The 59,588-nt window shown below is 41.8% G+C and overlaps 2 protein-coding genes across 4 annotated transcripts; one reads left to right on the top strand and one right to left on the bottom strand.

The window, feature by feature from the left end:
- Positions 1-3,653: 3,653 nt before the first annotated feature.
- Positions 3,654-26,861, top strand: GTF3C2 (general transcription factor IIIC subunit 2). Of its 2 annotated transcripts, XR_014174549.1 has the most exons (22): positions 3,654-3,792; positions 6,336-6,724; positions 7,489-7,861; positions 8,372-8,651; positions 8,846-8,940; positions 10,369-10,446; positions 11,040-11,138; positions 12,679-12,906; positions 13,401-13,512; positions 14,125-14,242; positions 16,446-16,477; positions 17,190-17,319; positions 17,421-17,565; positions 17,846-18,007; positions 19,378-19,465; positions 19,569-19,697; positions 20,688-20,834; positions 21,268-21,372; positions 21,577-22,785; positions 24,138-24,217; positions 25,857-25,990; positions 26,816-26,861. XR_014174549.1 is itself a non-coding variant. In XM_081943394.1 (19 exons), exons 2-19 carry the CDS (start codon positions 6,394-6,396, stop codon positions 21,790-21,792), a joined length of 2,865 nt encoding a protein of 954 aa, XP_081799520.1. In that variant the 5' UTR covers positions 3,654-3,792; positions 6,336-6,393; the 3' UTR covers positions 21,793-22,632. The 2 variants fall into 2 exon arrangements, 1 of the variants encoding a protein (XP_081799520.1); XM_081943394.1 differs by lacking the exons at positions 24,138-24,217; positions 25,857-25,990; positions 26,816-26,861 and having other exon boundaries at positions 7,492-7,861; positions 21,577-22,632.
- SLC30A3 (solute carrier family 30 member 3) lies at positions 24,141-49,117 on the bottom strand. Of its 2 annotated transcripts, XM_081943395.1 has the most exons (8): positions 48,930-49,117; positions 37,341-37,546; positions 36,898-37,044; positions 31,419-31,572; positions 29,913-30,117; positions 29,143-29,248; positions 25,999-26,133; positions 24,141-25,330 (listed from the first exon to the last, which is right to left on the bottom strand). In XM_081943395.1, the coding sequence occupies exons 1-8, from the start codon at positions 49,025-49,027 to the stop codon at positions 25,185-25,187; spliced, it is 1,197 nt and encodes a 398-aa protein (XP_081799521.1). In that variant the 5' UTR covers positions 49,028-49,117; the 3' UTR covers positions 24,141-25,184. The 2 variants fall into 2 exon arrangements, with proteins under 2 accessions (XP_081799521.1, XP_081799522.1); XM_081943396.1 differs by lacking the exons at positions 24,141-25,330; positions 25,999-26,133 and adding an exon at positions 27,199-27,290.
- Between the last annotated feature and the right edge of the window lie 10,471 nt (positions 49,118-59,588).

The following is a 59,588-nucleotide window of genomic DNA, read 5'->3' as shown; positions in this document are numbered from 1 at the left end:
TTTTCCTATTAACTAAGGCATTGTGAACGATCTCATTTTCTATACATTTCTTGCAAATGTATAATAGATCTGTCCCAAATCCCCTTGCGCTTATTTGTGTTTTCTTACGTGAGGCAGTTCTGAAATAGCTGAGCTGATGTCAGTGGGTTCCTACATGGTACTAAGCCAAAATATTACTTGTTTGGTTTCAGCTTAAAACAAAGTGTGAATGTAACTAGTAAAATTTGTTAAGCGTGACTTTATATTTTAACATCTATGAGCAAGGCAACTTAATTAGCAAACTTACGTTTAAAATCAATTATGGCTCAATGCAATGTGCAAACCAACCAATGTGAGGACAGTTGGAAACTGATCTCATAGCAACAGTAACCTGCCTGCATAATATACCTCTGATTCTCTCCCTCTTAGGTAAACTACTAGTCCCTATCATACATAGGATGTTACTTGGTGCCTCATTCTAGCCACCCTAGAGGTACCTGTCATGAAGTGAATCATATTTAAAATATTTCTCACACTTTTGTTAATAGATGTTTGGAGATTAAAGTTTCCAGAATTCCTAAAATATTGCTGTTGGTATTTGAAGGGTGAAAGCAGCTTTAGAGCACGGTATCAAAGAGTTTGATTTATTTATTTCTATTTATTTCCCACACTGCTCTCCCTAATGTGGGGGAAATGACACTGGGATATCCTTACAGGTGGAGCAATAATTGTGCAGAAAGAGTTTGGTCATGAAAATGGCCAACAATTATGAATAAAGGAACCGGCCTAATATGGCCTATCATTCTGACCAGAGGTGGTATTCAGCAGGTTCTGACCAGTTCTGGAGAACCGATAGCAGAAATTTTGAATAGTTTGGAGAACCAGTAAATACCACCTCTGACTGGCCCCGCCCCCATCTATTCTCTGCCTCCCGACTCCCAGCTGATTGGGAGGAAATGGGGATTTTTCAGTAACCTTCCCCTGGAGTGGGGAGGGAATGAAGATTTTACAGTATCCTTCCCCTGCTGTGCCCACCAAGCCACACCCACCAAACCACACCAGGCTCACCAAGCCATGCCCACAGACCCGGTAGTAAAAAGTTTTGAATCCCACCACTGATTCTGACCTGTAAATATTATTTATTGCACAACTTGTATCCACCACATTCAATACTCTCTAGGTATACCATTAAAAATCAAAAGCTGCACACAACAGAACAGTTTAAAAGCTGATGCTAATTGTAAAAATTACATTCAACAAAAATACATCCTTTGTGTTTTCCAAAAGATTAAGGGTATGGGGGTTGGTGGGGGAGAGAGAAATATTTGGAGCTTAGGGATCAAGCTATTTTAAAGAATCAGAGGACTCACAGAAAAGGTTCCAGAATTTTCACCCTTCTAATATTTTCCAAGGGAAGGTATAGGGATAATCCTCATCTGATATCATAAGATGAGCAGATGTAATTAAAAGAGATTTTAAGGTAATTTAGACCCAAACAAAGAAGTACCAAATAACATCTCTTGTGCTCAACACTCACAAACTCTAGGACCCTGATGTTGAGAATTCTAATGGTGGGGGGAGAGCAGGATGCAGTTTTTTCAAATTTGGAAACTTAAGATGTGTGGACTTCATCTTCTGGAATTCTGGCTGGGGAATTCTGGGAGTCCACACCACAGTAGGTTCCAGATATTTTGGCCTCTCTGGAAAACCATATTCTGGCATCCCCTATGTCAGATCATAGGGCCTATGATTTGACTCATCTTCCAATTGTAGGAATTTCATTAAAGCACCCTCTTTTTCTTTCAGCTTTTAAATTTTACACATTTTTTAGTCCTGCGCAATTTGTTTTCTTGGATATTTTCTCCCTATTTACACAGTAATTTTAATTACATTAGCACCCATTGTTATATGACAACAGTTCTTTTTGATTGTGTTCTTCATTAGCCTTTTATTATTTTAGCACTGCTAAAATTTGGTATCCCTAAATTGTTTTCTATTTGATCTTAGCTTAAGCCGTCTTAAACATCTTTAAACATGTTAAAGTAGCTAAGCTTGAAACACACTGGTTTAAATCCTCAATGCCATTTTGTCAAGATAATTTGCTTCATCCAGGTTTTCAATCAATAATTTCAATAATCAATAATTGTATTTGATTAGCCGCAACCCTCTCCCGAAGGACTCGGGGCGGCGTACAATCAAAACGGATAAAAAATACACATAAGACAAACATATATACAAAAAGAACAGAGACATATACATATGTGCATGGAGGAGAGTTGACTTATAAGTGAAGGACAATTAAAAACACAATTAAAAAACACAATTAAAAACACAATTTAAAATCCCCTTAAATAAAATTACTAAATTAAAAAACCCATCAGGAGCGTTACGAAGTTATGGTTGAGCCAGGCCAGCTATTTGGAAAAGGTGGGTCTTGAGCTTAACACGGAAGGAGCGGAGGTCAGTAGTGGTCCTAATATCCGGGGGGAGGTCATTCCACAGGGCTGGGCCCGCCACAGAGAAGGCTCTGCTCCTAGGTGCCGCCCCATGGCACTGGTGGACGGCACCTGGAGAAGTCCCTCTCTGTGCGAGCGGAGAGGGACTTCTCCAGGTGCCTTCAAAAGATTGAGACAAAATATTCAGACATTCATTCATTAACAATTCATATTGGCAATTTTTTCCTCAAATCTAGTGCAGTCCTCGAGTTACGACCACAATTGAGCCCAAAATTTATGTTGCTAAGTGAAACATTTATTGAGTTTGCCCCATTTTACGACTTTTGTTGCCACAGTTAAGTGAATCGTTGCATTTAAGTTAGTAACATGGTTAAGTGAATCTGGATTTCCTATTGATTTTGCTTGTTCAGAAGATCGCAAAAGCTGATCACATGACCCCAGGACACTCCGTCATAAATATGAACCAGCTGCCAAGCATTTGAATTTTGATAACGTGACTAAGGGGATGCTGCAACAGTCTCATAGGTGTGAAAAGCGGTCATATAAATCAACAGATTTAAAGATTAACAGCGTTGGAAGGGACCTCATAGGTCATCGAGTCCAACCCCTCCCCCCCTCTCAAGCAGGAGACCCTACACCAGGGGTGTCCAAACTTGGCAACTTTAAGACTTGTGGACTTCAACTCCCAGAATTCCCCAGCCAGCTCTGGTTTGGACACCCTTGCCCTACACCATTTCTGACAAATGGCAGTCCAATCTCTTCTTGAAAGTCACAGGTGATGAAGCCCCCACAACTTCTAAAGGCAAATCCTGTTCCATTGGTTGATTGTTCTCACTGTCAGAAAGTTCCTCCTTATTTCTAGGTTGAATCTCTCCTTGGTCAGTTTCCATCCATTATTCTAAATGAACCGTTGGGAAGCTGAAACGTAGACCTTTTGGGCAGATAAGGAGAAGCAGGGACTCCCTGAAGAAAATCCTGATGCTTGGAAAAACCAAAGCCAACAGGAGAAGAGGCGGAGAGCAAAACAAAGCAGCATCCGCCAACAGACAATCTTGGCGAAATGACACCCATCACTAAGAGTCCCACGAATGACGACTGTTACTGTAACCTCTTCTGGGCCCTAGCGCCGTCCAATACTCCGACAGCGGCATTTCCCAGAGTACATCGCGGCGCAAAATTTTTCTCTTGTTTCTAGAGTTCAGGCAGGGGGCGGAGACTGAGTGTTTTCGTCACCAGCTGAGGGAAAGACCAGGTCCCGGAAGTGACGCCAGAGCTTCGGGTCATCGCTATTATCCTTGTAGCGTCCGCCATCTTTGCTGCTCCGGCCAGACACCGGTTTCCATGCGGGGAGAACAAGGTGAGGCTGAGCCCGCCTGCATCTGGCAGGCCACCTTTCAGGAGCCTTTCGCTCGTCACTGTGGGGAGGGGTGGCTGCCCACGATGCGGTCCCTTGTGGTCACCGCCGTCAGGGCGTGAAACCGCCGTCAGGGCGTGAAACCAGGGAACAAAGACAGTCCAGAAGACACACTTCCCCTGGAGCCCCCACCCCGCTCCCCGCCTCTTAGTGCGAAAACTCAATTTCCGCCTCTGGAGAAAAAAGAATATCCTCCTTCGGGTGGAGGAAAGATCTGGGTCGAGTCCCGGTTGTGCATTGGACGCTTCTCCGCCCTTTGATGATTTAAATTCGTGCTTTTTTCCCCTCTACTTCAAGCGGATGGCAGTTCTCCCTCCGTTTTATTCACTTTAAAGCCTTGTAGATTATCCTGATTGAAAGGTCCTCTTATAAAACAAATCGTTAAAGCATTGCAAAAGCCAGAAATCACGGGGGATTAAGCCAATGGCCCAGAGATTTTGAAATTAGCAGAATTGTAAGAAAGTTCAGCAATTTTTAGAATACTGTTGAAACGTGGCTTCACATAGATTTTTCAAGCCGAATGAAAATAAATCAATGGTTTTTTTTTTAAAAAGCAGCTGCCTGTTTTAACGGCAAAAGCAGGGATTTTTAGTAGCAGCATTCAGCAATAGGATAGCCTCAAACTATTAACAAAAGCCCGGCATGTCATTTTGTTTAGTACATTTCTGTCTTACCGCACTCAGTAGTAAACAGTAACAGAATTGGAAGGGACCTTGGAGGTCATCTAGTCCAACCCCCTGCTCACGCAGGAGACCTGTACTAGGGATTCGAACTGCTGACCTTTCTGATCGACAAGCTCAGTGTCTTAGCCACTGAGCCACATAGTATGACTCTTGAATTTTTACATGATATTCAGAATAGTTAAAACATCCACAGTGTCTATTTTAAAATGTATAAAATAAAATAAAAACCCTGATCAATCAATAACATACACTCTTCCCAATTTCACTTCTCCTATTTCTGTTGATCCAGTCAAAAGTGATGTTTATTTTTGCCTCCATGCTACATTGGGGATTCATTGGTAGTTTTTGTTCATCTACAATTAAAAATAATTTTCATGAGTATGCTGGGCAACCCATTGTTCTGTAGCAGTTTTGTTTGTTTGTTTATTTTTATTGGATTTATATGCCGCCCTTCTCCCAAAGGACTCAGGTACAACATTAAAAAACACACATCCCAAAAGTTAAAAAGAAATTAAATACATATCCCAAAAAAACAAACCGAATTTATAAGACAATACATTTAAAAATGAGTTAAAATTAACAGGACAGGCCGGCTTGCTGGAAAAGCCAACTTTTTAGGGCGCATCAGAAGGACCGGAGGTCGGGGATTATGCGAGGTATTCTATTCATTGGTGAAGAATATTGCATTTATCCATTTTATTCTATTATTTTCAGTCAATTAACTATCAAATATTTTAAACCTTCCATCTTCTATGAATTATTGTTTAATTGTAGCTATTAAGGCTGTACAGGAGCCTGGATGTGGAAGGGAAAAAATGATGTAGGTTTTGCAGATATGATACCAACCAAGTGTTGCTTTTTTCTTGAATACATGCTGAGTAAATCCTTTTAGTGACAGTTTCATCTTTGTCCAACTCCTTACAGGAAAAAACGTAACTGATCCATTTTTCTGTGTATTTTAAAATGAATAATTGACCGTTTTATTTACTTTTACTTGATTACACTGAACTTCTCTCATTTAAATCAATGGTTTAGAAGTGGTCTGCTTTCATTACATTATTGGTTTTAATTAATTTGATTCTGTGATTATTGACTTTGAGTCTTTTAAAAGCATATAATTGTACAAATAATATAGCTACAAAATATGCAGTGCTTATGCTATGCTGCTTTTAGCCAGAACAATAATCCTGAATTTAATCCTATTTTCTAAAACCCCACATTCTGACACATGGTATAATAAACATAAATCTTTATGAACTCAACACCATAACTATATTTATGGTATTTTAAAATAATAAAACACTGTTTATTTGTTATTGGAACCACAATTTACCTCTACTGTATGGCTGTCTCAATTTCTATCATAGGGTTTGAAAGTCAGGCTACTTCCATTTCTTTTGTCCTTGTACCAATTGCCAAAATATATTAACAGATTAACAGAGTTGGAAGGGACCTTGCAGGTCATCTTGTCCAACCCCCTGCCCAAGCAGGAGACCCTACATCTGCCTCTACCTAGGCTTGAACTGACAACCTCATGATTGTGAGGCAAGAGCTCCACCTCTAGGCCACAGCAGCAGGGCTTTTTTTATTACTTGAATTGAATCCTTGTCAACTTGTATATTATTTCCCCTTATGATCTTACTAATTGAGATGTTTATTAAGTTTCAGATGAGATTCTGTTCTATTTTTAGCTATTTTTGATACTGGTTTTGAGCGTGCTGCCATTTTTTAAAATGTTCACGTGAGTAACAAGGATTTCCTGTGTCTGTTTTTTGTTTTGCTTTTTTCATTCTATTTTTGCAGGCCAAGCAATGTGCAAGATGAAAAGAGTGGCACCTGTCTGAGGAGCTGTGGTGTCTTCATGGAACCTTGTCTCACACCAAGCTGTGACATGGGAATAGTGAGGGAAGCCATAGACCAACATGATGGAAGTGTCAGTCAGACTCTATGCACAGCATCTTGCTGGGATGGGCAGAATAATACAGTAGTGGAAGGATCGGCTTCAGCAGATATAGGTTTAAGCAACACAGACCCAGCAGTTGTCCCTGGCGTGGAAACCTGTCTTCAAGAAGAGTGGCCAGAGCAGCAAAGCTCTTGCTACAAGAAAAGACATCTAGAAGACGTGGAAGAACAACTGCTTCCTAAGCAGCTGATGGGAGAAGAAGGAGAGATCAGTCACGTGGAAATGCTTGGTATGTTTTCAGATGCCTTTTTGGCTGCCATTGTCTTGGCAAGTGTAATATGACACTATTTTAAGGTAAATGCAAAATAAAACAACTCATTTTTTTTCCCTTTCTGTTTTCTCTCTGCATAGTAAAGAAACCACTTCTTGGTATTGGGAACCTCGTTAGATATAAAGTAAGGGTTGACAGGGAATGGGTAAGCCATAGCAACAGCCAATGACATTGAGGACATTACAGCCTTAATTTCCATTTCACTGAATAGAAATGAACGTGCCACACATCTCATTTGTCAATGGTGTACATATCTCAGAGCTAGAGGAAATCCAAATAGAAATCTAGTCTGCAAAGAATCAAGAAAGCTTGGATATCTTCCAGTGTCTTCAAAAGCGCTTTGGCCTATTAGAATGAAAGAAAGAGTCTGTGGAACTGAACTCACCAGGGTCTTAAGGTGATTTGGAGACTGACTGCAGAGGCAAAAATTTTGAAGTATGGAATATAGCCAAGGAGTGTGTCGGGGTGCAGGATGGTCTGGAAGCCGTTGCAGGATTTTGCAGTTGATCTTCCTGCTTAAGAAATAGAGGATAATAACAATTGTTGTGTTTCAAGCTGGCCCATTGTATCTTCAGCATAAGAGGACATCTAAGACAATTCTTTCTTTCTTTCTTTCTTTCTTTCTTTCTTTCTTTCTTTCTTTCTTTCTTTCTTTCTCTCTCTCTCTCTCTCTCTCTCTCTCTCTCTCTCTCTCTCTCTCTCTCTCTTTCTTTCTTTCCAAGCAGATGAATCATGTCCTTCCCCAGTTCCAGTTTCCACTCTTTCGAAAGAGGTTCCATCAGCTATCCCAGCCACAAAGAAGCATTCCCGTAGGCGGAAACCCCGAAAGAAAGTCTCTGTCCGCAAAGATTCCATTCCCAAGGGACCAAGCGAAGGCCCCGGGCCATCTGAGAATGGCTCCACTCTTCCTGTTAAAGTGCCAAAGAAGCGAGGACGTAGGTCCAAACAAGAGCTCCTGTTACTGAGGCTAGCTCAAGGACTGGACAATCAGTCATCAGAGTCCCTTTGCCAGCAGAAGTCTCTGTCTAGCAACGAGAACCTTGATTCTATTGAGACCATGCCTGGTGGACGACCAAAGCGCCGTGCAGCTAAAGCGTAAGTGAGGGAAGGAACCTATTCCTGAATTCTGCTGGGTAAAGCATATGTGTTATATAGTTATTTTAAGGTGGAAATAACTAGTTTGCTTTTCTTTAAAAAGCAACCCTGCTGGAACGTATCAGTACTTATAACAAATTATACTAATTGTATTTAGTATCATAAATGTTAATCAGATTATTATTAAATCCAAATATATAAAACAATGAGAGGGCAATCAGCATTGTAAACCCCCCACCGCCTCTATTTGTTAGTCATTGTCAAATTCAGCAGTAAAATTGTCAACTGAAGAATTTTTCCTCTTTTGGTACTTATAAGAGGTCCTGAATAAGTGACTTTGTTATGCCAAGGAGCTTGATGCCTATGATTCTTACCTACCCACCACTATTCTTTTGGAGATTTGGAAATTAAGATTATATCTGTTCCTGTCCTTAAGGCATTAGAATGGAGCCGATTCTTAAGCACAGCTCAGGTTATGAACTTACGTTCTCTTCCCTTCCTCTTTCCAAGAGCCCTTCTGTATCTACAGGAACTGGCTGAAGAATTGACATCCGCATACCAGGCTCCTCTTTGCAATGAAACCCCAAAGGATACCCCTATAACTGAGGAGCCCAGTAAGAAACGACGAGGCCGCAAGCCAAAAGAACAGAAGTTGGAAAAAGAGGAAGACGTGGACTTTGTCCCCTCGGAAGAAAGTTTTCTGCAGGAGGAGGAGGAAGAAGAGCATTATGACCTAGTGATGAACCAGGCTATGAAGTCTGAGAAGGAGTCCAGCTCATGCAAACCAGTGGTAACCCAAACCTGAGATGGCTTCATTGTATTTCTGGGGGGATTGAATACTTCACCTGGTGGTATGTTAGAAGGAACACCACCTGAAGAAAAAGCCCTAGTCTTTTGGAATCCGTTGGCTGAGATTCTTGTTGCCAGAAATTGGGAGGGTGGGTTTTGGGGCCTCTGTTTTTGACTTCCTTTTTTTCCCCATAGAGGTCCAAACCACAGCGCCGAGAATGTGGTCCCAATGGCTTGTACAATTCCATGATCGGCCCTATATGGAAGTCTCTCTCCATCACTCACCACGTGTGAGTATTAGACTTTCCTCAGTGATTGGGAGAATTGAGGAAAGGAATAGGTTTGGAGGGAGGAAAGGCAGGTTTCTGCTGCATTGTTTTGTTTCCCGAAAGTTCAGTGCTTCAACTAGTTCTGGTTGGCTGAAGTACAAGTGACTGATTTTGAGTACCTGCTGTCACTGTTTTAAAGAATGGGCTCTCCAGCAATCATCAGACCTTGTAGTTGAGATCTAAGTGAGTGTGGATTGGGCAGTGATAATGAGGCCTCTGAATGTTCAAGCCTAGCTGTCTTGCTAAAAGCAGAACCAGGTTAGTTCATGAAAAAAATATTTTGCCTAAGTGATTGAAGAGAGCTACTTCTTTGAGGAAATAAAAATGTTGAGCCAAGTTTGACCGAGGATGGTAATGGTTTAAAAATCTCTTTGAAGGTGAATTTAGTCTATGATCAAAATTGAACATAGGGTCTAAAGCAGTGGTGGGTTCCAGGCAGTACGGCCCGGTGTGGGCATACCAGTAGTAGCTGGGAGCAGCAACCACTGTACCGGAACAGTGGCTCGTTTGACCCGCCCACCCGCGGGTCATTACCGCTTTTTGATGCAAACGGGCCAATTGCGCCTGTGCGCAGAGCGTGAGGCACCTGTGCAACCTCCGCCGAGCAGCTGAGTGTCGCTGGGCAGTGACGTGTGCATGTGCGCGCAGCATGCATGCCCGATGAGGCCAGCCGGCCCCGTTGCAGCATACCGGTTGCGACCGGATCCGGAACCTACTACTGGTCTAAAGTGTATCCTTATTTAAATGGATATGAAGATAATGAAGGATCTTGAAGAGAGATCCAAGAAAAAAAACCAAGCTAATTCCTTTTAAGATCCAACCTGGGTCGGTCACCAGGACCAAAATTAAATTCCTTTTAATTTTGACATGTTTTAAAAATCTCAGAAAGAGGAATATGACAATTCAGTTCCTGATTTGCAAGATTGAAGACTTTTATGACAAAGTGTATGCACATAAGACAGAGAAATACTAGTTTTGGCTGTGTTGGCTTTGTTTAGGGATGCTTGAAATACTTGGAAGGGACCGGGTTCTGTGAGATCTGTGTTCCTTCAGGGAAGGATGCAATTTCTTGGCACTTTCCTGGATAGATGGGCAAAGATTAGACAACACCAAATGAATGTTGCAGAGTTGCATTCACGTAGCTATAGCAAAATAAGTTGGGAAGAAAGTTCCAAAGAACTCCTATTTTTGAGCATTCAGATTGATGCAAGTTCGAAAGACTCAGTGTATCCAGTATTTCTTGAGTGTGCTTTTCTCGTTTTGCTGTGCCCACTATAGTATTCAATCAAACCACAGACATCTCGGTGGTTGTACTGTTCTGTTGTTACACTGATTCCTGTTATATAAATTGCATTTCTGTGATGCAGTTGTACTTCCTTTGTCCCTTAGACGTGAGCAGCACCATTCCTACTGGGAGTTTCCAGAGTGGATTCCCTCTGCCCAGAAGTGGATTTTGCTCTCAGAGAGGTGAGTGGCCTTCTGACAAAAGAATAAAATGTGACATACCTAGAACCAGATAGATAATGAAAGGGCACCTATGCCTTTAAATGATAAAGTCTCATTTAAGTTGACACAACGCCCAGTGATTTCATTCATATGTCCATTTAGATTCTTAGGTATAATACAGAAACATTTTGTCATTGTCTCCTGGAATGTTTGGTTCGACTCTCCTGTCATTTCCTACATTTCCATTCTGAGCTGTAGTCCTGGAAATTCCTTTTAAGAGAGAGGCCACTGGTGGTCATTTTCTCTACATCAGGGGTGTCAAATTGGCGGCCTGTGGGTGGATGTGTCAGCATAGGCCACGCCCACCCCAGCCCCGCAAAGGGGGAAAACATCATGAAACATCACGTGACACCGCGGGTTTGACACCCGTGCTCTACATCAATGCAGCATAGCATGTAAGACAGCATGACAAGATCAAGAATATTGCCACCTGAAAGATTCTGTGTATCCTCCTTTGCACCCTAGTCTGTTTTCAGGCATTTACATGCTAATGATTTCTTGTAACAAAGTGAACATCAGATGAGCTCCCATTCTGTTCTCTCCACCTTCCAAAGTGAAGCAGATAAATTCCTTCCAGCTGAGACCAAGTCCCCACTCTTCTCTATCAAGAGAGAAGGTTTGCAAGAAAGCAGTGTCTTCTACCGGATTAACAGGTGTGTGCTTGTGCAACTAGTTTTGTCCATGAAGAAAAGCTTATGGGAAATACTACATTTAGGGAATCTCTGGGGAAATGACTGCTAGCGGGCAGTTAAGGGGGACGAACCTTATTTTGAAGCTCCATGGGGTACCTGAGAACCTGAGATTTCCCATGCTTACTTTACATCAGTAATAAGTCTTTGTTCCATCCTCACTGAAGAATGTTACCATCTCTATATGGTCTAAGCCAGTGGTCGGCAAGCCGCGGCTCGCGAGCCACATGCGGCTCTTTACACATTTTAATGTGGCTCTTCTGTGTGCCGGGCGCCCGCTCCCTTCCCTCCTCTCGGGCACTTCAAAACAAGCGCCCCTTTCCCTTTTTTCTTTTTGACCCACAATGATTAGGGAGGATCCTGAAGTCGGGCGGGGACGAGAAGCAAGGAGGCAGAAAAAGAAACGGAGGCTAAGGAGCTTCCCCCCCGCCCCCTCCCAGCAAAAATCTAACCGGGGAGCCGGGCGGGCAGTAGCAAATTAGCCGATCACGCCGTGTGATCGGTTAATTTGCTACTGCCCACGCGGCATGATCGGCTAATTTGCTACTGCCCGCCCGGCTCCCCGGTTAGATTTTTGCTGGGAGGGGGCGGGGGGGAAGCTCCTTAGCCTCCGTTTCTTTTTCTGCCTCCTCGCTTCTCGTCCCCGCCCGACTTCAGGATCCTCCCTAATCATTGTGGGTTGAAAAGAAAAAAGGGAAAGGGGCGCTTAAAGGTTCAAACAGTAGAGCAAACGCTTCAGAGGCAAGAGTTTTCACGGGGAATTAGAACAGAGAGCCCTGGAGTTTTGCTGCCCACCCGGTCAGACCTCGCTTTCCTCGCATGATTGGCTAATTTGCTACTGCCCGGCTCCCCGTTTAGATTTTTGCTGGGGGGGGGGGGGGAAGCTCCTTGGCCTCCGTCTCTTTTTCTCCCTCCTCGCTTCTTGGGGCTCCACCAATGGGGGAGCAAGGCCCAGCACCAGGCTTTGGGCTAACACAGGGGTCTGCAAAGTTGGCTGTTTTAAGACTGGTGGACTTCAATTCTCAGAATTCTGGGAGTTGAAGTCCACCAGTCTTAAGAGCCAATTTTGCAGATCCCTGGGCTAATATGATTGATGCCCTTGGTGGACTTCAATTCTCAGAATTCTGGGAGTTGAAGTCCACAAGTCTTCAAGCTGTCAGGTTTGAAGACCCCTGGTTTTTTTTTTTTTCTAAAGGGTTAGGGGTGCAAGGATCTTGTAACTTGACAGCTTTAAGACTTGCGTGCTTCAAATGCCAGAGTTTATTGAAACTAAAAACAGTGTACCATCCTATGTATTTTCGGTTTTAAAAATGTGGCTCTCAAAATAAATTTCAATCGTGGTTTTGGCGAGATTTGGCTCAGTTGAAAAAAAAGGTTGCCCACTACTGGTCTAAGCCATAGTGATGTCTTTTTTCCCTTCCAAAGTATCCAATAAATTTTATGTTAGATGCGGAATGCAAGGTCAGGTATTATGCAATGGTTCCTTTCTTTTCCTACCTGGCAGGTTTAATGCCTTACAACCTCATGATGACCGCTTAGACATGACTTTCTTTGTCGGGGGTCCTGTCTGGGCTTTGGAGTGGTGCCCAACCCCAGAAGGCTCTGTGACATCCCAGTATGTGGCTATATACTGCAATCCCACTATGAACGCTCAGCATTCTTTGTCACAAATCCATACAGGACCAGCTCTGCTTCAGCTCTGGGAGCTTGGACCTATCCAGGAAGACAAAGGGTGAGTTATAAGCAAACTTTGTGTTTGTTATAAAAACATAGTTTTGTTTCGTTCCTGTGGAAATCTTGCATCCTGCATTGTAGCTGAGGATTAAGCAGTGCCATAGGAATTGTGGCTGAATTAACTCAGATTCCAACATCTCTAGCAATTAAGTTGGGGCACATCATTAGGGAGTTTCCTGAACTAGGGTTTTATGGGCAGAGAACAGCTGTATTAGATACATTGCTTCCTGTAGAGCCGTTTTTCTGTGTCTCAAGATATGTTATATTTGCTGTATGAGATAGTACAAGAAGGAACAAGACACATATAATAAACCAGGAAGAGCCAAAGTGCAGAAGAATCTGCTCTTAATTATCCTTTCAGCCTAATCTTCAAAGGTCTTTGTATCTTCTGCACTGGGAAATATGCAAAATAATTGTGCATTTACTATGACATGGGGGAATGGCACGACTCAAAGGCTTTGAATATTTTTTCCCCTGCATTCTTTTTCCCAGGTGTGTTACCAAGCCAGGACTTGCATATGCAATTGCTACTGATCATGGTTGTATTTGGGACATGAAATTTTGTCCCAGTGGAGCTTGGGAATCCCCTATCACTCAGCGCAAGGTGAGAATTGGGGTCAAGAGATTGTTTGGGCCAAAGGTTTGCATGGACTTTAGATATTCAGTGTATATGGCAGGGTCATATGATAGGGTTTTATCTTCAACATTTTCATTAAGCATTCTCTTTCTGTCAAAGTTATTATCAAATTCACAGATGATACAAAACAGGGTGAGATACAATAGACGTTAACGGGTAATTTCACAGAAAAACAAAAGCAAAGTTCAAAAAGATCTTGATAAATTAAAGAATCAAGCTGAAAATTACACTGCAATTTAACAGAGTTTATATTCTTTGGCCAAGAAGTTGAAGGAATGTCACTCAGAAGCAGGATATGACATTGTCCAAGCCTGAGGATACAGGTAGTCTTATGTTATATGAAGGAAGTTTTTTGTTGAATGTTACATAAAACATCCTAATGATAGAACCTATTGATGAGGGAATCATTGAAATCCTCTTAGCTGTCTGTCAGTCTGTCACAGGTGCTTTAAAGTGGAAGCTTGCACTTAAATCACTCTTCAATTCAGTTCTTTCATATTTGTGGCTGCTGGAAATGGAAGCTTTCCAAATGGGACATGAAATATAATTACCTTTCATTTTGGTTTATATCCTGTGCAGCTCCCTCACATGAGTCGGCTGGGACTACTGGCTGTAGCCTTTTCTAGTGGCAAAGTGTTGCTGTACAGCCTTCCCCATGTGGAAGACTTGAATGCCTACCGAAGAACACAGGTAACAGGTAGGAATAGCTGTAAAAAATGGGAAGAAGACAGGCAGGTATCTGCATTGTTGGATGTTGTCTGTTCAGGTTGTCTCACCCAAACAGGAAAGGAGGGGTACTGTTAGAAAGATCAGGTATTCTATTAAGCGATGGGAAGAAGAGTTAGCATTAATTATTATGAGAGGCTTTGTCCTACCATAAATTATGAGAGAGATGGTTCTCTGTGGTGCCTTACGAAATAGCCAGGTGCTACGCATAAAGTCTTATTTTCATATAACTAGCACTCCGCCTAGAGAACTCATTCAAATTTTAGTCCAGGGAAATACAGAGCTAAAACCATTTAAGAAAAGCTACATGCTTTTCTTCAAATGATCATGAGGAGATTTGCAGGATCTTTATCTGAAGTGTAACACTATCTGATAATAACAAATATATCTTTTCACATTTTACATTATCTCAACACGCTAAGTCAAAGTTGTGGGTTTCTAATTATGATTTTGTTCTTTCACAAAATCAGACCTTTTTGTTGAAAGAATCTTTACAACTTTGTTGAAAAAATGTCCTACTTTGTTGCTTTTGTTGTTCCTGAGAAGATGTATGGTCATTTTTGTTCTTGCATGCATGCAGTGCAGGGAGCTATATGGGCAACAAAAGCTACTCCATGTCCGGATACATGCATTTTGGGGCCTGGTGCAGGGTGTGCAAGCTGTGTGCTTAGTCAACCATATAAATTAATGGTGCTTGTAATTACATCTGTCTGCAAGAATGATTGATGATCATGAAGACTGGGTATGCAGCACTGACCTTTTCAAAGATGATAGTGGAAAATTAGTCCCAAGAGAGTCGAGTTTGGACTCTACTCCTTTTCTTCCATTCCTCGGTATCAGATTATGTGGAAAGAAACACACAGTCACTGTGTTGTACTAACCTACTTTTCCATTTGCCCCTGCGATTAGTAAAAATAAATTCTAAAAATGAACCAACTGACTGACATACTTATTTATTAGTAGTAATAAATCCGTACTAATTTATTTGTTTACTATTCTTCATTAAAAAAACAAAACTGATTACAGAATTAAAGTAGAGATTCAGAACAGCAGTGATTTAAAAAAAATCTATACAACTTATCTGTGGCAAAACACATTGAAACAAACCTTAGCTTTTATTTGAACTCTGGAGGATGCTTGCCTTACAGTGAGGGCACCACAACACAAAGCTCTTGCCCTCTCAGATGCTGCCTATCAACCATGCCCTGGGCATTCCCCCCCCCCTTCCTCAAAATCTATGCATGACTACATCAGAACAGTATTTTATCAAAATTCTGGGCCAGTACTATTTTGAAGTAGGCTTGAAGTCAAATAGACAATAAGAACAATTATCAGATAATATGTGTAATATGATTCTGTGTGTTCCATTCAATAATAAAATTGTGGCATTCTGCACCATGGTTCTCCAAAACATTTTAGTAGCAGCCTCATTACTTTTACTGTACTTTAAGCAAATTCCCCTCGTTGAAATATATCTCCATTTAGTGTACAGCTGGGCCTTCAGTAACAAAACTAGTATATTTTCTAATTAAAAACACAAGAAAAATCTAAATATTTTTAATAAATATCAAAACCATATCACTGAACACCCCACAGACTCACAAAAACCATGGCCTTGCAAGCCTCACCTTCAATCAAAGTATACCATCCTTCTGTGCTACAGGTCTTGACAGTTTTGCTAAAGCCCAGGAATGATTGATTATTTGGAACCAAGCTTTTTCTGGGGAAACTGCCTTATAAACAGTATTAGCTACTCTATTGGATTAGTTTAATCGAGAGATCTTGTTAATTTACATTGATGCCTTGATAGGTTTATATTTAAGGAACTATTATACTTTTTGCAAGTCAAAATTTAGGAGGAATAATGGTTCCACGATTGGGTGTAAGTTTTCTGTAAGTTGAGTTGTGAGTAGCACTGTCTGCTGTCCCAACTTGGTCAGTTAAAAAGAAAGACTGTGGACTCCATCACTAGTGAAAGTACACTTTACTAAAGCCAAGTGGTTACAGCATAGCAAAGCTGAATCTGGTTTTTCGTGCCCAAAGCATCTGCTTAACTTTCCCCTTCTCCCCCACTTTTTCCCGTGGATATTTCCCCTTGTCTAATTATATTCAAAGAGAAAATGTAGAATGAAGTATAAGTATTTCTGCTACAATTTGATTGTCCTCTCTTCTAGGTGGACCTTCCCCTCGGCATGTCATCTGCAAGGTATCTTCTATTATTTCTTGGGGGGGGGGGGGATCATTTAAAAGCAGGGTATATATTGAGTTCCAAGATGGATCCTTCAGATTCCCACTTGTCAAGGCGATTTTGAAGGCTTCCCAGATCTGAATCCTTTCTCATTAGGTACTTATATACATACTTTAAAAAAAGATGCTCTAAAAATAGCTCATTTTCATTCTCCCAGCCCATTCAAGAAGTTAATGTAAGATACTGCTATAATCCACTTTCTGCCCTTTTTGAAATCTAGTAACTTTACTTATCCTGATTGGCAGTGATTCTATAAGACCTCAGATAAGCCAAATAGGTTTCTCCCCCCCCCCCCCCCCCATTACTTGTAACATTGAGTATCAGATGTGTGAAATTAGTTATGGAACCTTATGCATCTAGAGTAAGTGATTTAGCAATAGCACTTAGACTTACATACCACTTCATAGTGCTTTTACAGCCCTCTCTAAGCGGTTTACAGAATCAGCATATTTTCCCCAACAATCGTCCTCATTTTACCCACCTCGGAAGGATGGAAGGCTGAGTCAACCTTTAGCTGGAGAGATTTGAATTGCTGAACTGCAGCTAGCAATCAGCTGAAGTAGCCTGCAGTACTGGACTCTAACCACTGCGCCACCTCGGCTCTTTACCATGGCTTGGGCTCTTCCATTATTGTCTTTCCTTAATATTAGCCCTATCTTGTTCTCTACAGGTCCAGTATGTGGCCACTTTGCAGGTAGGCTCCATTCAGGCTGGGAATTCCTCCGAATGTGGGCAGTGTTTCAGCTTGGCTTGGATGCCAACCAAGCCTCATGAGCATTTGGCTGCAGGTTTCTATGATGGTAAGAAAAAAATCCTTGGAATGGGATAAACCTAGAGAAATTGGGGAAGAATTATATTGGTTCACAAATCTAGCGTAATGCCTGTAATCCCATCTCCTCAGGTACAGTGGCTCTCTGGAATCTGCTCACCAAGTCTCTGTTACAAAGAGTACGCCAGCCTGATGGCTCCCTCAAACTGTATCCATTCCATTGCTTCCTGGCCCATGACCATGCTGTGAGCAACATCCAGTGGTGCAAAGCAAACAGGTGGGAAGGATATGAAATATCACTGACCGATGAGAACTAGTCTCTCATCCTTTCTGACCATCCTGGGCATGCTTTTTTCCTTCTCCCATCCCCACAAAATTTATGGATGCAGATTGGACCAGACAACTATCCCATTGTACATGCTGTTTGTCATTGGGTCACAGTCTTGGACCAAGGCGTTTACTTGGGGTAGTTTGACGGATATTTCTGCCAGGGATCTGGGACTTCTGTGTCAGATGTGTTCTGCCAGTGAGCTCTGGCCTGCCTGTTTTATTCCTAGCAATTTCATGGTGACTACAGGCAATGATCGCAAAATCAAATTTTGGGACTTGCGCCGACTGCATGAACCTATCAACAGTATCAAGCGTTACTTGAGCACAGAGATTGCCTGGCTGCTACCCTACAGTGGGATCACAGTTGCACAAGATAGCTGCTATGCCTCGTGAGTGTGTGTATATCCTGTTATTCTTAAAATAATGGACTAACATTTGCCTTGTTACTAAAGTTGATGTGAATTTGCTTCTGCAGAGTATCAGAAAGATGGACTTAACACAGTTTGGGTTCCTTGAGGACAGAGAAAGAGTAGAGAAAATTACCAATTAGTTCCCGAAGCCTTTAAAAAGATATGCGAGCAATTTTCTAAAAATCTGCATTAACCAAATCGTGTGTCCCACCTCTCTTATTATTTTAAATCAAATCAAGATTCAATAAAGGGTCATGGCTTGTTTAATTCATTGCCATTTTCAGTTCTAAATTACCCTTTGATCCATTTGCAGAACAAGCTGAAATATCACCCTGATTTACCAAAGGATCAGTCATTGCTGGATCAGGATGACCTGTCCTATCAAACCATCCTGGTTTTCTCTCAACTGGACCCTGAGTCTTTCTCATCCTAACTTCTTGCAGTTCTTTTCCTCTTGACTATTTGAATAATAACATCCCACTCTATTTATATTTCACTTAGAAAAAAATTAAATGCTTCATTTTGGAATTGATTTATATGACATTGGCCTTGATTTCTTGGTACATACAGATGTTTAACATGTTTACTGTAGAACCTGGCACATTCTTAAGAAATATGACAACTTATTGACTTTCAGATCTTCTCTGATGTGGTAAATAGCTGCTTTGTTCTCACAAAATGTGATTTCCCCATAAAAAGTGACTTGAAAAATCCTCCAACTCAACATCCACTACTCTAATGTCACATTCTAGCTTATAACACTTTGTTATTTTTCCATATGCCCAACTTGATTTGGGCTCATAACTTGAAAACTATGAGGGCCTTGGGCCATTTGCTAAATAATGCAGAACAGATTTACCTATCACAGTAGCAATTCACCTGGTCCTTTAAACTATTTTGGGACACATCTTAAATGTCAAGGTCTAAGTTAAATTATACATCATGCATTTATTAATTGTGACAGGAAAGATTCTGAGCAGAGGACCAGGAACCAGGAGTGAGATGAGACTGTGATGGGTTTTCAAATACAAGTATCTGAAATTGAGATTCCAGACATTCAGATCTCTCAACTGACCAGGATTCGTTTACAAGAAATGTTCTAAGTAGCAATAGAGGAAGCAGCGAATCCAGAGAACTGGACAAACACAATTTTTCCACTTTGCCAATCATATTTCTCATTTAGGAATCTTACATTGCAGATCAATTGGTAGTATTGTTTCCTAAAGTGCTGCATGACCGTCTGTGCCAATGTTGATGCTGCTCTTTATTGCGAGTGTCAGAATTTGTGCTACATTAACTTGGAAATATATCCAGGTGTCATGCATTTTTCTTACATTTCTATATTGCAGGTACGGACTAGGTGGGATCCACTATTTGGATGCTGGCTATCGTGACTTTCGAGCCTATTTTGTGCTCCCTCGCAAAGGCACCGTATGGGTAAGTTATGCATTCCCAAGTAAAGGAGGAGGGGCTAGCGTATGACCTATCCCAAGGGCAGTGAAAGGTGGAAATGAGGCTCATGATTCTATCCCTTTTGCAGAGCATCTCTGGATCCGATTGGCTGAACACAGTGGCTGCTGGTGATATCGCAGGGGAATTGGTGGCTGCAGTGATGCCTGATCTCTCAATCAACCCACAAAGTGTCAAGCGGCCATCAGACCGTCGATTTGTAGGTTTTGCTGGGAAGGCTATGGGAGGGCCACAAGCTTCATCTTCAACCAAACAGGGTAGAAAACAAGAATGGGCCCCTCTGTCAACTCTTTGGACGGATCTGAGTGGAGGAAAGGGAAGCTTATTGATGCATTAACTGTAGCCAGTTGTGCAAAGGGAGGAATGTCTTCCAGGAGACATTCCAGCACATTGTTTGGGTGGAAGCATATTCTCTTATTGAAAAGGAGAAAGAAAAACAGGAATGTCTTGGTTGGTATTAATAGTGTGGGTATTTAGTTTCCTGAAAGGGACACGATGGCTCAGTGGCTAAGATGCTGAGCTTGTCGATCAGAAATGTCAGTAGTTCAGCAGTTTAAATCCCTAGCGTCGCGTAACGGAGTGAGCTCGCGTTACTTGTCCCACCTTCTGCCAACCTAGCAATTTGAAAGCCTGTAAAAATGCAAGTAGAAAAATAGTCATGTCAGCCACATGATCACAGAGACATCTTCGGACAGCTCTGGCTCTTTGGCTTTGAAACAGAGATGAGCACTGCCCCCCTAGAGTCAGGAATGACTAGCACATATGTGCGAGGGGAACCTTTACCTTCACCTTAGTTTCCTGAGAAAATTAAGGGCACATAATTTGGGGTTGTGAAGAAGTTCAGTTCTGTGCTCCAAATCACAAATATTAGATTTGTATGGCCTTTGAGACTTGGGAAAACAAATGAATGCATATGAATGAGCCAAAAAAAAAAAAAAAACCCACCAACCCTTCCCCGAATTTAATGACAATGAGAACTTCAGTCACAGCAGCAAAGAGGTTTATGATCTCTGAAAGTTTCTGTCAGATCAATTCCTTCAGCTGTTCAGTATCTAGGTTTAAGCTTTGTATCGCTTAATCGTCATTGCACTTGTCCTCTGTGTTAAACCATTGACTGGAATGCAACATTTCTCATCTCCGAGGCCATTGTCTTCTTATCCTTAACACCTATTTCCCTTTGTACCTTCAGCTCATCTGCAAAGCAGTTGTACAGCCAAATGACCCACATAACAAGATCGCAACAGAGGCAACAGCCTGTGAGAAGCCACAAGCAATGGGCAAAACGTGCAATGAATCGGTGGCCCAGAATGTCATTCTCTTCCAGGATGCTGATTTGGTGAGGGCTTGGAAATAGCAAAATTGTGGTTCTAGGAGAATAGCAATTACGACCTGGGAACAGAGGGGCCCATTTCAGCTTCATAAATATTCCAGGCAGGACCCTTTATCAGACCAGAGATAGCTATTGATGTGGACCTGGCACTGAATATATTGTATGCTAACAAAGGCAGCAGAAACTGTGGTTATAATTATTCTACTCTCCTCCCTGTACTAACGTCAAGATGCAGGGTTCCCACTCCCCATTTCTATGTAGCGTTGCATGTATCAGGCCCACCCATTCTGTGGTGTGTTTCAGAGTGATAAGGCTCCATCCCAAGCCAATCAATCACTAGTTGACAACTGTAATCAAAAAAGCCTTAATGGATGATGCGCTTCATTTTCTTGATCTACCCAGGCCTGCTTTTAATTCTTATTTTCCCTGTCTTTCCTAGACATCTTTCAAGAGCCTCTTTAGGCAGAAGCCCCTGAAACGCATGCCAGAAGAATTAAAAGAAGGAGCTGTCCTGGGCCAGATGCAGCTAGAGACTGTACATAAGGTAAACATAAAAGGAGAAAAGGCTGTGCAACTCGAGAGGAAAGAAAAACAAATGCTACTTCACAGTATCGCTTCCTTTGTGTCGAACTGTGGTTCCCCCATCCTCTCTGAAGCTTCATGGATTTGTGAGGGAGATATATCTGGATGGAGATGGGTGGGTTAATGGTTAATGTCATCGTCACCCTTCTGTTTCTTCTCTTGGCAGGTGCGCTTCAGCCCAAACCTTGACAGCCATAGTTGGATAGCGTCTGGTGGTCAGTCTGGCCTTGTGCGACTTCACTGTGTTCGGGCATTGCTTTACCCCCGCAGTCATAAGTTTCTCCTTGACTGTCAGGCCCATTTCAATTCCATGTTTGATTCAGAGAGACAGTTTGACTGCCCCACAACCATCTCATCTGGGGTGCACAGTGCTGTCAGCTGAATATCACCCAGGGCAGCTCAATTTGGGGCATCAGCATACATGGTTGACACATTGAAGGCCTTTTGTGAGAATCCTGGAATTATCAGCATACACAGAACACAACCAAACATGAAAAGAAAGAGGATGTTGACCGTATTGAAACAGATAAGCTGAAGAGAATGACAAAGACAGGGTTTGGCCAGATGAGTGGCATATACTGGAGCTTCTAGCAGCACCGGAAGTCAGCTCCTGTTGTGGGAGAAAAGGCAGTGACGAGGAATAGTCCATCCTGCTGTATCTCTGCCATGTGGTGATACTTCTTTAAGCTCTCCTGAGATTCTCCTGCATGGCGCAAAGTTCAGAAGGAAGGAGGGATTTGATCTCCCTCTAGCTAGTTTGGTGGAATAGTATCTCATATTCTTCCTGCATAGATCTGGAGATTCTCCTGAAACCTAGATCTGCTCTGATTTAAAACATCAACAAGACTTTATTGCCCCATTGCTCATCCTGCTTCTCCCAGTCTTGTTGGTGACAATAATTTTGCTCATATTGAGCCATTTTGTTGTCTTGACCATTATTAAAATGTGTTTTGATTTGTAAAAGTGCTTTCTTTCCTTGGAAAGGGCTTCAGATGCCCCTTTCCTCCCTGTGGTGATAAATAAGGAAGTAAGCCTAAGGAGTCCTTGGTGCTCTCTGAGCTTGGGTTGCTTGCTTGCAGATGTTTCATTACCTAACTAGGTAACATCAGTGCGATTGATAAGCCTATGTGCATCTTTGTCTTCAAAATGAGTTAAGAGTAATGCATTTGAGTTACTCTCTTAGGAATCTGTTTTAGTTTTAAAGAGTAAATTTGTACCATTTCCTTTATCGTGGTAAATTGCACGTTTGTAGTGTATTGTTTCTAAGGAGATCTTGGACAAGACTCAATCCATGTCCTAATCTGTCTTCCGTGACAAATGCTACTCACATTCCTCCATCAGCTGTCAACACCAAGGACTTCTTTCAAACAACAAAGTAGGTATTCATAGATCGTATAGAGACTCTCCAACTAGGCTGCAACTTTTAGTGGTCTCCCATAATTTTCACTCTTGTGGAAAACTGAGTAAAAAGACTATTTGATCTCCTGAGTATTTAATAAAATTGATCTCTTTCCCCTATCACCACTAAATTCTGGAAAATCTCATCTTTGCCAACTCACGTGATATGGATCTTCTCACTCTGCTTTACCATCTTGCCTGTTATAGTTCTAGTATCAAACAAGCTGTTAACTCTAGCTAGCATAAAGAGACAAGTCAGCAATAGAATACATTCACACAAGCTGTTTTAAGACCTTTTGAGTCAAAACCTCAGCTCTTTAGGGTTTGTTTGACCATCCCCTTTCCTTCAACCCCCTGCTTGCACTCTAGAACAATTTGTTCTAGATCTCTACAACCGACATGCTTTTTCCAAGCCCCAGTAAACTAGCCTGGTGTGGTTGAGCAGGTTACTTTATTGGAATCGCAGATATTTTCAGCATTGAATTAAAATAGTTAAAATACCATCTAGACAACACTGTAAAAAACACTGTACAGTAAAAATATACATACACTACACAGACATAACAAAACACAAAATAATAGACTCAAATTGTGAATGCAAAAATGACTGACTGAGCATATAGTGGTAGTGTGGAAACAAGTTCAGATAGCAGTAGCAACAATCTTTTTTTATTGGTCACTAAGATTTTGGGGCCCTTTTACTTGGCTTCTGGAACAGTGACTGTGAGGAACAGCTACTTTAACTACTTTAAGCACCAGTATCAGAAACGGTACATTTCAGATACCAATTGCTAGTGAGCAGTCAAAAGGATACTTTTAGACTTCACTATTAGGTTGGGAATAGAATATTGACATCTCTTCAATAATAATGTATCCTGCTATTTGTTTTAACTTTGGGCTATGGGAGGGAGGGAAGGTTGGCCTCTTCAGCAAGATTTTTGGAGGCTCAAGAGAAGCTCTAGTGGTAGCTGCCTGGAGAACACATAGGCACCTTGAGCTACTTTGCAGAAAAAACAAACTGCCATGGGGACTAAGATTTTTCAACTAACCAGCCACCTTACTCTCAAGCTAGATGGAGCCTGGGGGTAGGTGATTTCACTGAACTATTTCTACCCTTGCTACTGAGAACTGCCTGCCTGTTGAAGAGCAGCTGCAATGACCTTAATATTTTTTCCCATTCTCCCCACAATCTTCCCTGAATCTTAAAAATGGATAGTAACCGTAGTCTTCCAAGTCAAATGGTTCTTCAGGCATCCTTTCATCTGGCATTTGTATTATATATACAACATTATCATCAGTCTACACTTAATTCCTATTTTTCTTGTTCAGATCAATAGAACAATCCCATAGAATAATTTTGAGAATCTACACTTTTGCACCTCCAAGTGAGGCTTCGATCACCATAATCTGTAAGTGAATACAGCATCCTGGCTGTCATAGTGTGTAGTTTCTATATGTGCATAGGTTTTGAGGTCAAGTCTGGTTGTTATTTAGATGAGAAACTTCCAGGGAATACCAAAGTAGAGAACATGAAAAAAAATCACTCTGAAATAAGACAGAGAGACATCTCTATACTGTAGCTAAGAAAATGACAAAGGGATCCATGGAGTCACCAGGAGTTGAGATTGGCTCACATGAGAGCTGACTCTTTAAAGCCTGGTTTAGATGGCAAAACTAATGCAAATGCTGACTTTTCTCCAGGAAAAAGAATAAAGATACTTCAGCTGGGGTGAGGTGGTGCAATCATTGGGACAGAAGACATTTTTGTGGCTAATTTTGTTGCTCGTTTGTTCTGCAGGCAAAATTGCTCTACTTTTGCGGTATTAGTCACAATAGGAGGTGGAGTAGAATAATGTTGCTCCACCCATGCTTTCATCATTCACATTCATTTTGAGAACACTTTGTTACTCCTGCAACACATGCAAACACAGAGATGGTCACAATAAAAGCCCTGAACAAGCACCAAGCTACCCAGATTGAGGGGGGAAATGACTGCTTTTCATCTCAGAGGAAAGGTGTTTAAAGGCCTTTCCACCAGATCCCCATTTCTGTTGGATTTGTACATCAATACAATTAGCAAATGAACATGAGAAACAGCTGTGGCCCCACATGACTGGAGTGCAGTATGAAGAGGCAAGGCTGAGCTTGGAACGATGCTCGATCACCAGCAACTCTTCCATGGAGACTTCCCTGGTTGGGCAGACAATTATCCCTGGTGCTCTGCCATTTCCTGCATATGCTGATTAAACATGCATTGAGAGGAGGCTTCGGCTGTGAATGGCAAAAGAGGCTGGTCCCTGCTTCTGGCCCTGGACTTCCAGGCACCACCTGGGACTGGCAGTTGAAGAGAAAAGTAGACAGGGCAGCGCTTTCCCCTTAGTCCTGTGGGTCCTGGCACTGGTGGCAGGTGGCCATGTCATCCAGGTAGTGCTCCACCTGAATGGTGCATGAGAAGAAGCCAAACTTGCTTTGTAGCAGAGTTGTGGCTTGTTGTAGCACAACCTCCATGTCTGCATCGGATTCTGGAAGCAAAGGTCAAAGTAGGGTCAGTTGTAAATGGTTCAGACTATCTCATGCACTCCCCTACAGGGGGAATAAAAGCTATGATTTGTAGTTTCCAGGCCAGAATAGCAGGGATATTATTTCACATCTCGAGTTCAATCCTCTGCATCTGTGAGACTACAAAAGACAATTTTCTCAAAAAGCTCAAGGACACCACAGGCTTGGGATCAGATATACAGTAAAGGGTTACATTTTATAAAGCCAGGAACCACTGGTTTGGGGGGGGGGGTTGTGGTTGAAAGTTTTAAAGATGAAATGGGGGCCTTACATATCTGCAAACAAGATTTGAGATAGTTCCAAAACTTGAAAACCTCTAAAGTATTCAGATACTTGGTGCTCCTGGAGGTAATGACAATAGTAGCAATAACACTACCGCAACCACCCACACTAGGAGAAAAGAAAATCTTAAAGGCTTTGTCCAGTGTATTTTTGGTCATGCTTTTAAAAAAAATAAATCTGGGGGTTTCTTCCACTCTGTTTTTCCAGGGTCCAGAAAGTGATTCCGCCACAATCTGTTTATTTTTAAGCCCGTATGCTCCTTATAAACCAAGTCTGAAAGCCCATGAAACACTGCATATTTTCCGCATGGTCTACAGCTGCTCAGAACGAAGGGAAAAAAGGTACTCACCAACAGCTACATGCACAGCCACAACATGATGGCTGAGCGTTAAAGCCCAAAGGTGCAGATTATGGACCTGCTTCACACCTTTGACAGAGAGCAGGGTTTCCTTAACTGCTTGGAACTCCACACCTCGTGGTGTCCCTGAAGGACAGAAAGAAATGGCACACATTGAACTGGGTCCAATTCAATCCCCATTTAGAAGCCTCTGGTCCCTGCTTGAATTGTGCACAGTGATGGCCTCTTACGTAATCCAAACCTACCATAAAGCAGCCATTTTATGCACAGACCCTAGGAGGAAGCCGCAAGATGCAGAAGAAGAGAGGGATCTTCTATGCAATTTCCTCCTAAGCTAAGGAAAGCCTTTTCACACCAACTGTGCAGCTCAGCACGGAGACATTATTCCAAAACCAGTCTTGAGAAAACACAGTTCCATTTATTTTTTTGTAATAAAATTTGAGAGGTACATCATTTTATTCTTTGCCTTGATCAGAAAAATCACCTTCCAGTTCTGCCCACCTCTTCCAATGGACAGCATAACCACTTTCTATATATACAAGTTGCACAGAGCCTTGATTTAGTTAAAATTTGGTGAATAAGTCAACTTAGTTTGGCTTCACATAACACATACTTCAATTGATGATTAATGAGTGTGTGAATGATTAAAACTGAATAAATGATTGAGTGTGTGAATGATACCATTTAAAACACACACTTGATTCTATGTGGCTCTTTTATCAAAGACAAGTACCGATAGTTACCTGAGACTCTGAGCATCCAGCATTGCTGAATTGTGAAAATTAGAAATCTTTGTTTCAAATTCTAGTTTCCATGACGGCTGCATAGATTTGGACAGCATAACAAGCCTCGGGTATGCTATTGCCTGTAATTTTTAAAATTGTGGCTCATACACATTTTAACAGAAATCCCATAAACAGCTTGCATATCCTAACTGTTGTAATCATAAGTATATTTTGGGAAAGCATTCCAGTAGGGTATAATTATCTCTGATGGTCTTTTTATTTAAAAACGCTGTTCCTGAACAGAGGGGCATTGATGCTGTTATTAATCTAAAAGCCATTATACAATTCTTGGTTTGTTACTGCAGTTTGAAAAGAGACATGGCTAACAGTCAGACTCTTAGGGTTTCCTTGAAACCCAAGCCATAAGTGAGCCTCCCTTACCCTGGTATGGGGCCTTCGCCATTTCCAGTAAATTGCATAATGCTTTCAGAATTTTTAGCTGTAATCATGCCATCTGCAACCCAGATGGACTCAGTGATGGGTGTACCAATGGAAACCCTGAAAAACCAGGCCAGAGACAGATCATTATGGAGAAAACCTATCTTTGTGGTTGCTAAGAGTAGACACTGACTTGATGGCACCTAAGCAATCAATCAATTCAATGCCATCTAAGTGCAAACATGAGTGGCAAGTGTAAACAGATTTGAGGTAAATCAGGACAAATGTAAGATAAGAAACTTCAGGGTTTGCAGAAGGATAAAGGATTTTTTATTTAAATTCCCCCCTCCCCCCGCTGCCATCACAATCGGTGAAGTTTCTTGGATGAGAAACAAAATAATACAATACAATACAATAGCAGAGTTGGAAGGGACCTTGGAGGTCTTCTAGTCCAACCCCCTGCCTAGGCAGGAAACCCTATACCGTTTCAGACAGATGGCTATCCAACATCTTCTTAAAGACTTTCAGTGTTGGGGAATTCACAACTTCTGGAGGCAAGCTGTTCCACTGATTAATTGTTCTGTCAGGAAATTTCTCCTCAGTTCTAAGTTGCTTCTCTCCTTGATTAGTTTCCACCCATTGCTTCTTGTTCTACCCTCAGGTGCTTTGGAGAATAGTTTGACTCCCTCTTCTTTGTGGCAACCTCTGAGATATTGGAACAATGCTATCATGTCTCCCCTAGTCCTTCTTTCTCTTAAGCTAAACATACCCAGTTCCTGCAACCGTTCTTCATATGTTTTAGTCTCCAGTCCCCTAATCATCTTTGTTGCTCTTCTCTGCACTCTTTCTAGAGTCTCCACATCTTTTTTACATCGTGGCGACCAAAACTGAATGCAGTATTCCAAGTGTGGCCTTACCAAGGCATTATAAAGTGGTATTAACACTTCACGTGATCTTGATTCTATCCCTCTGTTGATGCAGCCTAGAACTGTGTTGGCTTTTTTGGCAGCTGATGCACACTGCAAATGTTTTGTTCTTCTTCCTCAAGGAAAAAACAGTCCAGTTGCCTTTTGAAAAAGCACCTTTCAAACAACTATGACCTGGATGACTGAGAATCTCCAGGGATATTTAAATGGACAAATCAACTAAAGAACAGTACAGCAAGGACTGAATATCCTTTGGTACCACAGAATGTCAAATGCCAGGTGGAAGATTTAAAAACAACAACAACAGGAAGCTGGAATAGAGTGCTAATTTGATTTTTTTGCAGCCTATAATATCTTGCAGTAGGTATGACTACTGCAATTGCCAAAAGCTCTAAAGTGGAGCATTTCAATTGGACTGTGTGCAGCACAGATGCAATGTTTTGTTATAGATCCCACTGGAAATTATCCCACTTATTGTATGGTAATTAACTGTAGGTAGTTGATTACCACCATCATCAATTTCTTCATCTTATTACTTCGATCAACGCAGACTTTGCCTTGGTTATTTTCTTTTTTTTTTCTTTTTTTTCTTTTTTTCTTTTTTCTTTTATTTTATTTTTATTAAAAGAGTTTAATTGGTTATTTTCTTATTTCAAAAGTCTTAATAGTTTATTTCTAAACATTTGCCACTTGAGGCAAGATATCTAAAGGCCAAGTTATGAACAGACCCTCTGGTGATTTCTCATTTCTTCACCTTTTGATATACATAACTAAAGAGATTTGTGTCATTCTTTCTTCCTCAATGTACTTGTGTACAATGTACGAAGGAAAATTCCTTTGCTCTTGCCATCATTGCCCATAGCTTTAAATGCATTTATACCATCCACTTACACTGTTAATTATACATAAACCATTGTTAATTAATAACTTCCTATAATAAAGTTATTTAATAAAATTGATTATCTGCAAGAATCATTCTAAGAATTATTTCAACAATGCCCATCCCCCTGTAATCCCCCTCCTTGCAGCTGTGCAAAACAACTTACCTTCCATCAGTACTCGAAAAACATCACGAAGGATGGTTAAAGTGGAGCACAGCACAAAGACTGAGAAGAGGAAAGTACTCACTGGGTCAGCAATCTTACACTGGGGCTGCAAAAAAGGAGAGGGAATGGCAGATAATATGAAGCATCATGGTACTTATCTCCCAATTATCACACCCTGAGTTGGTTTTGCAAAGGAAAAGGACAAGTAGTCACACAATCCCCCCTTTTTAATAGCCAAGGTTCTCAGTAGAATGTTTATATAGTTTGATCTTTGTTAACATTGTTATATCTGAGCTATACAAATTCATATGGCCATTAAATAGCTGCCATTCTGATGGACTGGTAGCCCAGATAGAGTACAGTAGGCCTAAACTAGCGTAGACAATTCCTCTGAAGGTAACCAGGTTTTCTATGCTATATTTAAATTTTGTTTTATGGTTATTTTAATTCTATTTAAAAATATTTTGCTCTCTTTAAACACACCTGCATCATTACATTCATTGGTAAATGTGTTTTCTTTTAGATTTCTTTTATGCAATTTGATATTCTGTTACTGGCCAGCCAATCATGGATGCACATTTTGTGGGAGTACCTTAAAATTCTAAAAGTGTCTTCTACACGCACACAGAAAGTATTGCCATTATATGCCAATGAGTATAATTACTAGGGAAAGTAGAAGTAATGGAGGGAAATCCTCATAAGGGAGGTCTTCGTTTAGAGAACAAGAGAAACGACGTATTAAGTAAGTATCATACCCTGATCCTTCATACCTTGAAATAGATGACAGTGGCAGCCACAAAGACCCCAATGCTTTGAAGTAGGTCCCCCACCACATGTACAAAAGCTGCTCGGACACTGGTGTTGTCATGGGTGGGAATGGAGGGGACATGCGGGCTGTCCTCAATCTGTTCATAGCCTCTTGTGCTGAATCCATGACTGTGTGCAGAGCCTGACTGATGCAGAAGGTAGATCATGCTGTGGAGAATTTCAAGAGGGGTAACTAAGATCATCTTTGTCTCTATTTCTCACCAAACAATTCTAAAAATCCCATCCATCACAGCAAACCCTCTTCTACCCATACTTCCTATTCCTTCACCAATCGGTACAGACAAATGGACTAGCATATATATCATAGTCATGGTGGTGATATTGTTTAATTACAAAATAATCATAGTCAAAGTCTATTCTGCCCCATACATCCCTACGACCCATCCGCTCGCACAGAGAGGGACTTCTCCAGGTGCCGTCTACCAGACAGTGCCATGGGGCGGCGCCTAGGAGCAGAGCCTTCTCTGTGGCGGGCCCAGCCCTGTGGAATGACCTCCCCCCGGATATTAGGACTACTACTGACCTCCGCTCCTTCCGTGTCAAGCTCAAGACCCACCTTTTCCAAATAGCTGGCCTGGCTCGACCATAACTTAGTAACACTCCTGATGGGTTTTTTAATTTGGTAATTTTATTAGGGGATTTTAAATTGTATTTTTAACTGTCTTTCACTTAAGTCCATCCTCCTCCATGCACATATGTATATGTCTCTGTTCTTTTGTATATATGTTTGTCTTATGTGTATTTTTATCTGTTTGATTGTACGCCGCCCCGAGTCCTTCGGGAGAGGGTTGCGGCTAATCAAATAAAATTATTATTATTGGTAGTAGTAGTAGTAGTAGTAGTAGCTATAGTATAGATCCTTAAGGGCATCTCCTAATCAGTGCTTTTAGGGCAACCAAGCAAAATAGGAAATCTTTCAAATATGCACATATTTTATTTGGATACATAGTTGTTTATCTAATATTTTAGAATTGCTCTGCAGGAAGACAGACAGGCTAGGTAGAATCCTTGCCTGATAGGATTAGCAATGGTTTCCACATAATTTCAGCATCTTGGAGGATTATAAAGCAACAGCTTTGGGAAAAGTCATTTTGTAAAGATGACCAGTGAAGGGAAGTGGATTCTAGCAAAGTCAGATAAAGACACCACCTGAAGTAGAAGTTCATTTTAAATCAAACCAGCCAAATAATTCTGGAAAAATCAACGAAACCCCTCAAATATAGTGGCATCTTAAAGAGAAATAGAACAAATTTCTTATGACCACAAACAGGGCCTGCCTGCTCATAATAGACCCCTTCAACATGTGATCAGTGGAAATATATGGCTGGCAGCTTGCAATAGAAGTTAGCTTGTTTAAACGGTCCCACATTGACATTCTACCTGATATTCAAAGTTACCTCCTCACAGAGTTAATATTCAAATATTTTCCCCATCCTAGTAATCCTTACAGGATGTTCACTCCCACTGCACAGGCTGAAGTGCCCAGCATCACAGAAGCTTCAATCTCATAGTCGTTGCTAATTATGCGGGCTGAAGCTAAGTAGACCAGCACTCCTGTAACGATCCAAATAGACAGGACAGAAGCCAAGGCACCCAGTGTTTCTGTGAGAAAAAAGAAAGCTGCTGTTCAGGTTCCTTGACCATCTTGACAATTGTCTTCCTGATCTTTCTGCAAGCTGCTCGGGGAATAATAATGCAGACTGGCATTAGACTGGCATTAATTGCACACCAAACCTAGATCTCATCTTGGCTCTGTTCAAAATTATTGGGGGGAAAATTGGGGAGAATCTACAGGCTAGTTTAAATTTTCACACTGGCTGTCAGGGTAATGACATTTAATAGCTGACCAGCTGCTCTAAGGTTGTAAACTGAGATGACCTGAGGATGAGTCAGCAGGGTTACTGCCACTTTAAGAAGCTGTATATATAAGGGAGGCTATGTGAAGACGTTTCCCTCTCCTAGTGTATCTATCTCCTCGTATATTATCTTCATAGTAGTTCTCCGTGTATAGTTGGAGATTGATTGCCTCGCTGTGCCTAAAACGTGTGTGTGTATCCTGGGTTGTCTCAAAATAGTAGTCACACTCTGCAAACACTCTGACACTGGCCCTTTCCCTACTTGCATTTAGAAATGTTTTATACTGCCCTCACAATTGCCATACTCCTTAGATTATTTGCATGATATTTTAGTGTCACCTAGCCACAATTTCAAAATAACAGCAAAGTAGACAGGCTTTATATCATTTCTACAATGGCTGGGTGATACTACCAGTATAATCGCAAGTATAAAACTTACCACTCATTTCATTACTACCAATAGTTGAAGATTTAAACAGCCTTGTGTTGTGATTTCCCTCTTTAACCTTACATTCTCTAATCAGTTGTATTCAGTGAACAATTAAATTTATTAGCTAATGCTCAACTTTTGAAATCTGAGTTTATATATGGAACGAGAACTGTCAGATGTATAATTCAGAAGAGGTAGGGGTACTTGAGTTTGATAATAACTGATAGATAGCAAAAAAGGCAAAGGAGCTCCAAAAAGATAACTGTTTTTGTATTTTTATTATTTTCAGGCTTTTAATTGCACAGTTCATGACAAAATGTGTGTGTGTGTGTATGTGTGTGTTTGTATGTATGTGTGTATGTGTATGTGTATGTGTATATATATATATGTGTGTGTTGTATTTGTGCTGATAAATAAATAAAGGGAGACTAGTATGGATCCATTTCAAGCTGTTTAGCTCTCATCAGCTAGCCATACCCTTACTGGGATTTGAACCTGGGATGTGTTACATATTAGGCAGACTTGCTAGCCACTACACCACCAGTTCTCCTCCTTTATCAGCTAAGCCAGGGAAATAAGTATGTGTTTGTGTTACAACCCCTGGTATGCCCAAATATATATATGTATATGTATATGTATATGTATATGTATATGTATATGTATATGTATATGTATATGTATATGTATGTATTTGTGTTACAACCCCTGGTATGCCCAAATCAGCACAAATACTGTGTGTGTGTGTGTGTGTGTGTGTGTGTGTGTTGTATTTGTGCTGATAAATAAATAAAGGGAGACTAGTATAGATCTATTTCAAGCTATTTAGCTCTCATCAGCTAGCCATACCCTTACTGGGATTCGAACCAGGGCCGTATTACATATTAGGCAGTTGTATTAGCCACTAAGCCACAGGCTCTCCTCCTTATCAGCTGAGCCAGGGAAATAGGTATGTATTTGTGTTACTACTCCTGGTATGCCCAAATATGGGAGGGAGCTCACTAATCCCCCTTTTCTGTCATTCGGCTCATTACAGAAGACCATCCAGGCAGAAAACCATATTTTTATTTTTAATGTTGCCTTTTTATATTTGTGTTACAACAGTAAGGGTATGGCTAGCTGATGAGAGCTAAATAGCTTGAAATAGATCTATACTAGTCTCCCTTTATTTATCAGCACAAATACAACACAAATATAAAAAGGCAACATTAAAAATAAAAATATGGTTTTCTGCCTGGATGGTATTCTGTAATGAGCCGAATGACAGAAAAAGGGAGTAGTGAGCTCCCTCCCATATTTGGGCATACCAGGGGTTGTAACACAAATACATATAAGAAATCCCTAAGTTTTATTTGCTAACACAATGCAAATAGAGAAAAAGTTGAAGTAATAGCATATTATTTTCCTAGGCTCAAAAATGTACAGAGATGGTAACTATAGCCATGAAATCAAGAGATATAACCTTCTTGGGAGAAAGACAAGTTTAGGCAAAATAGTAATGTGAAGAGATAACAAGTCTGCTTTATCAAGCCCATAGCTCTCCAGTGATATGGCTATGAAAGCTGTAAACATTGATTGGGAATACTTTGGATAGCAAGAACACATCATTCAATACCACAGGAAGTAAAATCAGACTGAACGCTGGACGCAGATTAATAAGAAAGTTAATGTTGAAATAGATAACACAATGTGAAAAGACTTTTCTCATTTCTTATAATAGAGAAAATCCTGATAGTTGGAAAAATCAAAGGCAATAAGAAAAAAAAAAACAAGAGAAAATAAGTTATCTAGATACTATCACTGGTACTATATACTTGCAATAACTCAAAGAAGCAGTTGTGAGTAATTTTAGAGAAGCCACTACAGAATTCCCAAACTGCAATAGGGGCACAGTGACACCAGAGCTGCCCTAGCCATGCCCCATGAGTTAGTAGATGATGTGCCAAAAAGGAATAAAAACTTGAGGAGAAAGTAATTCTGAGGGCCTGTAATAGACACAATCCCACAGTTGGACAACATATTTCAATATTGATTCTATTGCCATAATAGACTCACTCTGAGATGGGTGATGTTTAAATTTGATAAACAGAGATATTAGAAATAGAAATAGAAAATGGATTGGTGAGGAAGCCATGTTTAATGATGTCATTGTTTTGTACTGAAAAAAGAGTGGGAAATAGTGGAGAAATAACATTTGTTATAAATCTAATTGGGTGAAATTGAGCCCACCCGTTTTCTTCAGCCTATGTTGATGTGAGGTAAAATAGAAATCACTTTTCTTCAACTTAAGTTTATTTATTTTAAATCCTGCCTTTCAGGATAACAAGTCTCTCAAGAAGCTTATAGGTAAACATTTTTCCTTCTTCTGTTCAATCATGACTGATTCTTGGAGATTACCTGGACATTTTGTGGCAGGGTTTTTCAGAAATGGTTTGTAATTGCCTCCTTTCTAGGGCTAAGAGAAAGTGATTAGTCCAAAATAATCCATCTAGCTGTGAGCCTTTGTGCCTTCAGAACTAAAGAAGCTTGTTGGATGAGAAGCAAAAGTTTTCAAAGGAAAAACAAGAAAGTCCAGTTGTCATTTGGGGGAAAAAAGGCACCCTTGGAACAACTGTGCCCAGAATGAGAATATCCATTGACATTTTGTTCCTGAGGCAAGGCTAGAACTCTCAGTCTCCTGTTTTTAACCTGATGTCTTAACCAACTGGTTCTCAATAAGTAATTTATACAATTGTAAATAAAAACAAAGTAATAATTACTTAATTACAAATAACCAAACTGTAGAGTAACTGATGGTAATGATCTTGTGAGCAGATCAAAGGAATTCAGCAGCTCTAATAGTGTGTCTCTTGCCTTCTTCCCTTTCCTCATCAAAGATTATATGCCTATCCATTGCTAGAAGTTCTTCGGGTTTCTAATTGCCATCAGAGTACCCAGAGTAAAGTTGAAGGGAGGGAAGGAAAAGCAAACTCTAGGGAAGTCTTAGGGAATGGATAAGTACATCTCACAGATACCAGATCAAATGTTCAAAATAGGCAGCCCTGAAAATGGATGCTGAAGAATATTCTTGTTTAGTTTTGCACTTGATTCTCTGCATCAAAAGAGACTCCACAAGTCCCCTGCAAATCCAAAAAAACTTTTTGATTATCATCAAAGATCTAAAAAGGCAAACATGTACATAAATCTTCTTTTATCTTCAGTCAGTCATTCTGCTTCCTTATTCCCTTCCCTCTTGGAGTTCTCTGAATGCAGCATTCAGGTAAGCACTTAAACGCTGAGCCCAAGCCTTAGGCTACGGGAGAGGAGGACCCCAAATTTAAAAAAATTGTAAGCAGTATTGCTACATACAAATCCAGCAATTATAACATGCTGTAGTCCTATATTATCTCCAGGGACCTTAATCACAGTGCACATAGCTCTACCTTGTTGTTTTTTTCTAAGCATTTTGCTCTCACACTACTTTGCCATGTTCAAAAGGGAGAAGAAATTCAGTCCTTCTAGTCTTTGACACAAATTTTGAAGATGTCTCACAGTATGTTCAAATGCTGTTTTTTATTTTAATTGTTATAATTATTTTGTCAGAAAACAGAGAAAAGCAGATGGGACAATAGGGAAAAAAGCTTTCACAAAGAAGCGAGTATCATAGTTGCATATATTGAGACACTGTACTGATACATATTTTTTTTTAAGAAGGGAACAACAATCCCAGACGGAAGGGTAGTACTCACCAAAAGTATCTTTCAAATGGATTCTATTATTGTTCAAGGAAGTAAAACGAATAAATATAAATATATGCTAGACTATTAACTTCAATAGATAAGATGGAGATACTCTAGCACAGGCTATCATGAGAAGGAAGAAATGCAGCAAACATTCTGTCCCAAACAGTGATGGGTTTCTAATTCTTTTACTATCGATTCGCTCGTGTGCACGCTCATGCTCGCGTGCACACATGATACTTCTGCGCATGTGCAGAAGCTTCTGCACATGAGCAGAAGCATCCGGGCGGGTGAGCGAAGCCTCCTGCTGCTGCTACTACTGGTTCGCCCAATCCGGGCCCGAACTGGGAGCAGCCCACCTCTGGTCCCAAACCAATACCAATCCTAAAAAAGACTCTGATCAGAGGAAAATCTTATACCACAAGATCAGAAGGATTATCTTTCAGCATTCATTCATTTTGTCAATGGAAAATAGGCACAAGTTGGTGTGAATAGCCATCAGATGTAGCACAAATGAAACCAGGGACAAATGTCTTGGTGTCTAAGGGCTTTTTCATGAACCAATCTTTGAGTTTTCTAGAAATGTACATTCCATTCAGTCTTTCTTGTAAAAGGCCAATTTAGTTATTCTAATGTCCTCTCTAATTTCTTCAGGCAAAATTGTAACCTTAATTCTCAGGACATGTGCTGAAAGCCATGTATAGCTGCTTATTAATGCAACCATCCTTCCATGACTCTGATTAAATCTAAACAAATTATTCTAGATTGTGTATCAATTTGTAGAGAATGACACTAGCTTCTAGTATAAAAACATGCTTCAGCTTTCTGCTAACGTCAGAGAAGGGTTCTAACCTGTTTGAATGATGGGAATTGAGATACTGTAGTATAGGAATGTTTTCATTGGTCAGCTATTGAAAGAACCTACCTGAGCGGTGCCAACCGAAGCTCATGGTTTTGGTGGCTGGGCGAGTAGAGACCCAGAGTGAAAAGAGGCTGACACCCATGCTTCCCATATCTGTCAACAAGTGGGCTGCATCTGTCATGATGGCCAGGCTATGTGCCAGGTATCCACCTGGAAAGCAAACAGACCCCCGGGGATTTTAAAAGCATAGATGGAGACAGGTCAACCTAGCATAATTATGTGCACAACTTGCTAAAGTGGTTGATGATAAGATAATCATGTTTTATTGTATATCACTTCATGTGTTATACAGACAGAAGCCTTTTAGTCAGTTTATGGTTTAATGAGTTGGATGAATCCAGAAAAGGAGTTAATTCAACAACCAGGTTAGGTGTGTTCAGATGAATGCAGATGATTAACACATTAATAAATAGGGCAGATCTATTATATCTTTTGACAAAACTGACCTATAACTTCTCCCACCATGAAGAGAAAGCAGACTAGGCAGGCAATGCTGAGTTTCCGCTGAGCCTGTCGTTTCTGTTGACTTTGAGTGGTGGAGTATGGCACAAGATGACAATGAGGGACCACACACGGCTCCACCTTGGATATATTTGCCTGGCCATTTTCTGAGGGCAGGTTGGGAAAGACATCTTGAGAACCTGCAAACAAACTGAAAACATACTGGGCCATCAGAAGAACCCTTCATCTGGGTCAGATGCCAGAAGTACTAACAAGGGAGAATATTTGTAGCTCAGGGTTGTCATGAAACATCTGGAAGAAAACAAGCAAGCTCAAAGAGCACCAAGGAGCCCTGATGCCAGAAGTTCACATCAATCCCTCCACTGCTCCAATGTTACAATGGTGTTAATCCAATATCCAGAAAGAATAGAAAATTTGCAAGGAAAATATAATAAAGACTTGAGCAGAAATTATGAAGGTGCAGCCCACTGGATTCTGGTCAAAGCAGTAAAAATACATGTTCACATTTTGGTTTTATGGAGAAATAGCTGTGCCAATTAAAACCAAGAACAAACCACAAACAAATGAGCAATACATACGGTATTGGTTGCACATGTTAATCTGTTGATAGAATTAACTTATTTTATGAGATTGCATAATACTAAAAGGGTGGGTTTGAATAACATACTACCCCCTTTCCTTCCTCCCTCCATCCACAGATAGTGTACAACAAGTTTATCAGTTATAATGTTCTACAAACTATATTAGGTCTTGAACTGCTCTAGTTAAGGTACCAAGCAAATTGAACCAATTAGGAAGGAGATGGATGAATACCAGAAACAAATTTACTGAGAATAACCTTCCTGACCATCCATCTTTGGCAGTGGAGTGATCAAGGAGCACAATGACGTTCTATCAACAACATATTTTTTATGCAGTCTTAACACTCATTGTGACAGTTAAACAAAGCTGTCATGGTAAGGATTACAACTTGACTAGTCAGGCTGACTAGGACTTCCTGCCCTATTTGTGAATCTCTTGGAGATATTAGCCTGACTACTGCAGGAGGCAGAATGCTGGATAACATGGAACAATTTTGGCCCGATCCCTGCAGAAACAGTGATATAAGACAAGTGTAACTCAGCTCTGATATTCACCACCCTATATTTATTTGGAACTTGGCAGTGTCTTTCATAAGCACTCAGCCAGAGAAGACTGATGCTAATAATACATTCCTGTCACTCAGGTGGAGAATTAATAGCAAGGGATGGCTCAGTAAGCACTGAGCATCTTCTACCAATTTTGAGCCAACTCAGTTCTGTGCACCAACAAGAGCTGAAAATCCCCAATATATCTCATGAGGCTTTGCCATGGCAGCTGCACATGGCAAAGGCTCTTTTAAAGACAGTTTGTTTGACTCAAGAGCAGACGCAAGCAAACCTCCAGCAAAACTCTCAGCATGCTTCAACAGCAGGTCACCTGGGCAGTCAAGAGGGAGTGGAAGGACTCAAGCCAATCCTTATCACAAACCACACATTTTGCATTCCTCTGTCTACTCTATCCAATCACTTTCACACCACAGGACGTTCTAGGCAACCTGAGTAAGGAATATGCTCATATGCTCCTGTACTCAGGGGTAACATCTGAGGGATCCCATCTCATAATACCTGTGCGGTCAGAAGATTCACTGCATTTCAGGTGTGTTGGCATTCACGTAGAAATCAAGAATTGGAAGATGTGTAGCTCAGCTAGGTTTTGGATTAGCTCCAACAGCATATTTGCATCATGTTACATAGAGAATATCTTCTGCCCAGGACTTTCTATGGCCACGAATCAGGCTTAGGTGGATCTGATTCAGTTAATGTTAGTTTGGCCACTTCTCCCACCCCTCCCCACTTCCTTCTTGTTGACTCTTAGAGTAGGCTTTGGATTAGCTCCAACTAATTTACTTGCATTGAGGAGGATGAAATATGCTTAATATGCAATTTTTTTCTCTTTCTTTTTGCCCTGTCCCCAGAACTTTGCTTTCTTCTCTCCTCAGTAAGATAGGCTTAAGTCATCTTTAGCTGGATAAAATTGAGGGAGCATTTTTCTCCCTTGTTCAACAACTCAGAAAAATCAGACTCAGGGCATAATATCTGCTAGGATTTGTTTGCCCAGGACTTTAAAGGGGGAGAACCAGTTTGTAGAGGTTAGGGCACCAGGCTAGAAACTGGGAGACCTGATCACTGTCTCCAGCTTAGGAAGCAGGCAATGGCAAACCACTTCAGAAAATGTTGCCAAGACAAATGCAAGGACTAGTCCAGGCAGTCACTAGGAGTCAATACTAACATAGAGGCACATGCTGTACGCAATACACTTTAAAGTAGCCTTACGATTTATATTGATATTGTTTCCCGATTGCTTATTTGTACCCTATGACTATCATTAAGTGTTGTACCTTATGATTCTTGACGAACCTATCTTGTCTTTTTATGTACATTGAGAGCATATGCACCAAAGACAAATTCCTTGTGTATCCAATCACACTTGGCCAATAAAGAATTCTATTCTATTCTATTCTATTCTATTCTATTCTATTTTTCTATTCCATTCCATTCCATTCCATTCCATTCTATTCTATAGGGAACTGAGATACAGATGAGTACCGAAGACTAAAACTGTCCTGCTGGTATTATTTGCTGTGGGCTTCTTGCCCTTCTACAGGGAACGGAATAGGGCCTCTAGGTGGCGCCTTTTTTCCTTCACCCCTTTTGTCCCTCATGGTCACCATACAATAGCAGGGAATCTGTGGAGAAATACTGAAATGTATCTTGTCATTGGTTTTTTTTTTTATTGATCCCATTCCCTCTGATTATTTCAGATAATTATTCTTTGGAAGGGGCTCCTTCCCCAGTCACCCTGGAGCAAGCTCGTCCATTTCCTTTCCTCACGCTTCGCAGCTCAGGCTCAGAAGTTTTTATGGGCCCAGCGGGGCACAGGGCCTGCGTTCGCGGGCAGAGCGGCCTAGTGAAGGGAGCTTGGAAGTCCAGATTCAAATCCTACCCTCACCCTCACAAATGCTCAGAAATCTCAGTGGCGGGTTAGCCCAGTTGCGCTCGGTCCTCCTGCGCCAGAGAGCTCCCCCTCGTCTCCCCCCGCGGCCTCACTTTTTCTTCCGGAAAGCTTCTCTGCAACGCCCGACCCCGCTTCAACTCCCAACGCCATTTATTCCACAGTCGGCCGGTCGGAGGAGCCGCAGCAGGCGGCTACGAAGCAGCGCCTAAGGAGAGTCCCCGCCCGCTCCTTTTACATCGAAGCTGAACATCCGACGGTTAGAAGCCTGGCTCGGGGACTGGAAAAGCCTTGTCGCCGGTTTCGGTCCTTCCATACCAGCTTAAGTTAAAAGACGAACTCTCCCGTCCCGGTTCTTTGCTCAACGCTGCGAGACCGCTCCAAAAAATGAAGAAGCGGCGGGTAACTAGCGAGGCCCTCCTGTTTCTCTAAGGCCAGCTAAAGGCCTGGCATCAGCTGCATCAGCATATTAAACTAAATAGGATAGGGGGTTGCCTAGGATTCGCTTTGGTTAATTTTGTGCGTAATAGTGTTCGTTTATTTTTAAGTCCCGCCTTTCAGGATTGGTTAACAGGTTTCACATACTCACATACCATAAATTAATTCCATTGTTGGTTGTGTTTATGTAGCCAAAAAGTAGTAGAAGTACATGTGTCTTAAGTTATCAAAATTCCATTGCCTTCAAAGCACCAGAACAGTTTAAAATTCTTGATTCCAGTTACTTCCAAGTCCAGAGTTATTTAGCGTTTCCTCATAGCTACCTGGACATAATAAATTCAAATAAAGAAATGCATCAACTAACCTGTTCCTGAATTAATTTATTTTTGGGGAAACCCTTATATATTGGACCATAACTGAACTAAGTTGGCTGAGTTCACAATTTAATGCCCAGGGAGCTTTAACAACAAATTAACCAAGGTTAGAAGTAATTAAATGTAGCCCTTGAAGTTGCCTGATTAGGTTAAGCATGCCCTGTGAAAAATTCATATGATTGTGTATGGGGGAAGTAGAGAAAAAATATTATTTGAGGTGATAATCAAGGGGAGCTGCACTTGTAGACATTGCTGTTTTTTTAAAAAACTTTTTTCAAACCCACACCCCTCGACATCTCCTGTTGCAGATCTTCTGATTTATGTGGGATTAATTGTTTATTTGGTGCCATGAAGTCTAACACTTCTGAGTGTGATGTAAACAAGGGCACTAAGGAATTTCTCGAAACAACATTTTTATTTATGGCCCCCATAAAAAAGGGGCTCATAGATAAACATTCCATCCCTTACTGTCACGGTGATATCTCTGACTGTCTAATCAATGATATATGTACATGTGAAGTTTTCCATACATGAAATTGTATCTTTTCATTACGTAGTTTTCTTGTTTATGAATGTGTATCCACCCACCCTATTGAAACCAATAAAAGAGAGCCACGGAGTCAGATCTGGGCTCCTCATCCCGAGAAAGCAGCCTCTGCGTCTTTCATGATTTGCCCCCCCATGAGAAGCCCACCGGACATTCGCAACTGGTGACCCCGACGTGATAGTTCCGAGACTATACGTCCCGACGTGATGGCTTAGGCTGTACGTCCCTTGAACTTTCTTTGCTCACTGCCTGGAAGAGGCTATGCATACATCCCGTCTGAAGCAAGACTGCGATCCCCTCGTGAGTATAAGAAAGAAGGTTAACCAAGAAGCAGGTGCGACCTGCAAAAACTTGGTAAACCAATCAAGGTTTAAATTATTATTCTAAAAAGAATAATAGAAAGATTTTACAAAAACCAAGTAAATTTAATTTGGCCTTTTTATATTTGGAAATCCGGAAAAGGGCTCTGTAAAAATGTCTATGTGGAAAAGATTGGGAATTTATTTCCACAAGACACAAAGAACCCCTGCAAAAGTGTTATCTATCAAGTAAAAATTCTTTTTCCAAAATCATCTTCAATTGGTCTCTTAACTCCTCATGGAGATGTTAATTTTTCTGCTTCTCCACTGTTAGAGGAACAATTAGCAACAGAGGAGGGGTATAAACATATGTTTTCTGTCTCTCCACCTAAATTGATTCCACAAGATCATGAAGTAATTAGTTTAAAGGATTGCTTTTTTCTATCCTTCCTTTTCCTGCTTCGTAAGAAAAGTTTAACTCTGTAAGTCTGCTTCTTACCTCCCCACACCTCCCCCTCTTCGGGATGTCTGCTGCCTTCCTCCCCCCCCCCCACTTTCTTTTCTTTAGAAGGAGTTTGTCCTGTCCCCCACCTCCACCCCCCTTTTTCTTTTTTTGGAAGAGCCAAATTGCAGGAAAACAACCGAGAGATAATTTTGAGGCTCGAATGAAGCTTTTGGTGAAATTAGTAAAGGGAAATGTTACCTTTGAATGCCGGAGGGCAATTATTGGCTTTGGGAACGATCTTGATATGGTAGATATGATTATATATTTACTTAGTTTTTTTAAAATTTAGATTTATGTTGTAGAATTGAATTTTTTGTATAAGTGCTATTCATTGGCTTTGGTAAATCATTATATGGATGGTATTTTAATTGGAGCCCCAAAGATATAACCTAATTGGCTTTTAAAAATAAAAAATGATTTTTTAATGGAAGGAGTAGGGGAGACATGATGGCATTGTTCCAATGTCTCGAGGGTTGCCACGGAGAGGAGGGAGTTGGGCTGTTCTCCAAGGCACCTGAGGGTGGAACAAGAGGTGAAGGGTGGGGGCTGGTCAAGGAGAGAAACGGCTTGGAGCTGGGGAGAGATTTCCTAACAGTTAGAGCAGTTGGTCAATGGAACGGCTTGCCTCCAGGGGTTGTGAATGCCCCAACACTGGAGGTTTTTGAGAGGATGTTGAATGGTTATTTGTCTGAGATGGTATAGGGTTTCCTGCCTAGGCAGTGGGGTTGGACTGGAGGACCTTCAGGGTCCCTTCCAACTCTGTTATTGTATTGTATTGTATTGTATTGTATTGTATTGTATGAATTGCAGATTGTTCCAGTAAAAATAACTGCATGAAATGTTACAATTTTTTTTGCTCCAACTTTTTCTTTGTTTAAATGCACACGGAGGTATTTTGCTAATTAATTTATGGCAGCTATTGGGGAACCTTTGTTTGGGTTCGTCCATCTACGTCTGCCAGTTTACTTAAAGATATTTATTTGATTTTTTTTCTTTTTTATGCCCTTGCCACAGTTGAAAAGATTAATGAGATTTTGAGCATTCCATTTGTGGATTGCTAACTTGTCAGCTAATTCTTTTGATATTTTTTAAAGACAAAAAGACTCCGTTTTAAAATGTTTTGCCATTATTATTTTTTTAGGCAGTTGTTGAATTAATCACCTTGGGTTTGTTGTAGAAATTGGACTGATTTAATTAATATTATTTTTCCTATTCCAAAATCTGATTTTTAATTTTGCTTTCAGAATAACTTCTTTCTTCAGTGTCCTTTCACTGACTATGTGGTCTGTATTTTTTCTCATTTGCCTGAAGGTCTTTGGCTTGCGTGTTTAATAACTTTTCCTACCTTGCAATACTGTTGTTCTTGCAACACTAAAAATTGTCTGTTGCTATTTTAACTTTTCACATCTTTTTTCAACAAGCTTTTAAACTATATTTCTGACTTTTATTATGTGTGTCAATTTATTTTTAATTTTCTAGGTATTTTTTTTTAACTACGTTTTTCTTCAGATTTTTTTTTTTGATTAACTTTTTTTATCAAACTGCCTGGGGACTGGCACAATCTTGCCATATGCCACTCAACCAGGCCAAGCAAATTGTTTCATCTTGCCCCCAGTGTTTTGGGGCATCCCCCCCTGGGGATAGGAAGTTAATCCCCATGATTTGGCCTCTAATCACTATGACACATGGATGTCACCTATGTTTCTTTTTTGGCTCCTTAGAAGTAAATTCATTTATCTTTTTGTATTTTTTGGCTACATTTTAACGAGGAGTAACAGCTACTTATGTTATTTCTCATCTTTTTTCAGCTTTTACTGCCTTGGGCAAACTTTTCTTTTTAAAGACTGATAATGGCCTGGCCTATTTTTTATTGGCTTTTTGTAATCTTGTACTAATTGGAACATTGTTTTAATTTTTGTTTTTGTTTTCCTTATAATTCCACAGGTTAAGCCATTGTGGAACGTGTTAATTGGTCCTTTAAGGACTCTTTTCTCAAACAAATAAAAAAGGAGGGATTTGGGGTACCTAACAATATGGTGTACCCCAATTTGACTAATTTGGCATAGGTAACATAATAGATTTAAAAAGTTTGTTTGCCTCCCCCGCTAGGGGGACGAGGATATGCTGTGCTTGCTTCTACAGGTCTTTGTGGATTCTAGCACGTGGTGTTTGTCTAGCTAAGGATATTGTGGTACCAGTTCCCAAATCCAGTTCCAGAGATGACCAAGATGACTTTACAGACAGCACAGAGGCCAATACGATCTTGCCAAAACAGCTGTCCAGTGATGTAAAAAACCTGACCATCAAAGCAGTGCTGAAACAACGACACGTGGAACAAATGCGCTGCCATTTTTGCCAAGTCCTTAGTCATCATTAGTCATCATTTGTTTATGTTTACTTGTTCTGTCATCTCACCCAAAAACTCATTTGAACAGTGACTGTAATAAAAATCTATGGGTGCAACTAACATCACACACACTGACTTGAACTGTACATGAAACATTTGCTTTCTACATGCTTGGATCCTGTTTGAATCTTGCCTGCAGTAATTCAACACTTCATTGGTTCGAATTATAAGACTATCTTTCATTGAGGATTAATTGCTTATGATCCTCCCCCTGATGCAATTGCTTTGTATACTCCCATAGTAGCAGTTCCTGAAAATGTAACATGTGCTAAAGTAGTTAACTGTATATCTTTAAGTAAAAAGCCTCACTGTCTCCATATTAGCTCACCTGCTTTAAATTTTACAGTTTTGAGGAGATTTCTTTTCACTTTGCTTATGTTTGGCTTCTGCAAGGATGGTTTTTTACATATGGTCACAAAACTTTTAATTACATTTCTGTTAATATTAGTGAAGCACAATCTTGCTTTAGCTAGTTAATTCCTGTGTTGCTTTCCAAACAGCAACTTCAGACATCAATTGTGACTCTGAGATTAATGTGGTTGTATGTAATTTGGTCTATTTTAGTAATTAATGTGTTGTTTTAATATTTCAGATGAATCCAGAACTATCCAGTACCAATTCAATATTTTATACAATTTGGCCTTTGATTTGAAAATTGATACCCTAGGATCCTGGTGGGAAAGCTTTTACCCACAGGTCTGTTGGGAAATGTTTTAAGTTATTTAGTCATCATTTGTGCTAGAGGTAACCTTACGTAAAGACATGTGTAGAAAGCTACCATGATCTCAGTAATTGGTTATCTTGGACACCTATAAGCTCACCTAATTAGCAGAACCAGATGTGGGAATAAAGGAATGGTTACTACAGACATACACATTACAGCTATGGTCTCGAGTAGCCTGTTATTTTTTAGCTAAACCAAAAACATTAATTTGTTCTTGTTGTTTTATTCAATGTATTCCGTCCTTAATTACTCTGGCTAGGAGTTTTATACCAAAACATCAGCAAATCAATGTTATTACCTCGGTGAATAACGGAGGACCACCCCAGCTGCTGCAGAAACCCGAATTTACGCTTAGCAGCAAAGAGGAATTGGAGGGTATAGACTCTGGACGCCATAGATATATTAATGTGCCTTCGGATGAATATCATAGTGCATTTTAAAAAAAAAAAAACAAAGCAAAACAAAACAAAAACAGAGGTGATGTTGCAGATCTTCTGATTTATGTGGGATTAATTGTTTATTTGGTGCCATGAAGTCTAACACTTCTGAGTGTGATGTAAACAAGGGCACTAAGGAATTTCTCAAAACAACATTTTTATTTATGGCCCCCATAAAAAAGGGGCTCATAGATAAACATTCCATCCCTTACTGTCACGGTGATATCTCTGACTGTCTAATCAATGATATATGTACATGTGAAGTTTTCCATACATGAAATTGTATCTTTTCATTACGTAGTTTTCTTGTTTATGAATGTGTATCCACCCACCCTATTGAAACCAATAAAAGAGAGCCACGGAGTCAGATCTGGGCTCCTCATCCCGAGAAAGCAGCCTCTGCGTCTTTCATGATTCGCCCCCCCATGAGAAGCCCACCGGACATTTGCAATCTCCAATGCTAGCATGTGCCTTGACTCTATCCAATAGGCCCTATGCTTTAATCGGTATGAGAGCTGTGAAGCATAACTTCTCAGCATCTAATTAAAGACTGTGCCTTGCAAATTGGTCACATTCTGATGCAATTACGCCAGAGACTCAAGACAGCCATAAGGATAGAAATTATTCAACATTTTTCCTCAGTGGGAACACATTCAATCTGGGATTTTAGTACAACTGGACAAGGGAAAAGAAGGCAGAAAGTCTATGTTACTTTTTGCAGGAAATCCTAGGTTCTTAATGGGCTTCTTTCCATTAGAAAGCTAATATTGTAATTCATACTATATGTTCTGCATAGCTTATATGGGAAAACAATACATTTTATATCATGGAATCACTGTGGCTGTCTCCGCTTAAAGGGGTTGGATAGCTGGTAGTTTAGTGTACAAACCATTACCTTCATGTATTGTAGAGCTTCCTTTTTTGTGCTCCCAGTAGTCATTATTGTTGAAAACGAATAATTCAACTTGCTGCTAATTTGAGGCAGGAAGTCACAAAAATGGCATTAGCTATTGAAAGATTTAGAAATCCATAGAGAACACCCTAGAAACAGAAAACGTCCATGTATGTGATGTGGCCTACACAATTTGCCTCCTCAGCCTGAGCCACAGCCAATTTTTCTGCCTCCAAATGACATTCACTGAGGAGATGGAAGAGATAGTCCTGTCCTTCCAGGACAATTGACCCTAATGACCTTCAGAGCTTCTTTCTCTGACTAGGCCTGGCTAATCTGAAGAAAGGATGAAGGTTGTTGTTGGGTTCAAGTGCCTGCCCCCTCCTCAAATGCAAGCAAGGAAAGAAGGCAGAAGGGAAACAAACAGTGACAGTCCCAAAGAGCAGACTTTACCAGCCCACTGCTCAGCTGTGCCTGGCATCCAACAGAAATATGGAGGCAGATGGGTAGAAAGCTAAGCAGCCACCCTGCCTGCCAAAGGAGCAACCAGAACAACAAAAGAAGGGATAACAAGTAAGGGATAGCTCACTAACCTCCTCTCCAAATTATCCCTGGAAGCTGTTCCAGGTGGCCTTCCATTCCAATGTAGTTCTGCTGAAGATCTGTATTTATAGTAGCCGAAGTAGATTGAATTAAAAGAGAATGGCTGCATTTGTGCAACCTATGGAGCTTGGTTACTTTAAACTTAATGTTGCTTTTTTGTTTTGTTTTGTGCAGTCTTCGTGTATTATGCAAATATAGCCCCTTTATGCTTCTAGTATTATGTCATTCATAAAATGGGTCATTTCAGCTGGTCCAGCTAGTCAGTGGTTCTTCTTTTGTACAGAGCAGCATGCAAACAAGATCCCCCCCCCCCAGCTCAGTCAGCAGCTCAAAAATCTTAGGTGAGATTTTTGAAAGGGGGACTTATCCACTGAGGGAGGCAGTAGAGGGGCAGGGAGAATTCCTTCCTTCCTCCCACCCCACTGTCCCACTGAGCAATAATCAACTGCTTTTGGTGCAGGACAGGAAGAATGAGGGACATTACTGCAGCAACTGCAAGAAAAAGCCCCTTGGAGCTTCTGGACCCCACACTAGGAGCAGATTCATTTTGCCCCCCTGCCTTTCCATGGGCACACTAGAAAACGGCAGGCAGGAGGGGAAAGGGAAACACAAGCTGCAGACGAAACCATCCGCCCAAAGCAGCCTTCATTTCCAAAGCCCTCCTCCCTTGATCTCTTCCTCCTGGACCAGTTCTTCTCCCACCTGTAATGAAATGGCGCTCCCTTCCCCTGCATCCCACAAGTAGGAAGCCATCAAGGGAGGGGGGGGAGGGATTGGACAGCAGGAATCAAAAAAGCACGTCCTGTTTTCGGAGGGCTGCAGGGATCTCAGAGGAGGAGAGGAAAGAGAGCAAGCACGGGGGGGGGGGGGAGTCAGCTGCCGTGAGAAGAGAGGAAAAAGCTCCGGCCGAGCAAAGTTGTCTTTAGCCGTCCAGGAAAAGCGGAGGGGACCAACCGCACCGTATAGGATGGAAGAAAAGGAGGGGGCTCAGAGTGAGGGTGGTGCACGCGCGGGGCGGTAGGGGGACTGGAGGAACCCAGGCATCGATAACCGGCCGCTTGCTGGAAATCACGATCCCTCCAAGGGAGCGATGCTTCCCCTCTAACAAGAATGAAACCGAACGTCCTTCAGAGAACTCCGGGCCTGCCTAAAGACCAAGGGTTTTTTCCCCTTCCGCTTGGCTCTGATGGGCGCCCAGGGAGTCCGGGGCTCTCTGGCAGGGCAGGGCAGGGCAGGGCAGGGGCAGGCCGGGGGAATAGCGGGCAGGAGGATCGGTGGCAGAAGGGGAAGGGTTGCTCTGCGGGGCTGCCTCACCTCTTCAGACGGAGACTACTGGAGCTGCGGCTGCTTTGGCTGCCCACCAGGCGGGCGGTCTCAGAGGGGTCCCCACTGGCTAAGGCAGGGGGCTCCATCGCCAGGAAGGTTGGCTGCAGCGGGCTGAAGTTGGCGGGCCCTCAACGGCAGCTCTTCTCGCTTGGGCTTCTGCTGCCGCTGTTTTCGCCCTCCAGAGGTCCGGACTACAGCAGACACAGGTGGGTGGAAAGGAGGGCTGGGGCTGGCCCCGCCCAACGCCCGCAAACTCCTCCCCCTGCAGACAGCCCTCTGCTTGACACCCCCCCCCCCGCCTCCGGACCTGCTGTTCCCATCTAGCGCAGGTGATTCCCACTGAGCCTGCCAGAAGTGGCGATCGGGGGGAAGCGGAGGAAGTTTCCGACCCGGGTTAGCACCATTCTCGGTGCCTTCCTGTTCCCGGGAAGCCTTCGGACGATCCTCTAAGCCGACCTTCCGTGGTTTGTGGGGCAAAACGTGTCGACTCCTCCGCAGAATACGAGGAGAGAACCAGCCCGGCTGCGAAAAGACTTCCCTGGAAAAGCGCTCCTATTCGATTCAGCCGAAGGACCGCACGGAGAGCCTTTAAAGCCATACGCCGATCGCTAGGGGGATGCAGTCCTCGAGATGCAAAGCAACATCGCAACCTTTCCTCGGCGACGGACGCCCGCCTATCTGGAATGAGAAAAGTCGCTACCGCGGCCGCCGTCTTCCCTAAAAACAGCGGAGAAGATGAGGAGAGCCGGCTGGACAGGATGAGCTATTAACATAGATGTCTTCTCACTTTCATTGGAACCGCAGCGAGACCGACCATAGGTCGCTGTCGAAGGAAAAAGCCAAGGGAAGAGCTAGGACGAGTTGGAAAACCGACGATCGCTCTGGGAGGGAGAAGCAGATCACATTTTGTAAAAAAGATTGAATCAAGGGGATCGGGATTTCTTCAGGTTCACAAGCGAGAGTTTTCTCCGAGCCAAAGAGGGATTCGCCGGAGCTGCCTTATGGCACAGGAAGATTCAACCTCTCTTGCCTCTAAGGATTCCGGCTGTCAAACCTGCGAGGTAGACCAAGACAGGAAACCGTCTGCACAAGTTCGACTAGAACTATGGAGTAGTATAGTAACAGAATCGTGAAAGCTTGACTGCGTTTGCCCTTCCTACCTCTGATACTCCAGTGAATTAGGGTGAAACTCATTTCTATTTCCGGGGCTTAAATCTGCTTTTGTTTCTGTAACGTCTCTGCATATTTGCAGTCTTCCAGGATCGTCTCTGTGGTTCTCTACATCAGGCGGCTGGGGCAGTAGCCCTTCCCCTCCAGGAAACAGAGCTGCCCGTCTGGGCTTCCTTTCCCCATGGGCCCTCTTGGCTCCTCTATTTCCAGTTTAGTCGATCCAGAAGCTTCCTCAGTTGGGTCGGTTACGGTGGGACACGAGGAGGACAGGCGGTGGGTGAGCAAGGCTTCGTTTGCTCTCTGAAGGAAGGCTGAGATGAGGGAGCATTTTGGCACTGGAGATGCTGGCAGATGCAAAGTTGCTCTGTGGGTCTCCCTTCACAGCTGCTAACAAGGGGCACGGATCATCGGGCACCCAAGAGTAGGATTTTCACAAATCGCGAGGGAGCGTCATTCCGTTCTCGGAGCCACCACCCAGTGCTTCTTTCCAGGACTTGGAGCGTCGGGCGGCCGAGCAGGAACGCCAAGCGCTGGAAGAAGAGCCGAGCTATCCGAGGTGAGTAAAGGCTTCTTGCCGCAAATAGAGCGACCGATCCTGCGGGGAAGTTGCTGAGCGGTTGCATTTTGGGGCCGAGATGGTTTGAGGAGCGTTTCTGAAAAGATCGGACTCAGGCGAGGACCAGACGGGGCGCGACAGAGAAAGGTTTGCTGATGGGGAGGCAGCAGTGTAGTACCGCAACCGAAGCCATCAACGGAACAATCAGTGGGGCTGTGGCGGTGGGGAGGGCCTGGTAATCAGGGGGCCGTTGTGTTTCGGTTAAGCCTCCCCCCTCCCCCAAGTTCTGCATCGTTGCTGTGGGAGAAGGCGCGATCTCTTTCTCGGAAGGCATTGCTCCATTAGTTGGTCGAATTAATGGTCCAAGAAATCTTACATTGACTGGAGCCCTCTTTGGGCGAGGCAGCCGCGCTGGATGCAGCTGAGCAGCCGATGCCTCCTGGGTGGCTGTATTTCCACAGCAGCCTTAACCCAGTCCAGGAAAGATTTAGCAGCCTTATTGGCAGAATATGCTGAACTTGATTGGCATAAGACAGGTTTTTTTAAAAAAAAATTTATCATCATCGTCATTGTCGGTACTTAGTGTGAGATGCGAATCTAATGTGTGTAATTTTTTTTAAATGGTTCAAGGCCTTGACCAAATCCAGAGGTTGAGTTGATGCAATAACCAGGAAGATCGCATTATGCCACCGCACCCCAGGATAACACGCAAGAAAGACGGCTTCCTTTTTCTACAGCGATTTTTTAAATCAGACTTTGGACCGCATTTCTCTACACCCACCCACCCACCCCTCCAAAGAGGACGCGAGGCCGACCCACCTTCAAGGCTGGGACTCAAATAGGGCCAACCGGTGAAACTTGACCCAGCTTGGCAGACAGAAACCTTTGGACATCTCCGGGCAGAGGCGCCCAAATCCAAGGCTTTTAGGGCTTTCGGCTGATTCCTCTCGGGCTCTACAACCCTCAGTCCGATTGCACTTCAGGAGGACTCGCGCCGGTCGGAGCGGCCGTGCTGAGCAAGTGCCAGGAAGATTTGTGCAATAAGGTGCTTTTTTTAGGCCGCCCGTCCAAAAGAAGCTTCACACTGGAGAGAGCCAAAGGCCGCTGGGGGCTACTAGAAGGACAGCCGCAATCGAGAAAGCCCGAGCTCCTGGAGATCCGGCTGGCCAGGGCGGGGAGCCCGTGGCGCGGAAGAACCGGGCCACTTCTGCTGCGGTTACGGGCGACTGGGTGGCAGAAGCGTGTCGGAGAACGAGCGCATTGTCTTTGGCACGAAATCCATTGTGACTCCTTGCGCCGGCGAGGGCGAAGAAGACGGGAAGCCCGGCTCTGGATTGCAACTGCCGGGGCTCGGCTTCAGCAGCCTTTGTCCTCCTCCTCCCTGCCTGGTGAAATCCGACGTCCGTCGCCATCGGATAATAATTCTTTATAAATGAGGAAAAGAGCGAAAAGATATTTCTCCAAGGGGGAATGTCCTCCTGAACCTTTTAAAGCGAGTCTTTTTTTCTTGCGACTGAATAACGTAGGGTTTTTACCTAAAAGACTTTTTTTTCTTAAGGAATAAAACCCCAGGTACGCAAACAATTATACTCCACCTGTAAAAGAATAATTTAAGCCAACTTCTTTCAAAAATCATACCTTTAGTTAAATAAACTCCAATCTATTTAAACAATTTTAGTTTAATTCCTGTTTTCTAGAGGCAGATCTTGTTCTTTGCAAGTAAGTTTCAGATAATCTTTTTCCACCGAGAGACTATATATGTTTTAACTCAAAATATTGTTGAAGGCTACGACATAATTTCAGAAGTAATTTTATTTTTTGTCCTAAAATTTGTTAGGGGTATTAAATTAATTCAAGAACTATCAGCCTGGGAATAGTTTTAGCAGGGAAATGTACCTGTTTTAATTTTTGAATTATTTTGGATATTTTTATATCTAATGGGGAGCAGCTCCCTGGAGAATCTGTTGTGGTTCATATAGTTATTTTATATATTGATATTAGTACTAGTTTTTATATATCTAGAAATTCAATCTTTTAAAAAGTTATCAGTAATCTACTTGTATTTATACTTTATGCATCGTTTTCATAAAATACTTATTTTTTACATTGCAAAATAAATTTATATCTATATTCTGGTTATATGATATATCTTAAACTATGAGCTTTCCGAAAGAGATAATGACAATTCTTTTCTCCAGTTACTGAAACCTCCTTGGTATCTTATTCTTTGAAACTCTTTTCCATTTAGAGTATCATTGACACAAAGCCTGGCAATTATATTCTTTGTGCTTTAGCAGATTGATTGCAATTATATTTTTCATCTCATTAATTTGAAGTCTTTAAACATCTGACCATTTTACTATATCTAGTCACATCTCTTATGTAGTGATATAGTTTGATATAGGTAAGCTATTCCACCAAATTTGAAGCATGGCAATATGATAATTGGTACTTTTCTCTTATCCCTGAATGTTTTCTGTTGGTGACTTTGGAATTGGAATTCAGGATTTTAAAGTTCAATACCTAAGCAGTAATATTTGACAGAGCTTCATTCAATGTCTTTGTGAAAAGCTGTGTAAGAGAAATATAAATATTTTCAGGAGACTTTTATTGGGATTCATGGGATCCTAGTTATAAAAACCAGTAAGAGCCCAATTTATAATAATTAAGACATCTTTACCATAATGACAGAGAAAGTAGGAAAAACATTAAATTAATAAACCCATTCTAAATACCTGCATTTAAGGTGCCAGTGTCTGGATTGCTCTCTTGCAAACACCCATCTTAATAGGTGATCTTTTAGATTTTCCTATTATTTATATCCAGAAGGTTTGCTGAATATATCTGTTTTCTCTATTAAATTTGTAATCAAGGATAATATCCAAGTAGACATATTTTTATGTCACATCTTTAAGATTCCTGCCTTCTCATAAATGTGAAAATACTAAAACAAAATGTATTGTATTTCTTAAAATCCCTTTAAATTATCCTCTTTAAATGTTCCCCTGATTTATGTGTGCATTCATTTGAACACTGAAATCAGGAAGGAAGAATTTAATACAATAAAAGGAACAAAGAGTGAATTCTGTTATGAATGAAGGGCAAAACCTACATCCATTACACTGGTTACATAGGATATTAAAGGAGTGTTGGACTACCAAATCAATTTATGTTGATGCAAGCTCCTTCCTATTACATAATGCCTGCTCCTTTAATGGATAATAGAGTTGCTCTGTCTTGTTCCAAACAATAGACAGTATACTGTAAAGACAAAATAAGCATAAAGCAAAGGAGGAGGCTATTTCAGATCAAAATTATAGTTCACACCTGTTCATGGCTGCCTGCTAATCTTACTGGAGGAAGGCTTCCAAAATGCTTTTAATATATAAACTGGCTGTGGGTAATAATTCATTTAGGAAAGGTCAACACAGGACAGCAGAAGGCATCCAGTTGGGAACAATTTCCAAACTTTGGACAATAATGACAGATCTATCCAGGCAATGCAACTCAGTCAATTCTCAATTCTACAGAAAGATCTATTGTCAGGTTTAGATTAAAGTAATTCCCCCTTCTGTGGGGATAAAACCTGCCAGAAACCAGTTAGATAACTCATGGAGTTTTATATATTTTAAATAAACTTTAACAATTATGTATTTAAAATAAGAAATGCCAGGATGGGTGAGCACTTTCTAAGTAAACTGACAAATGACAGAAATATAGATCCAGATATGTCAAACAAAATCCCAAGTAAATTAATCATAATGTTTGCAAGAAAAATCCAAACATGAATGAATCAGTTAACATAAAAAAGTCTAGGACTAGGGGTGACATGATAACAGTGTTCCAATATCTAATGGGCTGCTACAAAGATGAGAGGAGTCAACTTATTCTCCAAAGCACCAGAAGGCAAGACAAAAAGCAATGGATGGAAACTAATCGAGGAGAGAGAAACAACCTAGAAGGAGAAATTTCCTGATAGTTAGAACAAGACTTGCCTCCAGAGGTTGTTGATGCTCCAACACTGGAGGTTTTTAAGAAGAGATTGGACAACTGTTTATTTGGAAATGTATAGGGTTTCCTGCTTGAACAGGGCACTAGACTAGAAGACCCCCACAGTCCCTTCCAACTCTATTGTTCTGTTATATACTGTATTAAATTAAAAACATCAGAATTCACTTACTGGTTTCATTGTGTCCTGTCTGCTATGGCACAAAGAGACTTTAGTAAAAAAAAAATTCTGAGGGCCCATCCTTGTGATGTTGCCTTCTTCTCATTCTTAGCCAGCTGCAGAGTCGGTCAAGAGTTGCATTTAGTGTTTCCACTCTGGAACCCTGTTTTCCCTTCTTCTCCTAACACAAAACTTTCCATGCAAAACATTTAGGGTAGTTCCCGTGGAGAGAGATGTGTTCAACTCCTTTTTATGCATTTATTTGATATTTATATGGCTGCCTATCTCACCAATGCGACTCTGGATGGCATAAAATAAAATCGAACCAAAGAAAGAACAACATTTTTAAAAATTCATAGTTAAAAAACCATTAATATTATAAAAAAGCCATCATAGCAGAGAACATATTAGATGTTACAGGCAATGTAACTATCTCACCAATACACCACTTCCTTGAGACCCGCAATCCTGTTGACCCAGCAATGTTTTGAGGGACTTCTGGAAGGTTACTAAGGATGGTAGTAGACCATAAGTAGATAGGAAGAATGATGTTTACACGGTAGGTGCCATGGCAGAAAAGGTCCATCTTCTGAGTCTCATCAGGTGTAACTCTTTTAACAGATGGGGCTTGCAACTTACCTTTTCTGCTAGACCTAATGGGATGGGCAGATTGCAAAAAGACAATCCTTCAAATATAAGTGGCCACGACTGGCAGAAATGCCTTCAACTTGTCTAGTTGCTAAACACTCTAGTCCTATGCCTTTTAGCTTTGGGTAGGAGAGCCTGGAGATCTAGCCTTGTTCTCTTTGCACTACAATAGCAAATTCCCATCTGTCATCAAGGGATTCAGCCCTTTGGTGTGTGTGTGTGTGTGTTTTATAAATGAAAGCTGGAGAAAGTAAAGTGTGAATGGTGTTTGAGGCATACAGAGAGATGCAAAATATGAGTGGATGGGTGAGGGCTATTTTCCTGACCAAAAGCAAAGATCCAGAAAACACTGAGAGCTTTCTATGCTTTATCAGGCAGGCTTTTAGGGTGGTATTCAGAACAAATATATATTAATCTTCTATTTTTCTGACTGGACTATCATATGAATGAAACAAGCAGGAATCTATCATTGGCAGCAGTCAGCTAGGTGATTTTGGGCCAGTCGTGCTTTCTCAGCTTAACCCATCCCAGAAGATTGTTGTGGCCTTGAATTAGCCAAAACCAACACTCAAAGAAAATAAAATACAGTAATCTGTGAATTCCCAGGAGTCCTATCAGAAGCAGCAGACAGTAACTAATTCCTTAAAGCTAGATAAATTTTTAAGAGTTGAACTCTCAATGTTACCCTATCATACATTGAAGGGAGCAATTAATGACTGGTTTTCCCTTTGGCAAGTAATGCAGGGTTGTAGGGTAGAGGACAGCAGTGAATCTATCAATTGCTACTATGAAATTAAATTATGTGAGTCCAGAAACACTACTTGGCTTGGTGCTGAGGTGCAGTAAAGATTCTGAGGCATGGCAATTTATGCCAAACTTGCCATTCAAGTTTTCTCTTGAATGAAAGATGGAAAAAGCACACTAATCTGACTACGAGGAAGACCCCTCCTGATTTGTTCCATTCTCGTGATCTTGCTCAGATGAAATACTGTTATTTCTTTAAGTTCATTATACAGTGATAGCCAAAATGAACTTTAGAATAGCATTCCCCATCCCTTAGCATTAAAGATTATGTTTCCCTCCCAGGCATTGTACCTGGCCTGTTGTAATCCCCCCCCCCATATATATAGGTGTTAAGCATAGGTAAATACTTAATAGAATACCATTAATAACAATAGCATTCAGTTGCTAGAAAAAAATAATTTGAATGTGCTTTGAATATGTATGATATGGTAAAGATTTTTGTCCAGAAAAGCTTTTTTAATACAGTATTCAAACATGTTGCCAATCAGTGTTTATTAAACTTGTCTGGTCTTCAAAAATTTCATCTAGTGATTAGCTTCAGATAATATATTTAATCAGACCAATGCAAAACCTAATAATTGTATTTGCATTGTATCTTTACTTGGTATTAACCTTCTCATAACACATTGAACCCTATTCAATCACAGACCCGCAGATTCATCTCTCTGTGTTGCTGATGATCAAACCACTCAGAACAAAAGTTCTTTGTTGGATCTGGGCAACGAGAGACAGACTGCGGACACGAAGTGACTTATCAGCTCTTTATTAATAGTAGCAGTGATCCAGCTTGCTCTGTGGTCGGAGGGTTCCCCTTTTATAGGGATCGGGTACGCCCCTCGACCAATCAGAACGATACCTGTTTCCCGCTGTGGCAGCGGACCAGAGAGGAGACTTGCCTCGATATATGCTAATATCTAACACCCCTCCCCTCCTAGACGGAACGTTGCGGTAGGTAACATAGTCTTTTAGGTATGTTGGGGGTTGCCTTACTCGGGAGGAGCGTCGTAGTTCTGGTTGGTCAGAAATGGTTGCAGTATCGGATGCTTTTCCTGTTCCACGTTCTGAAGGTTTCGTGCCCTCGTAGCTGGGGCGTTCCGGAGTCTGCTCGGTTGCGTTGTCTGGGGGTTGCTCTGCTTCGTGCTTGCTTTCTTGTTCCGAGCTCGGTTCGCAGGTGTCGTAGTTTTCTATGATGGGGCTCTCGCGTGGCTGACTTTCTGTAGGCAGGGAAATCTCGTCTTCGTTTCGAAGGTCTGAGTGTGCTAGGCGACCCCGAAGTTGATCGATGTGCCTTTTCCAGTTCCGCCCATCTTCCAGCTCCAGCAGATACGATCGTGGACCCGTGATGCCAATGATCTTTGCCGGCATCCACAATGTTCCCCCTGCATAGTTGTGGGCGTATACGGAATCCCCTATGCTAAAAGACCGAATTTTGCTTGTGGAGTTTGGGGGAGCTGTGGCAGAGTAATTTGGGTGAAGACGGTCCAGGTGAGACCGTAAACGGCGGCCCATGAGTAGTTCAGCGGGGCTCCTACCCGTCGTTGCGCTAGGGGTAATATGCTGAATTAAGAGGTAATGGTCAATGCGTGTTTGCCAATCACCTGGACCCATCCTAGCGAGGGCCTCTTTTGCGAATCGCACCATTCTCTCCGCCTGTCCATTTGATGCCGGATGGAATGGCGCGACGAGGGCGTGCCGAATTCCCTGACCTGCTAGATATGTCTCAAATTGCATGGCCGTGATCTGGGGCCCGTTATCGGAGACCAGGAGGTCGGGCAGGCCATGGGTGGTGAAAAGTCGCCGTAGAACCTTAATGACTGCCTCTGCCGTGGTTGAAGTCATTAGGACTACTTCTAGCCATTTTGAGTATGCATCCACAACTATAAGGAAAGTCTGACCTTGGAATGGCCCTGCGAAGTCGATGTGTATTCGCGACCAGGGTGCTTTAGGTTTCTCCCATTCTGTGGCGGGCGCTTCCGGGGGTGCTGGTCTCGATTCCTGGCATGGGTCGCAAGTGGCCACCCACTCCTCTATTTCTTTGTCCATGTTTGGCCACCAAACGTAACTTCTTGCTAACGCCTTCATCCTAACAATCCCCGGATGACCCACATGTAAAGCATCTAATACATTCCTACGTAAAGCATACGGAATAACAACTCGATCCCCCCACAATAAGCAACCTTGTAACACTGAGAGTTCGTCCCGTTTTGACCAAAACACTTTGAATTCCGGGCCCACGTTTCCCTTCGGCCACCCCCTCCAAACCCAAGTTTGAACCTGCTTTATTAAATTGTCTTTAGAGGAGAACCTTGCAACGTCGTATGAAGAAACCGGTCCAGAGTCCAAACAGTCAATGAGCAATACCGGTACTTCTGGAGTGGGGTCTGGCAGAATGTCAGGTAATGGGCAACGGCTGAGTGCGTCTGTGTGTCCGAGAGTGGAGCCCGGTCGATGAATCAATTTGTATGAGTACGCAGCCAGGAAAACAGTCCACCTGGTCATGTGTGGAGAAAGGGAGACCGGAGTGGGGCGGTTTCCCGCCAAAAGTCCCAACAGCGGTTTGTGATCCGTAATCAGTTCAAAATCGCGGCCGTAGAGGTATTCGTGGAAACGTTTTACTCCAGCTACAGCAGCCAGCGCTTCCCTGTCCATTTGGCTGTAATTCCTTTCGGCCGATGAAAGAGTCCTGGAGTAGAAGGCGATGGGTGCTTCTTTTCCGTCGGGCATCCTGTGGCTGAGGACTGCTCCAACTCCGAAGGGTGATGCGTCGCAGGTCAATACCAGCGGTAGGGTCTGGCTGTATTGGACAAGCAGTGAGTCAGTGGTGAGCAGGCGCTTTACTCCGGCGAAAGCTGCAGCTTCGGATCGTCCCCATTTCCATGGTGCGTTCCTCTGTAGTAGACGGTGTAGTGGCTCAGCAACGGTCACCTTCTGCCTCAGAAAAACGCTGTAGAAGTTAAGTAGTCCGAGGAAGGCCTGCAACTCGGTCTGATTCCGTGGTGTGGGGGCGTCCTGGATCGCCTTAATTTTCTTTGAAGTGGGGTGTATTCCCTGACCATCGATTCTATAACCCAGGAATTCTACGCTAGGCACGTTAATTTGGCATTTTTCCTTTTTGAGGCGGAGACCCTTTTCTCTGATTCTGGCCAAAACAGTTCTGACTCTTTTATTTAATTGCTCCTCGTTTGCAGCGGACACCAAGATGTCATCAAAATAGGGGACGACTCCCGGTATCCCTTGCAAAAGTCGTTCCATGACGCTCTGGAACAATCCTGGGGCAATACTCACACCGAATTGTAGCCGG

This window comes from Natrix helvetica (assembly GCF_964273705.1).
Source record: "Natrix helvetica genome assembly, chromosome: 2".
Taxonomy (NCBI): Eukaryota; Metazoa; Chordata; class Lepidosauria; order Squamata; family Natricidae; genus Natrix; species Natrix helvetica.
This window is presented reverse-complemented; position numbering and strand designations above follow the sequence as displayed.

Excerpts from the sequence above, each read along its gene's own strand:
- GTF3C2 (XM_081943394.1), top strand. The coding sequence starts at position 6,394 with ATGGAACCTTGTCTCACACCAAGCTGTGACATGGGAATAGTGAGGGAA. Across the intron at positions 17,320-17,420 it reads GGCTGCAGGTTTCTATGATG|GTACAGTGGCTCTCTGGAAT; the intron begins GTAAGAAAAAAA and ends CCATCTCCTCAG. Across the intron at positions 17,566-17,845 it reads CAGTGGTGCAAAGCAAACAG|CAATTTCATGGTGACTACAG; the intron begins GTGGGAAGGATA and ends TTTTATTCCTAG.
- SLC30A3 (XM_081943395.1), bottom strand. The coding sequence starts at position 49,027 with ATGGAGCCCCCTGCCTTAGCCAGTGGGGACCCCTCTGAGACCGCCCGC. Across the intron at positions 37,547-48,929 it reads AGTAGTCTCCGTCTGAAGAG|TTTGTTTGCAGGTTCTCAAG; the intron begins GTGAGGCAGCCC and ends GTATGTTTTCAG. Across the intron at positions 29,249-29,912 it reads CCACTGTCATCTATTTCAAG|CCCCAGTGTAAGATTGCTGA; the intron begins GTATGAAGGATC and ends CCTTTTTTGCAG.